The sequence below is a fragment of the Melopsittacus undulatus genome, chromosome 5 (genome assembly GCF_012275295.1).
Source record: "Melopsittacus undulatus isolate bMelUnd1 chromosome 5, bMelUnd1.mat.Z, whole genome shotgun sequence".
In the NCBI taxonomy this organism is placed as follows: Eukaryota; Metazoa; Chordata; class Aves; order Psittaciformes; family Psittaculidae; genus Melopsittacus; species Melopsittacus undulatus.
The window spans coordinates 60,300,174-60,371,984 of record NC_047531.1 but is presented as its reverse complement, the minus strand read 5'-3'; the positions used below and the strand labels follow the sequence as shown (position 1 = coordinate 60,371,984).

The window sequence follows — 71,811 nt, the reverse complement described above, 5'->3', positions numbered from 1 at the left end:
GCTCATTTCCACCCACTTTCACCGTTGCTGACCTTTGCAGATCTCTCCACATCCACACGCTTATCCTCAGCCAGCTGAGATGATTTCTTCTCTGACATATACAAAGAGCAGTGCATATGTGTGCATACATGCACAAGCATGTTAGAAAACTTCCCAAACACCCCTGCCCCAGCCAGGCACACTTCTGCTGAAAGATGAAGGATGGGCAAGCACAAGGGTACCAGATGGTGGCCAAACTGCTGACCAGAGGGTTGGCTATGCTTGGGCATGGCAAGACAAATCGGTGACAGAACTTGTATGGGGGAGAAACGAATCAGGAAAACATGACTTCTGTCGTGTTGATCAGTGCTTTTTAAGACTAGAATTTGTTATCTGAACTTGCAAGATCTTTGAAAAGCCTCAGAAAGCCTACAGTTTAAAATGTTGCCATAAGAGGGCAGTCTGAGATAACTGTGTAAACAAGTTATCCTGCACAGACCCGAGTTTTTCTTACCAAACTAAAAGAAGGCAACTGATAGGAATGAATGACCTGTCTCAAACCAAAGTCAGAGAGACGTTTGCAGCTGGTGACGTAGAACAAGTACAAAAGGGGAGCATTTAATTAAAGACAATTAATTTTCTGTTTTCCTGGAAGAGATAAAACGTGAATCCCAAAGTCAAGAATCAAAGGGACGAGATTTAACTTTGTACAGCTGTATTCTCCTACTACTAATGTTTTGAATTTTCCTTTTTGAGGAAAAACTACATGGTCTAACATGAGAGGTGGGCCACAGCAGCACATGCTTGTGGTGAAAGATCAGAGCTCCTGCAAGGGAGGGATGGGGAACTACAGCATCTTCAGAGAAATGTTTATAAGGGGCTCTCAGGTCTTGCTCCCTGTTGAAGAGGTGAGGTCCTGCCAAAAAGGGACTCCTAACCATGACCCTCCTAGCTCCTGCTCAGTTTTTTGCAGTGCATGTAATCTCTAATGTTGAAAAAGCCAGCCTGGTGCAGGGCTTTGAAGGGTTGCCTGCTGCTAGTCTGGTTGTTGGGGCCTGGAAGAGAAAATCTCATCCTCTTTAAGGATGAGATTTACCTGTGATGCTGGGCAAGGCACTTGTGTGCCCTAAGAATAAGCCACTGATGAATGGATGTAGGATACTTCTCAAAGAGTTGTTCAATGGCTACTTCTTGCAGAGTGCCACCACTGCTTTGTAATGCACTGCCACTCCTTATTGTTGTTCTTGGCCATCCTCTGGCACAGAAGATAGGTCCAAGTGAAAAGGGGATTAATATTGTGGAGGCTGTTGCCTTCCAAGGTACTGCTGAGGGACTGGTGGAGCAGTGGTGGAGAGGACAACCCCAGACTGGCTGTAAGCTTTTGGATCTAGATCTGGGAGAGCTGGTGGGATGCCACCTCTTCTTTCCTCCTTTGCTTGAGCATCACGGTGGCTCAGTACAAGGCCAGAACATCTTTTTATGAAAACATCTTTTTGTGAAAACATCCTTTTATGAAAACATCCTTTTGCTAAGCTCTTTATCCAATATGGGGTACATTTCACACTTTTATTAGCTCAGACAAATACATTTGCTGCATGACACAGCTCCAGGACAGCTGTTCAGACAATAAAATCTGAAGAAAGAGAAAATGTTGTTTATGTCCCAGTGTTATGCTGGAAGGCATAACCAGTCAATCGCAGGCTCTCCTGCATGAGGAGGCATGAAGGCAGACAAACACCAGAGGTGGTTAGTGACAGTGTGACACTGGGGCACAGGGGTGGTCTCACATCCAAACCACAGCAGCACTCAAGGGCAGGAGATTGAACCGCTGGTCTCCTGCTGTAAGGTGTGAATTGCTCTCATAGAAATCAAAGAGCTGTGCTCTCTGGCAGAGAACATCAGGTTGAGAAAGCTTCAAAAGCTCTTTCTGACATTATGGAAGCTACCAAAAGAGGTTCGAGTGTGCTCTGGGTAGACTTGTCCCCTGGTGCTGAAGCAGTGAAATTTGCCTTCATAGGGAGATTTGAGTCAGTTTAAGTTGCCGATTCTGGGTCCTATTTTATCAATATTTGATGCTGAACCTCTGGGTTGCATGAGTCCCTCCTGCTCTGGCATGGGGAGAGTCTGAAGCACATTGTGTTTCCCACACAGGGCAGGCACACTTGGGCGAGCATGATGCTCTCTGTTTTTGCTGACCATGTACTCCAGTATCCTCAGCAGAGCCCTGCTGTCCCTCTCCTGCAGCGACAGGGTGACAAAACTCATCTTCTGGTAATATGTCCTTAGCTTCTCCTAGTTGTGAGCTCAGTCTCTCCATTATAGGTCTACCCAGAGCCAATTTTGTCCAGGATGAGGTACTGATTTGTATGGGAATGGGTAAGTACTGATTTGTGTGGGAATATAGCAAGCTAAAGTTGGACTCTGTCACAACTTTCAGATGCAAAATTAACTCTGATTTGATTTCAGTAGTTCCAGTCAAAGTTTGTTTGTTGCACTTTTTCCAATGTTGTTTTCCAGAACAGAAACCCAAAATACAGAAGATATTTGCTACTCCTCAAGACTTCCTTTACTATCATCATGTATAAAGCAACAATAATAATTGTTAAATATAAAACACTGGGCACTAAGAAACAACAGCCTGTGGGAAGAAGGAATTGAAAACTTCCCAACCAGTTCCAACCCCAGTAATCTGAAAAAAAGGTGATAGAAGGAATGGGATATTTGACCGCTATGTTATCAGCATGGGTTTATCATCTGTCATGGCAAAAATAAAGAAGGAGCAATCCTTTTATTTTAAGCTTAAGTTCACAACGTGTAATAGTTTATAAAATTGTTCTTGGGAAAATTTGAGGTCAATCAAATACACACTCAGTCTTACCATAATGATTGTGTTAAACACAATTAAGTGTTTAACCAGTAGTTAGAAATAGAGATGATCTTGCTTTTGGTGAGTAAGAGATGGATCTTTAATGACAGTGATCCTTTGTTATCTCTGCCTACTATTTTACTTTTAAAGCTGAGAAGGCAGGCAAATAGCTTGGCAGCCCAAAGAGAGTTTGCAGTTTGCTATAAATGCACACAGAGGCTTCATAAGAGCAAGCTGAATTCCTCAGCTGTATACGGGCACATTCCTTAGATCAGTGCAGTCATGCTCACAGAAGTAAAAAATGGACCTGTCATCTCTGAAGAGTGGTTAGTCCACTGCTATGCTCCCATGGGAAAGGGTAAGGCAATTTTCCCAACAGAAGGAATTGCTCTGTAATGTGAGAGATCATTGAAATGCAAGTAACAAACCAAAACAGATGAAATATGCACAAAGTAAATAGATCAAAGACATGGAGATAATTACCGGCGGTCCAGTTCTCAGAGAAAGACCCTTCATTCACAAAGAAGCCACTGTACCCAACACTTCCCAATGTTGGTGTCCACAGCACGGATCTGCTGACGTTTGTTAATGAGTAAAGACAGAATTATTATGCCAGATAACTGGATGCCTTAAAAGTTTATGTTCTGTTTTGATAATGCCTTGGCCTACAAATAAACTTCACTACATTCATAACATTTCAGTTTAAGAAAAACTGCCAAGTCCATTTTTGTGTTTACTAATGTGGAAATTTTGATCTCTACCTGCTAATTATTCACGTGTTTACACAGCCATTTCAAAGGAAAACTCAATGGAGTTTTGAATGGAAATTCTCTTAATTCTTAGTGCCTGGATAACCATCTTTTTAATCCCATTATCACAGCAGGAATATTTCTGCTCTAAGGACAGCTAGTGCAGAAGGGATGAAACCCTGCATTAGCGCTGGCTCTTTGCTCGCACACTGAGACAGTCTCATCCCTTAAGGAATTACTGGAATGATATAGAAAAATTGACTGAATTTATGTCGTGCTCCATGCTCTGGGCTGATGAGGAGCTGAGCACCTTGAAGGCATGATGAGGCTTGTGGACACAGTTATTTCTGTGAGGAGGACTGCAACAGGAGCCAGGGGTGAACAGCAAATAGTAGTTGCTCCAAGTCGGCAAACCCAAAGGTTTGTCAGGTGGGAGGATTTGCTGGGAGCAGGCACTAAGCTGAAAGGCACCAGAAGTGAGGAAAGATGCTGATCCCTACCTGGGGGTGGCACTCGGCACCTACCTTCTACTGAAGATATCAAGAGCTGGGGTTAGCCATTAGCTGTCTAAATCTCTTTCAAGAGTGGAATGTGAAGCATCCCAGGGATGCTGAGGGTGTTCATCTCACCCATCTGCAGAACCTTCCCCGTGCCCTGCAGTCCATGATTTTGGCTCCTAAATACTTCATTGTGTCTGAGGGCACAGGGCTGGAGGTCTAGGGCCTCCAGTTTCTTCCACTCCTGAAAGGAAAGCAAAACACTTTCCTGAAAGAGGAGTGGTTTAGTGCCAGGGAGTCCAGACAGTGGCAGGGAGGTCAGGACAAGTGAGAGGCAAGTTTTCCCTTGTGGGCAGGTGTAAGCTATTTGGGACTTTGATGTCACAGCTCCAGCTCTGCATCTCCTGGAAACTCTGGCTGCACTTAGGGGAGACCATGGTCTTACAGAGCTCCTGAAAGATGCATGGTACCATAGACTGGGATTTCACCCACTGACACAGGATCTATGAGCCCACCAAGGGACAGGCCATGGAGGGAACAGCAATAAGAGACAAGGGAGAGAGGTGACAACAGCTGGGCTGGAGGAGAGGGCAGGAGGACCAAACAGGCTCAGGGGAGAAGAGGGAGTGACTGCCAGGACCTGAGGGAGGAGAAGTGGGGAGCTCTGGTGTGGAGGATAACTCTGGTGTGGATGCAGGAGATGGGAAGGCTCTGGGAAAGGGGGGGTGCACAGTGAGGTGCCCCAGTTAGGAAGCACTGGTGGCTGTGGGCAGGACTGGGATGCTACTTTGCAGGGGATGGAGATGCATGTGAAGGGCAAGCCTGAGCTCTGCAGCATGTGGGATGGGAAATGGGGCTTTGTGGTAAGAAGGATATGGGATTCAGGATTCAGATGTTGGGGCATAGTAGTCTTCCCTCTCATGTCTTTTTTTCTTTCCAAAAATATGGCAGCCCTTGCCTGAATGATGGATGGATGGATGGATAGATAGATGGATGGATGGATGGATAATAGGCAAGGGGTGACTGACTTTCCCTCTTCCAGAATTACTGCCAAACAATTATATCCCAACAGACCACATTCAAACCAGATGGGCTTTCAAGTGTGAAAATTTTTCACATGTCCTCTCCCCTTCTAGCAACATCTCAGCAGCTATAAAAAACTTCAACCTGGAAAAGCAACGTCTATATATATGAATGAGGGGGCTGCAGTACATCAGCTGCAAGGCTTTGGGCTCTGTATCTGGCAAAGAACCTACCACTGTCAGTACGTAACCACATCTCCACTTTAATGCTCTCCCAGAATAGTGTTCTCCTACCAGGTTATGGAGCCTAAGCCAAGGGGTTCAAGGAGCAGCCAGTGATAGGGGATGACTGAGAAAGCTTAGTTTACTTGGTTTAGCACTGACCTTTAATTTTAGCCACTGCAAATATAATAAGGCCTTTTCTTTATTTATCTATACAGCCATGGGGCAGAAAGGGCAGAGGAGCTCAAAAGACTTACTCATGAAAGCAGGGCTGCTGGGCTAAGTCCACTATTTACACACCACCAATGTATTTCGTTCACATTAAGTCACATTTGTGGAGGAGAATGGATGCAAAATGTACATCTTCATCTCCACAGCAGTACAGAGGCTGAGAGTGCAACCAGAAGCCAGCAATCTCTGTATTTTCTCTTCTACAAAATGGAAAGCTCACCTACATGCAAGGGCTGCAAGGGTTTTCTAAGCCACCCCAAAACAGAACAAAATTTGCTCATGTCCTGCGGCTCAGGAACTGCTAAAAAAGTTATCCACTGTCCCTCTGCCTGCTCTATTTTAAGCAGAATGATTTCCCAGCAAAAAAGAAAATAGTTCAAGTTTGAGACATTTATAGCATTTGCAAGAATTCCTGCTTCCAGTCGCTTGCTTGTGCCACACGAATTGGTTTTGCTGAACTTCGGCACAGTTTATGCAGGGTATTTTAAAGTGTTACAGGCTGACCTTTGGGCTGTAGGCTGGTGAAACCTTGGTACAAGCAGTGAAAAAAGGCAAAAACTCAAGTCAGCTTTGCAAGTTGCATCCCTGAACTGGTCTAACTGTTCCCATGTACCTTTCTCCTATCGCTACCTCTGAGTCAGAAGTGAACCGTGGTTTTAAGATAAGAAGAATTGAAAAATCAAGGCCAAAATTGCTGTTTTGCTTCCAGAAGCCTGTGGTGGGGCTGGGGAAGGATCACTGCATGGCAGGATGCCACCTATTCTTGGGAGGGCTCCAGCAGCTGGAAGGGATGCAGGACCTTGCCCATAGATAATGCCCAGCTATCACCAGTCCCCCCAGCACCTGGGGACACCCTACAGGTGCTGCTGAAGCTGTGACAAATATTCAGCTGCTCTTGCAGGTGCATTTGGTGCCCCATGCAGGCAGAGCTGGTCCATGTGAAGGCCCAGAGCAAGGTGCCCCAGTCGTACCCAACCACATGCCATGGGGACACTTGAGCCAGGACTCTGCGCAGCACTTTGGGTGCCACCATGGCAAGAGGAAGCAGTAAAGGAAGCACCTTGTCCAGCACCAGCACAACCTCCAGCTCCGTCACAGCCAAAAATACACTATTAATAGCCTGCCAATCCTACTGGATGAGGATTCCTGAAATAACACCTTTTCCCACCCCTCCCTGCCCAGAGCTGGGTTATATACCAGCTCCACTTAGCACAAGGACTAACCTGTACCATGGGAACACCTATTTAAAGGGATACTTTTTCAGCTATTCCTTTTCATAGCCTAAGTGCCTGGAGAGAAGCCAAGAGCAATTCTCAGGTATCTCTGAGCCACAGAGTAATTCGCTGTGGCAGAAGCACTGGGGTGTGTGGTCAGGGTGGCAGAGGACTGACTCACAGATTTATGGTCACTCTTTCCAGCAATATGTCCAGAACTACTCTTGTTCAAAATGTGCATTTCCTTGCTCAGCAATCCTTGTTTTCCAGATGATCTTCCAATTTCTGTCCTGGCTAGAACATGTCAGAAAATGAGGCACACTGGGAAATCACTGATGGAAAGCTGCAGCCTTCCTTCTTGTCTCGTACGGATTATCAAGGCTGCTGAGTCCAGAACATGTGTTTTTCCTATTGCATTAAACATTTTGAATGTATGCTAAAAATGTTAATACGTTATTGAAGGGACTGGAATTTTTCCTTCAGGTGTGATGCCTTTAGGCCATTTGTGCTTCACACACAACTGCAGGTAAGGGCTTGTTACCCTGGCAGAAACATGCACTTAATGAAATGTTATTCTCTGCCTTATTATAGTCAATAAGAGCTCAGCAGTCACTCAGCTTTAACATAGACTACTTCTTCCTCAGAAGCTTTACCCTGCAGGCAGAACTGCAGCAAGGCTGGGGCAAGAGAGATATTTGTCCTGTGAGGAAGGACCTAAATGGGTGCAAACATGCCAGGACTCTGCTGGTTGTGGGCACCCGGAAAAGCAGCCAGGAGAGGTGCAGTGAGTAGGAGGTGACGGCAGCAATGGGAAGAAGCCCAAGGAGGAGGAGGAGGAAAGGGCTAGGAATGAACTCTCCAGAAATAGAAAGGGATGTTGGGGGCAAGGTGCTAGATTTCACCCTCTCTCTAGTGGTGTACCAGTGTGCTTTTGCTAATGGCCTGGTCCTTGCTAAAGCTGCACAGACCAAGTGCTGCAGCCCAAAGCGGCAAGGAGGCTCGAGGTTGGGGATGTCCCTGAGCAAAGGTGGCCCAGGTGAGATCATGGGCCTGTTCCACACAAGGGAAGGTTAGTGGCACCAGCCCTTGTGCTTGGAGAAGCCTGTTACTTCTCTTGACAGCTTTGTGGAAGTTGGCTATAAGCTGACTGCTCTGCTCATATAGTACCCCCATGCGGTGTCCACCTCAGGGATCAAAGGGCTCCTTTGGAGACTTTGACTGTCCTTTCTGGCTAGCTTTATCATCATTTGTGGTGCACCTATTTTATTCTCATATGTTGGTTAAGATAGTCTCATACTGGCTCATCCTGAAGGATCAGAGAGCCAGCAGGATGAGTTCTCCTAAAGGTATTGATCAATACCCATGGATAAGGGCTGGAGTTTTACATTACAGTATAACTTCAGCCAGCACCAGGTTTCATTTGGGTTTCTCAATTTAGATTTAACTTTAAGCAATTTGAAGACATTAAGGAAGTAAAGGGCACATTCCCAGGGAGCTGCACTCAACATGTAGGCACAGGCTTTCTTGCTGGATGCTTAAGGGGGATCGCTGGGCTGAGCTGATCATTCCCAAACCATGCTGTGTGCCATAGAGCTCATTGACTTGGCTGGGAGCTGAGTGTTCTCCCACCTTGCGGGACCATGCCCATGTTTTGACTCCTGAACGCGTGGCTGGCTGCGGGTCCCAGCCTCTCCCGCAAGCCAAGAGTGTTGTTTTGCTTGTCTGCTCACAGCTTTCGCCTTTCTTCTGTCCTCCTGCTATTCTATCGCTACCATAAAATGCAGTTCTGACCTTTTTGTCCTCAGCAAGCTATTCATTTAAAACACAAATGCTGTCCTCAAACAGCAGTCATTAATACGAGGCAGCAAATTCTTTCCTTTGTTCTTTATTGTTGATTTCTCCCCATTGGGAAACCGGATGGCAGGAGAACTGCATAGCTGCAGGAGCTGCTTGCTAATTGCATACTTTCAAATACTAATTTGTATGGATTTGTTTGGTTATAACGGTGAAAAGAAACAAGCCAGGGGGTGATAAAAAAATGTCAAGGTTATAAACCCCACCGAAGCTCTGTGGCCTGGAATTTTTATGAATTCTTTAAATGTAAATTGCAGGCCCATGGCTGCACATCCATGCCTCCCGCTGAGCACCAGGTAGCGTGCTGCAATTTGCCCTGCAGACCTCTGCTGTGGCACTCAACCAGAGGAGCTGAGCTCTGCCCTGGGCTGCCCAGGGCCGGCAGGGTGCCAGCCGGGCTGCTGCTCCCACTGCTGGCATCACTCCCTGCTGGCGCCTGGCTGGCTGCAGGCAGCAGCTAGGTCCTGCACCAGGCAGGGGCATTTTGTGGTGGGGACAGGACCATTTCTGCCTCTGGGGAGCTGTGGTTTGGAGTGCTGTCACGTCTGGGGTGGTCTAGGGGAAGAGGTGGAAGGAGGCGCACATCAAGAAGTGGCACTGTTTACTAAACCCAGAGGTTTAGTAAGAAAAGACAAGTCTTTGGGCACCTGTGCTGAGACCGCTGCTCAGAGTTTCCCTTACGTGTCTGCACACTCAGATCCACCAAAGAAAGTTCTTACTAAATACGAACTGCAGGCTTTCACCACTTTGTAACATGACTGGATGAGTCGTAATGGAAAGAAAAACAAGACTTATGGATATTCGGCTCTTTCAAGTATTCAAGGCCTTGGATACCAGCTTTTGCTAGAGTAATTAGAGATGTTTTTTTGAGCAGTTGGCTTTTTTGCCCACTTCCAGGATTTTTGCTATACTTGATGTCCTCCTATAGGTTCTTTCTTGCCACCAACCAATGTCTGCCACTTTTCTTCTCTTTTTAAAAGGATATTTTTAGATGCTGCCTCCTGAGAAGCTCACAATGCCCACGCACAGTACTTACACAGTACTTACACATAGTGGAGGTATTTCTGCCTACAGCAATCAGCTCTATTTAGACATAATTACCACTTCATCTCCTTCCCTGTCTCTGTTTCTTGCAGTCACAGGTTTGGAGAAGCACCCTGGCACCCCAACACCCAGCAAAAGCTGAGCACCCAATGCTCACACCTCAGCACCAGCACTGCCCTTTCACCCAAGAGCAATAGCTGTCAGCATGAGATGTCCCCCAGCAGGTCTGCTGCCCATGTGAGAGTGCCTTGACACATTTAAGGGACAGGCATGGCACAGGGACCTGCAATTGTCCTGGTTGGAGCTGCCCCCATATCAGCTGATAAAGATAACAGAGGGCTCCAAGGCTGTGAATGAGAGGGAGGCAAAGTCAAGGGAAACATTTATTAACTGCGTTATTTTGTGGGTTTGCACAGGAAGGGTAGCTATCTCTGTTTGTTCACTCTCTTGTTGCCACATAATGTGATACAGAGTCAAAATGGATTTTATCGTGTACCACTTCCATGAAAAAATGTTTTCCCAGTATATGCTACAATAGGCCACTGTTGTTTTTCCCTCCCTCTGCTTAATAAAGTAATTGTTACATGACAGCATTAAAGAAGAAAAAAAACCCGCATACAGAGGCATCAGATCTCACAAACATAACTTATATTGTATTTCATTGATGAGAAAAGGTCAGAATCACTGGCCAAGTCACACAGTTCAAGTGGGTTTACAGTGGAAAGCACCATGACAGTAGGACTTTGCAGCAACAAAACCAGTATCTAATTATAGCACACAAAAACGTTGTGTTGGCTGGGAACTGACACCTGAGGGTTGTTTCCCAGTTTATAATGGGTAGCACAGTGGATCCCTTGACAGGAATCTTTGCTTTTTTTTTTTTTTTTTTGAGCTACGTGATGCTTAAGTTAATTGACCAATTAATTTCCTTTAATGGAAGAGAAAGGATGTCAGTAGCCTTTATGGCTCATTATTATTAAAACAGTGCTTATTCAGGGAGGAGCAAGGAGATAATTGGAGTGGTCAGTGCTCAGCAGCTTGTGAGTCATCAGGATAAGCCCACTGGGCTGCAGTAAGAGCTGTAGCACCTCTGGTTTGCAATAGATGACCCTTGCTGGCTCCCAGACCTCTGCGCTTTCTCAGTGAGGGATTCTCCCCTGTGCTAAGCCTGCAAGAAGTGGGCTGTGGTGGGCTCCAAATCCACACTTTATGTTTTGTCATGGCTGCTGTGCTCTGGAAAACAGAAGGCGGATTTAAACCCCATAGTGACTGGGCTGTTAGCATATTACTGGCTGTTAGCAGGCTTGTCACCACCAGGCTGGGTGCTAACATATGTGCTTCCCGGGATCTGGAGTCCTGCAGTTACACAGTGGGCTCTGCCCCTGTGGTGTCTGCTGCTATCAAGGTGGCCTGCTGGTGGAGGGGACAGGCTGTCCAACGGCAAAAGCCGTGTCAGGACTATGGCAAGTGCAATTGTGGTGTTTCACCAGGGGACCACTGCTGATCATGAAAGCCCAGCCCTGCTCTGCTTCTCAGTAATGCCAGGGAAAGGAAATAAAATCCTCCAAGCAAGACAAGGGGGATAATACTTCTCCCCCAAGCCCTGGTCTCCCTGGAGCCATCAAATCCTTAAGTCTTTGGAAGAAAACCTATTTGGGCAGCACCTAGTATAAACCAGCACAGGCTGCCACCAAGTTGGGTGCAATTGCAGCACCACTGGGGAGGGGAAACTGGGAATACTATAGCCGTATCTCCATGGACTACAGATAATGAAGGTAAAAATATTTCTTCAGCATAACAAAGTATAACTCAGAAGATTTCTGTAACTATGCTAAAATCATGGTAACACTCAAAGTCCTTCACCAGCAAAGCAACAAGCTTTCAATATTGCAGTTCACTCAAAGAAAAACCCTTCCTTAGCACAACACAAAAGCAAAATCCTTGCTTCCCTGGGGGAGAGAAAGTAGGGGACTAGCCATGTAGGTTTACTTTTCAGGATGGCTTTGGATAAGCTCTCCCCCAGAGCAGGCTATGCTGCTAACACACACCACAGGAAAAATAACAGTTCAGAATTTGTAGCACAAAGCAAGAAGTTATCTCAGCTGCGGATTCAAGCTTGGAGCTGGCATCCAGCTGGCAGAGACTGGATGGCTATTAAATATGTCAGCAGCCTCAGAGAGATTCCGGGATAGCCTTGTGAACAGGAGCTCCTGCTGATATTTTCTCTTGTTGCTATTTCAGTTCTATTTGTTTTCTCTCTATTTTGGACTTTTTATAGAGAAAAACAAAAGAGCAAAGGACTCCTCACAGTTAGAGACAGCAGAGTCCGGGAAGGAGAAGGATGAGGGTGCCAGCCGGTCACTCCTCCTTTGTTCCTGGCTAATGTAACTGCTGCGTGTTTGATTTCCTCCAAATCACAGAGGGCTTAAGTGACAGGTATGGTATGTCCTCAGTGTATGTCATCATCTGCCGTCTATTCAAGGATTTCTAAGGATTTCAGCTTGCCTGCTGTTTCAATACTGGATGAGCAGCGATCCCTGTCCTCTGGCATGTGCAGGACTTCCCCGAGGGTGGAATTTAAAGCGATTTTCATTTGTTTAGTATTTCCCTGTTCAAAAGCCAGGACTTTTCCAAAGCTGACTGGGGTGCAGTCATTTGTGGAGAACAACCTGTGGCTGCTACCTGGGTTATGTCGGCATGTAACAATTCCTGTCTGTGCCACGAGAGTTAGACAAAGCTGTCATAAATCTTGCAGCCCAGCAGTAAAATTACTGGGAATCGCAGGGAACAGGACCTCTGCAGCTTCATAATGGGTCTGTGGGTGGAGAAAAAAATTCCTGTACTTTCCTTCAGGCATTAGGCAGCCCAGTTACTGATGCTCCATGGCCATTACCCAATTATAAGTGCTTGTTTTTTTTTTTCTCAGAAGAATTCGGTCGTTATCGCTTTTAATGTGTCAAAGTTAAATAGCCACTAGTACGGAGCACGGGCAAGGGAGAGCAGAGCCCATTGCGGTCTGTGGCTGAAGTGCCCCGGGCTGTCTTGTCCTCTTGCTCTTTGCAGTATCACTTGTGCCATTTGCAATTGCCCTGTCACTGCAGAGGTGACCGGGGCGCAGCGGGGAATGGCCTCTTCCCTCTCCTGCCGTGTCCAGCTGATCGGTATCAGCCGGGGTGGGGTGTCCTGTTTACATCCCGAGCAGGACTGTGAGTGCTGACCTGCCCCACCAGCACCGCCGCCGTCCCCAGTCCCGTGCCGGGCTGTTTGTCCCTGCTGCATTGCTCTGTATTTACAGCTCCTTTTGGGGTTTCTGCCGGTCACCCGCTGCGGCCAGGGAAATATTCCTCCCCCCTCACCCTGTGCTGCATAATTTGGCTTCTGTTTTCTTGTTGTTGTTTTCCTCCTCCTCCTGCCTTTGTAGCTGTTGGCTGCGGCCGGGGCCGGTCACAGGGCAGGATGTGCTGCTTCTCCGGAGGTACAGGCTTGTGAATAAATTACATTGTTTCGGGAACTTTTCCGGGTACTGGAAGGTGATCATCTGCACAGCCATGCTGTTAGCGCGGCTCCCGGTGCAGCTCGGGCCTGCGCCACCACATCCCTTCCCAAAGCCATAGACAGGGGGCTGCCGAGGACTAGCATCCCTCCTGGAATGTCCATTCCAAAGGTGTTTAGTGGCACAGATGGGGCGGAGTGGGTGCATTTAGTTTGAGCATTTTCAAACTCCTCAGGTTGCAGTGACTCCCCTGCATCAGCCTCCCTTGCTCCAGTCGCCCCAGCCATTGGGGCCTGCTCGAGGACCTGCTATGCAGGGCAACAAACACCCCCCCCCCCCTCCATTGCAGCGTTCTGGGGGAAGGGGCTGGTCAGGTCTGGCAGCCGTGCCAAGCAAGGGGCAATGGCAGTGATGGCTGAAGCTTCATTTCCCACCACTGGGGTCCCTTGTCCCTGCATTTGCCCACAGCTGCAGAGGTGTTGGTGTCCCTGCCTGGGCCTCTGCTTTGTTTACTTCCCTGCACCTACAGAGGGAGGGTTTAATCCCCTTCTGTTCCGCCAAGAGCATCTTGGTGATACTCTTAGAGCTACACAAATACCTGTGCATCTTCCTGCTGCCTGACCTGCCCCTGTGGTGCAGCTGGGCAGCTGTGCTATTGCCCCTTGGCGTGCTCTTGTGTTTCTTCTGCAACCCTGGAGGGATCAGGGATCCTTGCACAATGTCACCTGCGAGCAGCACCTCATGTTAGGTGGGGTGAATCTCCAGTCCTTGCTTGTGTACCTGAAATCATGCTTCCTTATCTCTTACAGGTGTTGTGCAGATAAAGCCCAAGTAGATTATGCAGCAGATTTGACCACACAGAAGCTGCACAAATGTTCAAGGTCTGGATGTGAGTTGCACCTGGTGCGAACAAAGGGTGAAGAGCAGAGACAGAGAGCAACTGTGTTTTTTACAGGTGCATATCTTCAGATTATAATGCTAGAAATATCTCCTACTAAACCAGGTAGGGATGACGTGTGTGAATGAGCTATGGGAAATGCAGTGAGGAATGTTCTTTACTCCAGGTTAACACCAGCCTAATGGATGGTTGCTTGGTTTTGATCTGTTTTTCTTGTGTTTCAATACCTCAGTGTGTGTCCTGAGCCTGGAGCTGGACTGCATTTTGCACCTGCTGGAAGGGTGTGTATCCATGTCCACAGCAAGTCAGTTCAGGGAAACTTCACTAATGCTGGGTTTAGGAAACAATTTTATTCTTCTCAGCAATTTTCTTACAGACCTGAGGCCCTTTTGCCAGCCCTGGTTTCCAGATGGCTTTAAATCCATGTCCTATGCTCAAAAAGTGTATATAACTTCTGTGTGTAAGACTGAGAGAAGAGATCAAAGAAAGAAAATGCCAGCACTGTGAGAAACCTTCCCAGTCAGGGGAGCTTGAAGACTTGAGCAGAGGAAACACCATCTGAGAAATGAAGCAGTGAACAGTCCTGTGGGGATGCACACCCTCATCCCCCCATACCCACACCTGCACCTAGCCCTCTCAGCATCCTGATACCTTCTGTGCATCTTCTACTGCTGAGGAAGTGTCCAGGTAGAGCTTGGAGATGCCTTCAGCTGCAGATCACATTGCAGGAAACAAGGCTTGGGCATGACAGTTTTCCCTGGGCTATGGGCATCAACTGGGCTTTATCATATCCATGAGCACATCACACTCATGAACACATCACACTCATGAGCACATCACATTTGCAAGCAGCCCAGCATTGTATTTGCTCCAAAGGACCTGCTGGAGTGACAGAGAAGTGAGGAGACAAGTACAGCCCGGAGCTGGGCTGGGCACAGAGAGCAGTTCTCCTGATGCCTGCCACAGCACATTGGACTCTCAGCCATAGTAACATTTTCAATATGCCAACAAGTTTCCCATATATAGTATATTTCCCAGCCTGAGAGCCCTACCAAGGCCTCACTGCCTTCCCTTGAAGCAATTAAAGGCATTTGAGATGTTTCTGTGCTGATCTGTGGGAAAAGAGCAGCAAGAAGCTGTGACCCCTGGGCTGAGGCATACTTTGGAAACACTGTCATCGAAAAATCAACACATCAGTCCAGAAGGCCCAGAGGCAGCCCATCTCCTCTCGCCTCATTGGAGAGAGGGCTCCTCTGGATGCTGGTGCAGCAGCCACCGGACATTTTTGAGATGTTTGTTCTATCCAGTGTTGATACTGAAGTCAATGTGATAACTAAAAATAAAGATGAAAAAAATAATAATACTGCAGCTATTTGTTCATGAGTTGTTATGTTTACCCATACCAGCCTGGCTTTCCATTTAGGCAGGCCGGTAACACCAGATGTTACATCATTTTTGGCCAAACGACCAGCAACATGGTCATATCCCAGAAGATTTAGCTCACCAGAGCAGCTATATTAAACATGCCTGTAATTTTCCACTGCAAGTGGAAGATTGCTCTCCTTTGGGGACGGACTGGGCCCACACACGTGCAGCCAGCACAGCCTGAGCCCTCACCCAGCTCTCATCATGGCAGGAGGAGATACCACTTCTTCAGCCCACCAGCTCTTGGTCTGGGAACTGTTGAGGATGGAGGAGACCTCCTGGGAGGTGGGGGATTTGGGCTTGGAGAATGCAAAAAGAGACTGAAAACTTGGGGGGCTGGGTGTTTCTTTCTCTGTGCCAAAGCATCTGCTGAGAGCTCATGTGCAAACCCACCAGAAAGGGGGAAAGAGATCTTCCATGAGTGCCTTGGGGAAATACAGGTTTGGAATCATCACACGTAGGTACACTGGAGGGGCTGTGTTGCCATGTACACTTAGGATTTGTGTTGTGGTGGCAGCTGGGTCAAAGACACCCACTTTACCTTCTGCAGCCCAAGTGCATGTCACTGAGAGTCACCCCTGCGATGCTGACAACCAGGAGCATGGTGTCTCTGACAGTCAACCCTACCCCTGTCACTGACACCCAGCCACTGCTTACATGTAGCCTCCTGCGTTGGAAACAGGGATGGCTGCAGATTCCACCGAGCTTCCTGCTTCAGTTGCAGGGAGGTACTTGCTCTTTAGGTGTGGTGAGGCATGAGGGCAGCATGGGGATGCTATGGGGTGAGCTGCTGCAGCTCACAGTGACACTGCCATCACTTGATCCCTGAAAACTCAGGACTCACCTCCACTCTCTTGCTGGAGGCAGCACAGCCCATAGAGGGGCAGCTCAGCCCCTGGGAAGCTGCCAGCTTTGCCTGCATAAGCAGCTCTTGTCTGTAAGGTCAGAGGGGTATTTCTGGAAGAAAAGACTCTTTTGTGGGTGCTGCTGCCAATTCTGATTAAGACTGTATTGGGTTTCCTGACACTGATTTTTGTCATACAGGAGGACTGGTCAAGGCATTGCTACTCCTGGAGTCTATTCCAGGAACAAATCTACTCTTCAGGTGGGCAGGGACAGACATCCTATTCCCATTTATTGACTGTCCATTGCACATGTAGTTTTAATGATTTTGAAGTAAATGAAGCTAAAAACATGTCAAGCAGGTAAAACTGTGAAGTTTTAAACTGAAATGGAGACGTTGAAGGTTCTTAGTCTCCAAGTGTCTCCATAGGAGGAATCTTGTCCTGGCCTCTCCTGTGCTAGGGAGGTGCATGCTGCTGCAGTGTGGTGGCCTGGCAGTCACTGATTAACCACCTGCCTGGGGAGCTGCTGCCCATTCTGTGACCCCCTGGCCACTCATTTCTGATGCTTGACTTCACTCTGCAGCTTGTTTATAGACCTTTTGCCACGGTGCTTATTTCCTACAGCCTTTTTTCCCCCTTTACAGTTTCAAATGTAGGACTGAACCTGATCTCTGCCATCCCCAGCTTTCTTTTCATGGGTAACTGCTCTGCAACTCAGCCATCAGGCCTGCATGGATTCAGGATCTGGCCAGCTTGGAAAATACTTAAGTACAATTCACCTTCTTATGAGAAGAGCTTACAAGCTTCCCAAAAACAGGGGTGAAATGGGATGTCTAGAACCATGCTACTTGGCTTTTGGTGAATGTTAACCCCCCAGAGAGGAAAATATCCCCCAAGGCAGCTTCTGCTTTCCCAGTATCATCTTTGCTATCCTCTTTAGTGGCATTGCCAGTGGAGTAAGCAGTGACACAAGGTGAAGAAGTTGAAATCATATTATATTTATTACATACATGAGATACAAAACCAAATTACCAAAATAGTATAATTCTTTTTGTGAGTCCACAGGACCTTGAAAGAAAAATACATACGTAAAGCAGATTGGTAGACTCATGACTTTTCCAGAGTTGTATGTCTTCTTTTTCTTTCCCCTCACACTCATGAACAAAATACACTCTATGCAATGTGGTTTAAAGATGCTTTACAGAAAAGATACATTTTAGTGCTGAAAACTGTGCTATATTCCATACTGGTGTTAATGAGGAAGTATAATGGCCATATATATTGCAAACACTAACACAGAGAAAACAAATAAAATGTTCAGCCTTAAATACTAACACAAAACTATAACAAACTCCAGGCCCACCATGAATCGCTGGGTTGTGGTACGTGAATGTGAGTGTGAGTCCTTTCTCCGTATCCTCTCCTTTTTCTGCAGGCAGAGGTTTTCTCCTCTGGCAATTGCATTTTTCATCTCAAAGTCTCTTCTTCTCACACTGTTAGCGCAGTCCCACTGGAGTCCTGCCCACGGGGTCCAAGTGCTGGTCTGAAGCTGGAACTTCAGTGCAAATACTTTATCTTTCAGATTGCACCCTCAGATACTCTGAGTGGCCAGTGCCAGGCTGGCCATTCCCTTTATATCATTAACGCCGTTCAACTGGGGGGTCTTCAGGAGTGCTTCTGTTTCAGAGAGTTTTTTTCATGTGCCACCTTCAACCTCTTCTTTCCCCAACACAATTAGACTTCCCGCACTGTGAAGTGGCAGGTAGTAAAGTGCTTTATACAATGAAATATTTACACTAGGGCTAGGTTCATTTCTTAACACTTCAAGGACAAAAGCTCAGAGATGCTGCACCCTCTGGAGCTGGCTCTTCTCTGCAGCTATGTGGTCGGGGTAGAGCTGGCCTCTGCCCTGTGCTGCACTTGTGCCAAGGCAGAGGGATTTGATTCACTCCAGCAGCTCCATCCTCGCCAACACCAGCAGAGAATTTAGCCCCCAAAACCTTCAGTGGGGTGACCAGGTCATAAGCACGTGGCACCCAATTCTCTTTGACGGGAGCCATGTCTTAACCCAAGGGAATGTTTCTGAAGGGTGGTTGTCACAGCCATACTTCTGCCAGTGCCTACCTGCCATTGTGGCCATCCCTTCCCCACAGCAATCACCGTGAGCCTCTGGAAGTCGTTCATGATCCCCACTGGTGGCACTGGCAGTGATGCTTTCCTTCTCAGCTGTAGCTTGTGGGCATGCTTTCCCTCACTGGGGTAGCAGTGTGGGGTGATCAGTGGCTTCATAGGAGTTGCTCTAACATCACACTGTGGTGAGACAAGCATTGCCCTGCCTTTTGTTTCCCTCAATGTAACCATGAGCTGGGCTCAGGCAAACCCCTGGCAAGGAAGCTACTGGCGAGTGAATGAATATTGGCCAGGAAGGGTTAAATTAGACAGTGCCTACAACTCTGAATGCCTCACTACACGTTTTGGCACTATTTTCTTACATTCCAGTTTTCATTCTATAGGTCTTCTCTCTGTGAAGGCCGTTGCATTTTGTGCATAAAGAAATGCCCAAGGCAGTTGCACACCTCTAGTTGCAGACTCTTTTCAAAATGTCCAGGACCTTTCTTCCGAGAGCTGACTTCCACTGGTGAACAAAACTTTTCATGTTGACAATGAGTCTGCCTGTTCGGACATCCTCGTGTCCCGCCACAAGGTACTCCAAGCCTGTAAACCAGCAAAGCGGTCACGGACTGCACAGCACTACACTTCAGAGGCCTATTGACACTGCAAGGTCAGCCTGGATATCTAGTCCCATGTAAAAAAGGATGTATATGAATAAATATTTATACATATTTATGCTCTCATATATCTGTATATTTATATCTATGGAAAAATGATCCCTGTGGCATATCTGCCAGTGAGATAGAGTATACAAACCTTGACTTTGTTAGCTTCTAAATATAAATGGAAGCAGAACTCTGGGTGCTGTGCTACCAGTTTTTATTCCTTATTTGGGAACTGATATTACCTTCACTTGGCAGCCACCTGCCTCAGTCTGAATACCTGCCTGGAAATTGATTAATTCAGTGCTTTCCAGTATTGACAGTGTAGGATGGCCCAGTGGTGGTCAGAGTGGCTGGTCTCCCCTTGCAGGCAAAGACACACTAGACCCTCTCTCATGAAGCGGAGGAGATACTAGATTTGCTGGTGTGAACACCCCAGAAAAGCCTGAGGGGGTGGCAGGCACACTGAAAAGAGGTGCATTAATTTCTGCCTCTGCCAGATGTTTTAGAGACATGACAACAGTGTCTGGTGAACCTTGCCTGGTATCCAGAAGCTGCCAGAGAGGGCTGGAGTACAGCCCTGCAATGCTCTGCCACAGGGCTTGCCCCAGCCATTCGGGTCTGCGGTTGGCTTTCAGGGCATGAATTAAAGAATGAATAGAATCAGGCAAAAACTGCTAAGTGTGGAGATGGCGGGAAGCTTTTGGCTTGAATTAGCTAAAGAAACACTGCCAAAGATCCCAGTAGCCTAAATGGGCCACAAATGTGCCATAAATGAGGAAAACATGGAGGAGAAGCTCCCAGCCAGGGACAGCATCTCACTGCAGCACAACTGAGATACAGCAAGCATGTGACCTCCCTGTAGCCCTCCTCTTTGCACTGGTCTGGGGAGCACCATGTGGCAGTACTAACTGGCCTGGGGAGACGGGTGTCCGGCAGTGCTCTCAGTCATCCCACTCCATCCTGGCTGCAGTGGGGAGTCTGCTTGTGTTTTCTTGGGTTTTCATTTTCTAGCTCACAATAAAGAGTGTCCCCTAGTTAAAGGTCAAGCATGTTTTTCTTTAATTCAATACAATTTGTTATCTACTTCATCTGAGGTTTTGGGCACACACATCCTCTCTTCTGCCAAGTAAACAAAGGGAATATGTATGGTGATTCAAGACATTCATTTTGGTGATGCTAATCCTGCTGTTATTATAACAGCGCTTTTCAAGGGCTCCTAAATCTGTCTCCTTGGAGAGAGAAACATGGCATACACCCCAAGCAGAGCAAGCAAATACTACTGTGGTTGCTGATTCTGTAAGGATTTATGGATTTTCAACCCGATGTTACAGAAGTATAAAAGTAAAATTAATCAAATGACTGAGATGCCACAAGCCAGGACTTGAGGCTGTGGGTTTTGTCCTCTGTCGCTGGCAGGCAGTTCTCTGCTTGTTTGTGTCTGTGCCTGGCAAAGCCAAGGAAGAGAAGGGTACTGCTGTTTCCTTTCAGACAGCTGAGACCTTTAAACCTTTCAGCTCAGTGCCCACCCAGCAGTGTAACCTGCCTCTGTAGGTGTGTGTGGAGGGGAAGGTGTGCAAGGGTAGTGAATATCCCCTCACAGGAACTGAAGCACATTTACAATCTGAAAACAGCCCATGGAGATTTGATAAATACTTGGAGTTTTTTTTCTTGCCAGAGTCATTAAGAGCCTACCCTCCTTTTGATATCCCTACAGTGTTGTGAGATAGAATAAAAATATGTCTTTCCTTTTGTTGTTTTTGCCTTTGATCTCCTCTAGGTTTGTGGGAGATGCGATTTTCGTTATAGCTATAAGTCAGGAAATTGTTCTATGTCAGTTTGGCTTTTTATCTGGCTATTGCTGGTTTATTCATCTGGAGGTCAAAAGCTCTTACTCTGAGAGAGGGTTAAATTTGCTAATACAGTATTACCAATCAGTCAGAAATGAATGTGGTACCTAAAGAAAATAATGAGATTTGAAAAACTATCTGGTATCCTTTTTTTCTCTTCTGAAATGACTGAATCATAAAGATGCACTCAATTGACAATTTCAAGCTTCCCATTAGGACCAAAATTCACAACTTCATTCTAACATGAAAGCTGAGATTAATTTACACTCACGGGATGCCAGCAGCTGCATTTCAAGACAACACCAAGCTTTGCAGTGTAAATCATGACAGCTGGCAAGGGAGTAACACCCAATGTGTCAGATGCCTGGACTATCCCTAAGGGCAATTGCACCTCAACACTTCTGCTGGCATCCAAGCAATCTTCATTGATCCTGTGATCACTGCTGTCTTTTCCTCCGCTAGCGAAAATCAGTGAAGCTGGGTGTCAGGTGTGGGCTACCCTGCATGCTTAGTGTTCTGGCAGCATTCCTCCAGTTCATATTAAGGCAGCTGTATCTGAGCTTTCTTACTTGTGTTTGCATACGGAAAAATAAAACAGCTGTATCAATTTAATCATAGATTTATGGTGTTTTACCAATATCCAAAGTCTTACTGCACTTAAAACAGTAAAGTTCTGTCCAACACTGCTGATTTATCCGACCCTTGCACCTGACAAGACTTCCTTACTACAGCTCTGCAATCACGGCAGCTTGCCTTCAAAGCCAAAGGAAGTCCCTCGGAGATGAAAGAAGACTACAAACACCTCATCAATGAATAACCTTTTTGCATGATCCAGCCTCACAGACAGCCCTTTCCTCCCAGAGGAAGCTCCTGGTGCTCCACACATAAGGGATGTATCAGCACTAAGTTGTCATTTTGATTGGTGATTTCCAAGTGATGTGTGTGCCTGATGGAAAAAAAACCCTTTATCTGAATTAGCTGATAACTGTTGGTTTGTCTCAGAGCTGCAAAGAAAGGTGTGTCAGCTGAAGCTTAGCTTTGCCCTATTGAAGAAAACCCTGAATGTGCATCTCCTTGTCTGTACTGGAGACTACATGTACTGCTTAGCCACCACTGGTTATACCCCGTTTCAGTGAAGGAAGATGAGAAAAAAACTGTGAAGCCAAAGCTCTCCTCTCATTTTGTAAGAGAACATCTTCCAAATCTTGTAGATGCAAATACCACTTTCAAAGAGAGTTCAGGACAGTACGACTCAAATTAGATTTAAATGTGTTTATATAGATTCAAATTAGCGTTAGTTTTGACAAGTTATGTCATGGCGCGATGGGCACTTCCCTCCCTCTGGAAGCAGATTGAGAGTCATAAAGCCATGACTCTGTTATTATGCTTCATAAAATGAATTGTGTGTTTGAAAGTCTGTAGAATGAACCAAGTTTTGTTCTACAAAACTCAGACTTGATGGAGATTGTTGTTGGAATCCAAATGACGTAACAGCCTGACACTGAGCTGCAATCTGAGCTTACTGCCATGAGGGGATGGAGAGGTGGGAATGGAATTTGTGTAAATGTGGTGGGGATGTACTGCTCAGGGAGTCAAACCTACCGGGATTGAGAATGGGACAAGTGCAGCCTCTGTTAGTCCAGGATTCAGGGTAGAGTGTCCTCTTGCCTCGGAGGATCTTGAGCTTTGTAGATTTTAAGACTTTCTTGATCTTCACATTGACTTCTGCATGGGAACCCTTGTCATGAGCTGACAAGATCTTTGTCTTGATCACTGGAAAGACATAAATTAAAAACTAGGAACATATACTATTTACAGTGCTCTCTCTTTTTTTTTTTTTTTTGGTCTGGGTGATGCAATGAGGACTATTACTTAATTACAGTGGAGTTAGCCTGATGCTCCTTGCTGGGGATGCCAGGGTCAACTGCCAGGGGAGTACATACATCCCCAAACCTGTAGCCAAGAATTCTGCCAGCTGGTTTGGTCACGGACCCTGGACCTGCCATGAGGGCAGCAGGAGAATCCCAATGACCTGATTTTCAAAACTTGTGGGAGCCCCATTTTCCCGAGAGCTCAGAAAAGACTGGCTTCCTTAGCACTTGTGGAAATCAAGTGGAAATCCCTGGTTTTAGGGATGGACCTGGAGGCTTTGCTGGCCTTGGCCTGGGCAGGCCAGGCAGTAGGCAGGGATGTGAGGAGCTGCCCACATCCCACTCTGGTGAGCACTCTTGCTGCTGGTCCTTCTGCTTTGCACACCTGCTGAATCCAAATAGAGTAGTGGAGACTGAGATATTGGCGGGGATTGAGACAAAGCATGGAGTATTTTGAGCTCAGATACCCACAGGCACACTCCTGCTGCCTGTATTCCATCTGCTGAGCCCCTGCATGGTGGAAGCTCAAGGTTCAAGTTCCCATACATGACCCTCCCCCTGACCATGCTGATGCCTACCTACACTGGTAGATGTCACGGTATGGTGGTGCTTTATTCAGCTCTGCACGGTGGAAGCTTAGGTTTCAGGTCCCATACATGACCCTCCCCCTGACCATGCTGATGCCTACCTACACTGGTACATGTCATGGCATGGTGGTGCTTTATTCAGCTCTGCATGCTAGGAAGCTCAGGGAAAACTCTTCCTGCCTTATGGCCTCCTGAAGCTCATGATGAGCCCTATAATTCATCTGTCTCTCCAGTTTAGCTGACACCTTTGCGAGTTGAGTGATGAAGGGGTAGGAAGCCTGAGTGCACTTTAGATGAGATTTATGAACTTGGATTTTTGTTACTTTTTTTCCCTTATCTTTTGCAAAATTAAACACAGTCACTATGGTGGTCAGGGAACAGTGCAAAGCAGAATCAGACTTTTTGTTAATATTGCTAAGCCAGGGCTATATTTCAACAGCTGGCAGCCCCTTGAACTTCCCTTTGTGGGTTGCTCTGCAGCCTGCAGAGGTATGGGTTATCTCTCTGTGCATTTTCAACTTCAGTGTGAGATTAAACAGGTGCAAGAGACCCCTGGAAGACTGTGAAGGAAGGGAGGGCTGTGCAGAGCATTCCTTGTTCTGCTGCAGTATGAAGGAGGTGGTTCACTGGCAAACACCAGAGAGGTCTGGGAAACAAACTGCCTCCTCTCATTCATTTAGATCCAATAGACACATGGATAGTATACATCACCCCATTGCAACAGCTGAACTTTGTTGACAGGGAGCAGTTTTCAGTGGTGGGAGGTGTTTCCTCAGCATAGTGTCTTGTGTGGTGAACACTGTCCATCCTCACATTCAGTGTAATTCAGTGATTTCTATGCTGCACTTGGGACACCTGGTCCACAGATGGAGTTTCAGTGACTCATTTTTGGCAACAGTACTTTACAGTTTATCTAGACAACCTCTCAGGGGCATTAACAGCTCTAGTCCTCCCATGGTTTTAGCACAAGGGTATTTTGGTAGCAAGAGAGGTGCATAACAGACCAAGATGCTTTACCCACCTTAACTTGGCACTATGGTATCTATATATTTTGGAAAGGTCAAAGATCTGCCCTTAGACTGAGTAGTCCATGGTTTTGGGCTACTCCTGGGTTTGCTGGGATGGAGCAGTACACAGAGCAGCACGTCTCATGCTTGACACTCTTGGACCGACTTGCAGCACCTCCCTTTATGTCCCTGCCACCTCAGCCGCAACTCACCATAGGTGTACTTCATCCCGCAGAAGATCTTGGGATTCCCTAAAACTTGCTCTTTACATTCGCATTTACCTGGGGAAAGAAAGAAAGCAAACAGCTGTGGACTGTACTCTAAAAGACAGAGCCTGCAAGAGGTTTTCATGTGGTCTGCAAAGCCCATGCAGAAAAAGCCCTATTTTCATATACAGACTGAATATACAGTCTTAGTCCAAGGGTAATTATTCCTTGTTTACAATTTGAAGAGAAGGGAAACAAAGGCCTTATTATTTTGCCTTGTTATGCAAATAACATGCATGTCTTTCCCTGTGGTATTTTCCACACTGTAATGTACCAGACAAAATATTAAAAGGAAATGTTGCAGAGGTTAAGGCAGATTAATGACTTCCGTGATCTTAGAACAAAGAATAACGTGATATACTTATTTACGTTCAAAATGAAGTTGCCCAGAAAAATGATGGAGCTTTCCTCTCAATTAACTCAATTATTGTATCTTTGAGATTTTATCATGTCGCTTTCTGAAGATGGAGGAAATGACGTTTGCCTGCTTGTATGCAGTGATTGCAAGGGAGGACTGCTTGATGCTGCGCCATGGGGTTAACCTGCCTTGCAGCAGCCTCACACTCCTGACTATGGCAACAAAAGGGAAGCAACTTCCCCAGCTGAAGCCATAGCTGAAATACTAGGCCATAACTGCATCAGGAGCTGCAATTGATGCCAAAGTTATTGTGTGTATCAGCAAAATAAATTCTGAGTTAGAAACTTTCCAGTTACCTGCCAGTAACCACCACCCTCTAAATGATGTTGTTGGTTTACCCAGCATCTTGTAGTTCTAGCAAATACAAAGACATTTAAAACGTGGCCAAGTAAAACATGAGAGTATTCAGCCTTGAAATTCAGAGCTGGGACTGCAAATGCAGGCAGGCAACTCTTGTCCTACTGACAGCTAAATGCTGGGTGCAGGCTTTCAGCATGGAGCATCTGCCTAGAGGGTCCTCATGTTGAGGGGATGAGCCATAAGACTCCTCCAACTTGTGGAGGGGAAGGAGGTGGTCACACAGGATGTTAATGGCAGAACATCCACCCCCTCCTGCAACTGACAGGGTGCTAATTACAAGCTAGTGCAGAAGACTGCATCTGCATGGGCTGCTGGTTGGAGGGATGGGGTAGGGAAACACACGTGAAGCTGCTGTCCTACCGGAGTGCCGGAGCGCTGAGAAGCCCTGCTCGTCCTCCCAGCTCCAGGTGGGCTCGCTCTCATTAAGCACTGCCTGAAAAGGAGGTGCTTCATTGTGCCAGGTCACATCTGAGCTGTTGGAGGGAAAGGGACATGGTCAATTTGGAGCCAGTGGAAAGTAGGGCCTCTACCAACCCACCCAACATGACTGCATGTCTTGGTGATGTTAAATGCAAATGTATTGCATTTAACATTTGCAATGTATTGCATTTATATTATATTGCATTTAACATTAAACGTATTGCATTTAACATTTAACATATTGCATTAACATCTTGGTGATGTTAAATGTAAAAAAGCAGTTTTGCAAAGTGAACAGGTTGAGTATTGTCAGACTGGGTTGTGAATACATTTTGGGTTTAAAATAAATTAGAGAGATCTATATGCTATGAATAACTCCAGTGTGGTAAAAAAGAAGCAACATATAAGATCCAGAGGGTGAATTGTTATTAAAATGTACTGTCTTCCAAAGTCAGAGCTTGACTCCAAGTCCAACACAAGCTGAGTTGCAACAGCAACAAAATTCAGGTTTGGTCTCCTCTCACTCAGACATCCTTGAGGGCCATATTTTGCTTCTGGAAAGGAAGCACCTGTGAAGGTTGTGGAAAACACCCAATACATTAACACCAGCACTGAGAGGCAATAATCAAACATCACTGGTGCCATGCCATGGTGTGCCACGCACCCAGGTGAACCACAGCCTCAGCTCCTGCTCTGTCCCCAGTTCCTGACCATACCAATCCCAAATATGGTATATAATAGATACTTTTCAGCTCATGTGCCATACATAAATGGGGTTGGTGCGATGCCTTCCCTGGGATGGAGATTCCGGGGTAAGGCGAGGCTGGGAGCAGGTGCCTATGCCCCCGTGGGATGGAGATCCCAGGAGTAAGGTGAGGCTGGGAGTGGATGTCTGGGCGTCTCACCTGCTGCTACGGCAGTCACCTGTGTGTGGGTCGCAGCTGCGGGCACAGTCGCAGGGGCGGCAGCCGTAGGCACCAAAGCCCCAGTAGCCGGGGAGGCAGCGATCGCAGCGGGGCCCTGCCACGCTGGGCTTGCAGGGGCAGTCACCAGTGTTGGGGTCGCAGAAGGTGCCGGGGCCCAGGGGGAGAGTGGCCGATCCCAGGGGGTGGCAGGAGCACGCTGTGGGAGAGAGCATCTGTGAGTGCAAAAGCTCTGCAGGACAGAGGTGCAGGAGAAGCCTGAGACAACACTGCCCTGCCAGGGACACTGGTGGGGTTTCTGGGCTTTGTTTTTGACCCTCACCCGTATACATCTGAGCAGTCCCCCTTCAGAGTCTGTATGATTTTCACTTTTTGAGCTATCTTAATTAGTCAACCTACCCTGGTGTCATGTTATGTTTTGCCAAACAGGCCTTTACTACTTTCCTTGTAGCACCCAGACTCCAGTCCAGCCAAATACCCAGGGATGTGCCTGGCTCGCAATGATGTTTAAGTAGCTGTGAGTGCTTCACTGAAAAAATGCATCAGAGTGCAATTGCTTTCTAAAGTAATAACAATTGTCTTGCATCCAGGAGGTTAAAACCCCCTTCAGGACAGTCATTTTAATTGAAGTGGAGGCTGAGCAAAGAAGTACCCCTCTGTCTGGTTTTCTTTAAAAGCCATCAGTGAGTAGGACAAATTTCTTCACTGAAAGAGTAGTCAGGTATTGGAACAGGCTGCCCAGGGAATGGTGGAATAGCTGTCCCTTGAAGCATACAAAAACTGTGTAGATGAGGCCCTTGGTGGCATGGTTTAGTGGTGGACTTGGCAGTTCTGGGGTAATTGTTGGACTTCACAATCTTGAATGTCTTTTCCAACCTACTTAATTCAATGACTTAAAAACAAACAAACAAACAAACAAGAATGAGGACACCAATGGCTCAGAGATATGCTTTTGGGTACACTCCAGGACATGGGTTTGCAGAGTGCATGTCAGAAATGCCAGCTGCTCTTTTTGCCTCTCCCACAGCCCCTCACAGCAGAACAATGCACTATAAGCGTACTGGGACACACTGGGAGAAATGGCCATTATCACAAATTAGAAAGGATGCCTTAAAATAGGTGGTGTGATGTTTTCCTTGCTTACTGCTTAGGATTTTTCTTTGGCATGAATGCAATTTGTGTCTGTTGTGTCAATCTTTTTCTCTCCAGATACGTTAATCTTTTCAAACACCAGAAATACACCTAACAAAAGTGTGATCCAAACTTCTGGACATTTGGCCTGGCCAGCAGGCAGAGTGATTCCTCCCACAGGACTAGTAGCTGGGTGACTCATGCTCTCCTGCCTTCAGGCTTTGGTTCTCAGACCCAGACACACAATCAACCTTGCGCATTATGGCAAAACACTTCCTGCTGGAAAACTTCTGTCTAAAGCTCCATTTACATAAAAATCAGATTTCCTGGGAAAATTTCATTTTGGGGGAAATTTTTTCACCAAATTCCAATGCAAATATTATGATTTTGCAACTTGAGGGCAATAAAGCAGAAAAGGCACTGCATGCAGCACAACCTTCCTTTCTCTTGAAATACCTATTGCTCTGTGCATATATTTAATTTGCTCTGACAACATTTTTGTGGTTTCAGGGATCTGACATACCTGGAGTGTCATTTCAAAATATTAAAGGGTAGGTTAATATTGGCAGTTAACTTAGAGGCGACTACGATTCCAAAATCTTTGCCAAAGTAATCTTCAATTTTTCCCCACCCTTTCCATTCCCAAACAAACATAATTATATAAAATTAAAAGATTAGAAAGCCTCTCCACAAACTGCATTACTAGCTGCAGGCAGTGAACTCCAGTACCTTTAATAGCATAGTTTTCAGCAGTGCTTGCCTCACATGCCTTTCTCCTGAAGTCTGTGAAGTGTTTTACACCTGATACATGTAGTCAAATGCTCTTTTCCTACTAGATGTGGTGGGTATTTCTGGCATTCCTCAGCCCCTTCAGGGGAAATATGAAGCAGTTAAAACTCTTCTATTCCCCTGCAGTGAGCTAAATTCAGTGCTCAGAGAGAGATTTGGTCCTGTTTCAGTTGGGTTTCAGCTGTTTAACACCCAGCCCCTATTGGGGTTGGAGCTTTTAATGTTTTAGACAATGTTTTCACACAATTTTTTTTCCTAATGGAAAATTTCATGGCAGTGGCAACACCATGGTGAGGCAAGAATATTAAATGTACAGAGGCTGTTATGAAAAACATAGCAGCAAGCTCATAGGCAATTAAAACAGCACTGAAAAATGAGCATGTGGTTAGCTATATTTTTTAATAAAAGCTTCAAAGAGATGTGCTGCAAAGGCTGGTCATTTCTATAAGGGCTGCGCATCCACATCCATGAAACTTGTCCTTCCTGGCTGTTCCCCTGTGAGCTCCCCAAGTCGCCAACCTGCTTTCCATTGGTGGCTGGTGAATTGAAGCTTTTTGGTCCTGTACCTTGGGTGGAGGCTGAAGATGATACTAAATGCCATTAAGCTGGATGCTTTGGGTGTTTGTGAGGTGCTGCAGGGGGAACATGCCGAGCAATGCAGAGACATACAGTGCACTTTCATCACTATGCACTGAGCACAGAGATGAGAATCTAAAGCTCAAATGTTAGCTCATTGTACCAACTTTGAAACAAATGCATGAAAATATGACCAAGTGTGTGCATACTGTGGCAATGGCAGGAAGAAAAGACTGCAGGACTGATAATGCAACATTGGCCAGATGCAGCTACTGCTCCTTCGCTTCATGGACTGCTGCACTGAGTGTTTGTTTTAGACTCTATTTTCCTCCTTCCACCCAATCTGCACCTCGCTGTAGCAGAGGTTATAGGAGACCCCCTCCAGAAAGGCAAGAGGAGCAGCTGAGCAGCAGATAAAGCAGATACAGATAGTGCTGGATGGCACTTTGTGGTGGATACATGGGTGTAGAGTGCAAGACTCTCAGTGCAAGGCTTTGAGATAGTGCCTGTCTCACGTGCTAGTGATAGTGGCCACCCCTCTGCAGAGGCTAGTGGTTTCCATGGCCAAGGGAGCTACAGTGTGAGAAGGGCTGGCTGGGCACCACTAGCCTGGGTCCAAGACACAGGCTTCATCTTTTTGCTTTCCTTGTGATTTGTAAGCAGCATTGTTTAAATATTCACCACCCTGTAGCACGTAGCATTATTTTGCACATGACTTCCACACACATGTGAAATAACAGCTGCCTGTCCTGGCATGTCATGTGCTGATTGGCATCAAAATCCAGTGAATGGGACTCCAGAGGAGCTGGATTTCCCCACCCTGGGTTAGTGAGAGCCTCATGGTTTCTTCAGCTGCCTGCTAACCTTTGGAAATGACAAATATTTACCCTCAAAACCCTGCAGTTGAAAAGCAAAAATAAACTCAGCAATTATAAACCCCAATTTATTGTCTGCAATTATACTGTAGCTGGGGCTTAAAAATTCACGAGGGATGTAAAGAAAAGGACCGATAGGTATGGCAGGGGAAAAGAGTCCTCAGATTGCTCTTTTAAATGGCAGAATGTTACGTTTTATCGGGTACACTCCTACTTCTGAGCAAATATTATATATGCTCTTCACATACAAGAATCTTTAAAGTATCCTTATAGATTACGGCTTAACAACTCCTTTATTTACTTTGACCTTGGTATGTTAAAATTTTCAGTGCTGCCCTGCAGTTGAGCAATAACGGTGCCTTGAGCCAGAAGCAAGTAGGCAATGCTGTGGCCTTTCCCAAAAGAATAACAGGGCACCACGCACATCCCTTGTTATTGCAGACCATGGCATGGTCCTTGGAAATGTGCCAGGCACAGGCTGTAATTACTCTTGTATAATTTAATTTAACAGTCATTAGTCATTTGCTATGGCCCTGCAAGCTGCTGGGCTCCCCCATGAGATGCTGGGTCCCTGAGTGTAGGGAGCATCCCCTGCAGTGGGAGACCAGAAAGGCAATAGTAAAGGGATCCTAAGGAGGAGAGCATTTGTGAGGGTTTGAAAAGGCCAGAGAGAAAAAAATCTGTGTGTTCGTAGCAATACGGTCTCTGAAAGGAAAGCATTCAGATGACCCCTACGTTTTTGTGGAGCCCTATGTATGCGGGGTTATGAGTACTTCAGGCTGAGATACTTGAGTATCTCATGCTCTGTAACTCATAACCCCCAACAAAGTACATGCACTTAATCCAGAAGGTAAACAAATATAGGTGTTTTAACACTGTACTCAAAGCTATCTTACAGTTCTTGCCAAATATATGCTACTTTTGGCCTTTAAATACCAGAGTTCTGGGACACAGAGTTGGTCCATAAAGAAGCTGAATTGTTGCATTAAAGAGTAATGGAAACAAATTTATAGTCTTTATGTCAGGCACACTTTTTTTTTTTTAAAAAATACGTGGAATGCCACGGGCCAGTGATTTAGAGATGAGCAGAGAAAGTCAAGGCCAAGCACTGGCATACGTCAACAAAAATACCCATTAATTATCTCATCTCCACTGCTTTCTCCTGCCCAGAAGGGCTGGGAGGAACTTTTTAATCAAGTCTCCTGGGATTTGGCTAACACAGAGCTAATGGTGTGATGTAATGCCTGACTTCATTAGCGCTGGGCTAACTTGCACACAGGCACACGCACACTGCTGGCAGCCTTCCCTTTGAGCCGTGGCTGTTTTGCAGAAATACGTCCCAAGACCTCTGTTTTCATCTGGTTTTGCAAGGAAGAAGTCTCTGTGCTGGCCAGCCCAGGAGATGCCATTTGACTTCCTCCTGGACCCTCCAAACAGCCTCTGGGCTTGCACTGGGTGTTTCAGCACCAGGAAAACTCTATGACAGGTCCCTTGTGAAACTCCATCTCCTTGATGGGACATCACAGGAGACAGTGGCCACTCCTATCACCTCCAAAGTGAAGGACATTAGTTTTAGGTGTCCAGAAGACTGCACTCAAATCAGTGCCAAAGCTTGACCTGGCTTCAATGCCCTCAGAAAAGTGTGTGGTCTTCCCTGACAAGAGCTGGCACAAAGAAGAGCATCATGAATTACAGCCCTAGCAAAGGTAGCAGAACCCCAGGAAAAGCACATTTAGGAGCTTGAGGGTCCCACACAGAATTTATTTCAGTCTTTTCTCCTGTGTTATGTACCAGGAGTTAACTAATCCAGTTGGAGTTTTTTAATCAGCAAGGATGAATCTGTGAGCTAGAAAGAACCCCTCAAGCCTTTACTTTGGATCCAAGTGCAATATTTAAATCTGTTTTTTTACTAATAAAACTCCCAAAGAAAAGTTCGTTGCCTAAGTTCTGGCAATAATTATGTAGGAAAAGTATCTCTGATGTTTCAGAGGAGAAGACTTGGAACTCTGATGTACACAAGTAGGTAAAGGAACTTAAAAAAGTCATTAAATTCACTGTTTAAAAATCAAATTTGTGTACATACTACAGCAGTGAAATAATTATTTACACAAGTAACGGAGAGCTGTGGTCAATGCTGTTTTCCTAAAGAGCATTAGGGCTGTAAAACAGGCAGTTCAGCTGCTACTGCTCCTCCTTTCAGTAAGTGAAAGGAGAATAGGAGGACTTCTGTGACAGGCTGTCAGGCTGTCTCATGAGGATCATGCTAAGAGAGGCTGAGAGCTGGGGTTTTTCAGCCTGGAGAAGAGAAGGCTTCAGGGAGACCTTACTGCAGCCTTTCCAGAACCTAAAAGGGGCCTACAAGAAAGGTGGAGAAGGACTCTGTACAAGGGCCTGTAGTGATTGGACAAGAAGAAATGGTTTTAAACTGAAGGAAGGTAGATTTAGAAAAGATATTAGGAAGAAGTCTTCATTATGAAGGTGGTGAGGTACTGGCACAGGTTGCTCAGAGAAGCCGTGGCTGCCCTATCCATGGCAGTGTTCAAGGCCAGGTTGGATGGGGCTTGGAGCAACGTAGTCTATTGCAAGGTGTCCGTGTCTGTGGCAGACAAGTTGGAACTAGATTATATTTAAGGTCCCTTTCAACCCAAACCATTCTATGATTCTATGATGTGCAGTGAAGGAGTGGGACAAAAGCTCCCCACCTGACCATGCAGCCAGAAGTGAAACTTCATATAGCCTCCCAACCTGGAATGCAACTCCCTACTGCAAAAGGGTTTCTCTTTAAACACAGGTACCTCTCCTTTAAAGGAGAGAGATGTGCTCAGTGTCCCCTCAAATGACACATGCAGGATGTCAGTTAGATTTTTTTCTGTCACTCATGAATGTCCTCCTCCAGACATGGGTCAGTGAGGAGAAATCTGGTGCAGCCAGTGGGTGGTTGAATACGCAGAGGGAAGAGCATTCCTTCACCCTATATTTAGCTGACCAGTGTAATGTACTCAGCATGGTTTGGGGATCCGGAGTCCCCCACAGTGAGTCACCATCCTCACAGTGATCCCTGGGGAGCATGGCTTTGGATTTCTGCTTCTGCTTGGGAAATATTTAATTTCACATGTGGCCAAGTCATTGCCTTTGGCCTGGCCTCCTCCGTGTCATGCCTTGTGGAATATCACTTAACCTATGTTCCTGTCTCCCCCTGCATACCCACCTACTGATGCTGTGAACACGCACTGATGGGCGATGCTATTTATCAGCTGTTGCTTGAGGCACCCATCCGAGGTTGTGGCAATCACCAAACAAGGCGAACATGAAAAGATGATGCAGATTTTGCTCTCCAAAAATAGCAGGAGAAAGTCAATGAATCATCTCTCTTTCCCTGCCCCCAGGCTACAGGGATCCTAAGGACAGATATGTCAGCAGCATCTGAAGGATTTAGCCCCGCAAACCACACCACTGCTTTTTGCAAACAGCATCAAAAGGGAATTCAAAGAACTCCCTGCTCTTCACAGAAGCAAGAAAATTGCTCCAAGGAGGGGCAGAGATCTTTCTCACCTTTCCTGTAACACCTTCCCACTCAATAAGCATTTTGTGAGTGGTCACTGACTTACGTTTACAGGCATCTGGGGCAGAGAAAGGCTTCCTGAGGTCCCGGTAGAAACCCGGCTTGCAGCGCTGGCAGTGCTGCCCTTCCGTGTTGTGCTGACAGTTGTCACAGACACCACCACTGCGATTGCCTGATGCCAGCCATGCATCCATGTCGAAATGACAAGTGTCAGCATGCCCATTACACTTGCACGCTGAGGTGAAGAGAAAGAAAACAGAAAGACTCATTAAGGCAGTGAAAGATGTTGATTTATAGAAAAGAGTCATTAAAAATCTGAATCATGTTTTGGAATAGGAGAGCTGACCCATGAACCTGTTATTCATTCAAAGGCATGAAGTATCATCACGATTTCATCCATGCTCCACAACCTCTAGAGTTCATATTTAAGGAAAAAATTGTTTCTTTAACTCTTTTGTTTCTAGTATGGGTTTCCCAGTACAGGTTAGTGCAGGAAGACCTCACTGGTTCTGCTGGGGCAAAACCCTTTCCTCTCTGTTTCAGAAATCAGCAGCTCTCTGTACAGCATCTGCCACGTGGATGTTGTCAGGATGCTCCTTGCATCTGATGGAAGGAAAAGGCAGGTGGAAGGGAGGTGTGTGGGAGAAGGCAAGCATTCCTCTTTCCCTGCCCTGGCAGTGGAGGAAGCCTGGATGCCCACATGCTTGAAGTCAGGGGTCAAGTGAGATCTATTCCAACTCCTGCTTATCAGATGCTGCTGGTGGAAACAGGGATTCACTGTCATTCCCTTGGGGAACATCCGCACAGCAGTGAATGCGACCACAGCACACATAAGAAGGCTGATGCTAGCTTGTGTTGATAGCATTGTAGCCAGAGCACAATGGCGTTCAGCATGCCTGCAAACCTTTCTGAGGTGGTGTAGTTAAACCTTAGTGCCTTTCTGGTTAGACTGCTGCTGATACTGAAGCAGATTGCCCCATGAGCTCTGAAGTCCCCTGCAGCCTGCACTCACCCTGAGCATCCTGCCCAGAACCATAGAAGTAATCCCTAAACCTCCCCAGAGCCTGCATCTTCTCCTACCCCCAATCTCCACAGGGTGAGCAAAGCCCACGTCCAGCAGAGAAGGCCATGCCTCCCATAAATGTATCTGTCAGTGCTGCCCAGGGAGAGAACAATGCTGGCTGCCTGTTGCCTTCAAGGCACCCCAGTGGCCTGCAGTCTGCCCACTGCAGAAGACCATATTCCAAGGAGATGCACTTGGGTCCCACAGAAAGGCCAAATCAACAGACAGCACGGCCCTGTGAGAATTTCCAAGTGAGGGGCTGTGCAAACAGGGCTGTCTCTGCTATACAAACATGTGGTGAGTGCTGGGCAGAACATGGCATTGGTTCTCCACTCACCGAGCTGTTTTGCCAACACCTGCCCACCACCACAGTATCTGCTGCCTCTTGGAAATACAGGAGAAAGGCACAGGAGGAGAATCATTATGCTCCAGAAGAGGCCCTGGAGACACTGTTCCTGGCTGGCTACTTACACCGACACTCTTTGGGGGCTCCGGTTTTGCCATCGGCAGCCTGCCAAGGCTGGTCATTGTAGAGCGGGGCGCAGTGCTGGCAGTGGGACCCTGCTGTGTTGTGCTTGCACATGCATTTCCCATGGACCTAGTAAGGGAAAGAGAGCAAGGATCACCCACAGCAAAGCCCAAAGAGTCTCCAGGATGCAAGCAATGCCAATGTACAGGAGATACTGTGCCAGCTAGACGCTATTACATAGACTAGAAAGAGGGTGAGCATGATGTCTGCCTCTATGTCCAGTTCAGTCAAAGGCAAATATTCTGCAGTTATATTTTCAATTAGATCGGTATTTGTCGATCTGCATGTCATGGCATTGTATAATCATACCTTTATTACATATTTGAGAACTTAAAGGACCTTTAAAACAGAATTTCCAGCTGAAGCATGAATTTCCAGGAAAGAAAAAAAATGGGCCAATAATCAAAGCATCCCTGGGAAACACTGCAAAAACTTTTTCTTTTTCTCCCTCACAAACATGAATACACCTTTGCAGCACTGCAGAAATAGCACCCACAACCTCAGCAGCCAGCTTTTTGTGCCTTGCCATCACCAACGTAAGAAATTATGAGGAAAAAAAATATAAACCCCCAAAACAGAGATATCTACTCATCCTAGGCAGCTGGAAAGAATCTAGGAATAACAAAGGAAGAGCCAAGGGTAGCACAAGGACCATGAGTGACTATACTCGGATATGTTCATGACAGACAGATAATTTAACAGCTAGACAGCCTCATGTAAGGGGGGTAATTAGAGATGAAAAGCCAGCGTAGCACACTTAGTGCCAGCTCCCCTGTCAGCTGCTGGCATTACTCACACTGCTGGCAAAAGCAAAGAAAACAGGACGCAGCCAGAGGGCAAGAGCAGCCCGACAGCCCCTAGATGCAACGAAATCAAGCTCTAAAGCAGCATGGTTCTGCTGGCAAGGCTGAAGGCCCTGTCTTTTCCTGTGGAGCATGGGGAGCAGCTACTTACCATAGCTATTTGGTGGCTGCCTGTGCCTGCAGCTTTACTCTTTTGACATTTTGCTATTAAGTACAGTTTTATTAAGTGCATTTCATCTAAAAGTCTCTCCAGGTGCATGGCCACACTTGAACACAACCAGCATCCCATGTTTGCTGAAATGAGCTGAGAGATGCCTCACCACCCTGGTGCCCCTTCCTTCACCAATCATAGGGAAAGTGGTAGAGAAAGGAAGGCAATACACTGTGTATGGTTCTGCTTCTCTTGCTGCTCAAAGAGCTCAGCCTGCTCTGCCAACATGGTCCTGAGCAGGTTGGCCATAAAACCAAAGGAGCTGGGGAGTTGCACCAGATGCTTTCAGCATCAGGAACAATGCAGGGCAGTCAGGGTGCCTGGTGATCCAGCCCAGAGCTGGGGCATGGCTACAGCTACAGGAAAATGCTGCCTTCCACTCTGTTTAACTTGTGGTTTTCCAAGTGTGCTATTCCTAACTGTATGACTGCTGATGAGACCTGCCATGAGAAAGGTTTATGAAAACCTGAGCAGTAAACAAAACAGAAGAGGAACTCGAACATGTCATAAACAGCTCCTACTTATTACGTAGGTTCACACAGCCATCCCCCCCCCATACACCCCTAGCTAATGATGACTTTCTGATTTATTTATTTGTAATGAATAGATTTCAGCTGCCCTCTCACATGGGTCAGATGTAACCACCACAGATAACACTTTAAAGCTAACCTGGAAAGTCCTTAAAAGACTTTTCAGCACCAATGCAAACAACAGAAACTTTCAAAACCTTTTCAAGTGATCCTTTCCTGTCTTATTAAAATGTCTGGATCATCAAAATAGGAGTAAGCAAAATACAGTACAGCAACTGGACTGCGTAAGCAATGGACAGATACAGATGGAGTCAGACAGAATGCTCAAGCATCTAAACTAAAGCACAAATACTAAGATAACATTTCTTTCTGTGCTGTTTATCCCCATCACAGTTGGTCTCACTACAGATACTAGTTGGTCTGTCTGGTTTACTGTATCTATTTATGCATAAATGAGTGCTAGTGTTTGAAAAGAATGAGAAGCACCTGCAGAGGCACAGCACATGATGGACCAGCCAGCCTCGCTTCTGCATCAGAAGCAGCCATGGAGACTCCAGTCTTTGGGAGCAAGCTTTGGCACAGGCAACAGGGTTCCAAATTCCCACAGTGCTGTGCCATTACAGCAGTGCTACTCAAATGGGCTGGGGCCTAAGAAAACTCAGCCTCTACAAGGCTCCTCCAGGTCTGGTGACCCCAGCCCCTTTCAGCCAGGCAGAGAGGAGCACAGACCTGCTACTGAACAAGCCAAACAGCTAAATGGCCAGCCTTAACTGAGCAAGAGGAGGGAAATGGGGTCTTTAATAACTTGTTTCTCAGCACAGCTGTTCAGTTAATACCTCTTTCCCCCCTCTTCCTTTTACCCAGAAATTTAATGAATGTTGGACCTAAGTGCTTTGAAAACCTTGCCTCAGGCTGATGTATTTATTCTCTTTCAATAGCATTATAATAGTTACCCCTCTAAATAACTAAACCAGCTCTGCTTTAAAATATCTCTCCATCCTAGCTTTATCCCATTGAAGAAAATCTCTTTTTTCTTCTAATAATTCCAGAATGACAGAAAGGATTTTTATGCATTGGAAGCAACAAAAGAAGATGAATATTAGCAAGCCCTTTCTTGCAGCCCATAGGCAGACAGGTATTTTTTTAATTATTATACTGTGACAGCTGAAAATGGGAGAAAGACAGGACAAGAAGATGGGGTAATGGCAGGCGGCAGGTGAAAAACAGCCAGTAGACTGTCTATGCCAGCCAAAATTAATGCCTGTAAAAGCCGTAGTATGGCCAGATGCAGGACTACAGTGCCCTGTAAATTCCCTGTTGTGCTACGGAGCAGTTGGGAACCAGGGCTGAGAAACCAGCCCAGCAGCTCTGCTGGGACCTGAGGTAGAGTGCGGAAATGATGGACCTGGCCCTGGGGATTTCTCTGTAATCTCAGCACCTTTCTGAAGGCAGAATGTGACCCTCACACATTTTTTCCTCCCTTTTCATTCACCTCATTTTATGTTTAAGGCATACCCACTTGGGTCATTCTAGATCATTGCTAAATACACAACACAATTCCCAGTACATCTCACCCTTTTCAGCATTCACACGGCTCTCGACTCATTTAAGCGGCAAAGCATTCTCGTACCATTTTTCATCTTGTCAGGGGGTCTTTACATCCCAGTTCACTTTCACACTGTTTCCCTTCTTAGCTCGACAGCCCTCTTGCAGCGTCAGTCATTAGAGGGCACAATGCAAACAGTGTTACAGAAGTTGACTTCTGTAAGATGAACGAGCGGCTGATTTCTCTATACAAAGACAGTTGCCAAGGCATGCTTCCTTCCAGAGCCTTTTGTTGCTGAATTTTAACCTTCCAATGCTTCCTTTCAGATTGCAAATACATAGGGTTTTTTCTTTAGTCAAATGCTATAAAATACTTTCCCCCCTATTTATCATGTTCCAAAATGTTGGGCAGTGAGAAAGAAATCCTGCATCAAGGCAAAAAACGCTTTCAGTCACCTGTTATGAGCAGGTTTTCATTGAAAGAACTCACTCACTATATAGAGTCCAAAATAAATGCATGCTAAAAGAAAATCGACGTCCCCAAGCATAAATAGGCTAAATAGCTGGGAGGGGCAACCACTTTTCATAGCATTTCTTTCTTGGAACGGCTAAAGCTGTATTTTCTCTATTTTTTTTTTACTTTCCCAGAAAATAAGCATAATACCAGCCTAAAGGAAAATTACGTTATTCATGCTGGGTTTCTAACGATAGCTTTTAAACTGTGTTGCACTCTAGCCCCTGTGCCAATTTTAGAACCAATGCCTACTGGCTGCTGTCAGCATGTGGGGAGGTCTTCTTTCCCAAAGCACCATACAACCAAATTTATGTATGAGGAAATTCTCATATCCTATCTTGTTCTTGTGAAAGGATACAAAGCTTGTCCAGGGTGTGGGAGCTGTCTGGTGAGCTTTCTTTATGCCTTGCACAGTAGGCTTCTGTCAGTGGTGCTGGAGAAGACCTTCAGCATCTTTTGATGTCAGTAGAATGATAACAATTTATAACAGCTACTGGGTTGGCCACATGGGGATGAGGGAGGCAGATTTACCCTGTCTGACTATACAGAAGTGCTTTAGCATAGTATCTCAGTCTACCTGGGATCCCAACCATACTGTATACTTCCACCTCTTCATAACTATGGAAGGAGCTTGGGGAGATCAGCTGGCTAACCAGAGTACATCAAATGCATGCCTAAAATTAGATGAGGTATATCTGGGGTTTGGTGTCTCATTGTCAGGCAGCTGTCAGTAATCAGGTTCAGATGCATTCATTCACTGATCAGGTGCCTGAACTGATTTGTCTGTTCAGCCTAGAAAATAAAGCACAGTTCCTGGAAAAGTCCTTGGTTTACATTGACACAGCACCTTGGACTATTAAAGAAGAGTGTAAGTGTAATTGCAGCAGTACCATTTCGGTATGGCAGCAGCACCACACCAAACTGCTATGGGCATGTGTCTTAAGTTCATGGAAGCTTCACTGAAGATACAACTAAGCTCCAATTTCCCACTTCCTTTTTTTCAGAGCAAAGAGAGTTGCTGTATCATGTTATTTAAACTGACACTGAGGGGAAAAGAGAACAAGAGGATGAACAAACCATACCACTTCATGTGCTCTCACTCTGCTCAATGCAGGTGAAAGATGTGCAGATGGGGTTGCAGTAGTAGGAGTACAAGAGAGGAAAGGAAGAACAGAGCGGGAAACATTAGATAGTTGATAATACTGGATTATCAATGAGATAATGAAGTCATCCATTGATTGTATGATCTCATCTCACAGGTGTAAAAGCAGGAAGCTTCAGTAAGGCCACAGCCCTCTAAGACTGATAGTTTAGACCAACCTTCAATTGAGCTGTTGCAGGATTCTGCAGTCAGGAAGGTACAAGGAGTCTCTGAGACTGAGCTTGAGGCAGAACTACGCAGCCGACAAGAAGTACCTGTGTTTGCTTTCCTCACATTGGAGTCCTAAAGTTCAAGATCCTACTTATCTCCAGGCTGATCTCCTCTTTCGTGACACAGCAGGCCATGTGGATACTTCAGCACACACTGCAGCATCTCCATGCACAGAGATACTGGCAAGGGGTGAGAAGCTCCTATGCTACAGATCAGCCAGAAAACCCAGTCTTTGCATGGACACTGATCAAGAGCAACCTCTAATGTATGTGAATCCATTGGTTTGTCACGTAATGGAGCTCACAAACTGATCCAACTGCTTTGCATGGTACAGTGTGAGATACGTTTGTCTACGCATTTTTTTCCGGGGTATGCATTAGGCTGTTGTTGATGAGATTAGGGTATTGACCTTTTGAACAAATTTAGGGGAAGCGGGGAAGAGAAGGAAGTGTATCTGTATCATCCTGATAGCTGTCACACATAAGTGTGTAGCATGGGATCACAGTACGAACAAGGAGCAGCCCTTCCCATTGCTGGAAGATAGTCAGGTCTTCTCTGTAGTTTTGCCCTGAAGCTCATGGAGAGATAGGAGCCACATCTGTATATTCAGTGTTCACCTAAAGGCTGACATGGCATTTCTGATGCTAAAATCAGAACCCAGAGCTTTTCTACATAAATTCCTTTCTCCTTTAGGAGGAAGGCTGAGCAGGGGAATTGCTGGCAAGCTTTGCTCTGTGGTACCCACACAGTGACTGCCACAAAGAGAAACATGTCCGGGTCTTCCACTGGCCAATGAGGGATTAAAACTAAGCCTGAAGTTAGGATTTTGCCTGTGGGCTGAGACCAAATAGGAGGTTAAGAAAACTTACAGATACAGTTTTTGGAAAAGGTGTTTTTGGGTTGGTTTTTTTTTGTTATGTTTTGTTTTGTTCTTTTAAGTATCTTAAACTTGCTTAGATTTTGATGTTAACTTTCTTAATCAAGGGGTATTTTTCAAGTGTGCTCTGGTCTAAACAAGCATAAAAACAGAGCCAGATTTTATAATCATATTGTAAAGTGGTAATGTGCTTCCCAGCTTTTGTTGTCCTTGGTTTTATAGTGAAGGTTCTGCTAAAATCCCATGTGGGTACAGTTACATGAAGGCAAACCTGAAGTCCCCATCTCACACTTGAATGACTGACTGCAATTATTCAGAAGTATCTTCTAGGTGGCTTTTTAAGGTCAAGTACAAAAAATGCTCCCTTTCTTGAAATCCTGCTCTCTTTTCAGAAGTTTCTCTGACTTTTCCCAGTCAAGCAGCCACAGACACACCATAATCTTTTGTCCCTTTTCTGTTAGCATGCACACACACATATTGCTTTCATCTTGGAAATAATCCTCTCTTCTCATATTCAAGCAATGCACTGACAACCCCCTACTAGTGTACACAAGTGGGGTGTCACTGCAGTTCCTGAATCACAGCAGCCTCATATCAGGCAGGAGCCTGCCACAGACCAGGCTCAGGCCCAGCTGCCTCAGTCTTATGATGGAAAAAGTGGTAATGGGAGATGAAACATTTTACCACTCCCTGACCCTTCCTGCAAACCCTGGAGCTATGTCATTCTTACACAGGCACAGCCCTTATGGGACCTGCAGAATAAGCTGTAAGGCACAGTAAAATGAGTCAGCTTCACTGCAGGAACGTCACCTTTGGGACTCCTGCCACGTATGTGTTTATAACTGGAGTTGAACTTCAGTCCTCATGGGGCGGGCGCAGCGGCTTGTTGCTATTTCTTGCTTTGGTTTTCAGTGTGATTTTGGCACTTGATTCCTTCTCACAGCACTGCCTGTTACCTGTATGCTATGGTTTCCATAGGCTATAGCCATACTGGAAGCGTGTTTGGCTGCAGGCTCTGTTATGACTCTCTGGGGCACGCTGCCATGCAATTGTATCCCACTGAATATAATCTTGAGCAAACAGCTCCTTTCAAAGACTTGCGCTCCGGGAGCATTTGTGGAAAGCAGAGCAGTGCCACTTGAAACAACCTTATCAATCATAGCACTGCATGCTTTTAAATTGGTGTATTTTCAAGATGTTGCAAGACATGTCCCCTATTAGAAGGGAAACATGCTGTCTGCTTCATGCCTGAGACCATAATTTAGGTGAAATGAGAGTTCCCTGAAGAGCTGGATGGATGCCAGACCTCCTTACCTCAAGTAACTGCCTTATGGGTTTTTTATGATCTTTTCCTTTCTAACATTATTCAGCACAGTATGTTTGACTGCCCTGGATTTCCCTCTTCTCCTTTGCCAGCAAAGCCAGGACTTTCAGAGCCAGCCAAGATGGCCAGAAAGGACAAGATGTGTTGAGGGCATTTTGTACCCCAGACTGGCAGGGAGCAGGCATGCCATGCTGCAGATATCCAGTGTATTGGCTGCTGCTGTGCCCATTACCTCCCCAAGGGATTAGTGGCCCTCACTTTTTTAGGACATAGGAGGACTGGGGTTTAGGTGTTGGTAGGTCCCAGGTGTTGGTGAGCTCAGAGCTTTTGTGATGGGAGTCCCCTCAAAAACAGAGCACAGGGCTTTTATCTGGAGAAAGGTATTGTAAAGTCCAACAGAAAGCCTGGGAGTGAGAGCCAAAGCCCAGCTCTCTGGCCTTTTGCTTCAGGACCTAATCCAATATCTGAGGATATGGACACAAGATGTACAGTGCCTTCAGAGAAGCTCATCTCCATTCTTAATCATCAAAATGCCCAACATTTATAATATTTTTACCTATAGTGTTATTGCAAATTACTATGGAGCACTCTTGAAGGAAAAGATTCCTGGTGGACCCCACACCAAGGCACAAAGGAAGCCCAGTGCTTCAGCGTGGTATGGAGACCACTTCCTTTGTAAAGACTGCATTTGTTCAGTGAGCTTTGAATTGAGGGCATCACATGTCAAATAATGCATACTTGGACCTATACCATCCTCTATAGTGTCCCCACTATTTTTAAGACCCTGATTTCCTCCAGTGCAAACATTATTGTGCTCATGTACATACCACTTGGAAAACACCAGCTGCCTTGATGGGCTTGAACCCAGCAACAGGGACACAGTGGTCAGCATGGCCATTGCAGAAGCAGCTGCCCTTCACAATGAAGTCATAGATGGCATAGTGCAGGGCCAGGGAGGGCTGTGGGACCTGAGGACCCAGGCCGGGCAGGAGGCAGGGGCAGCCCTGCCGCTCTAGCAGCTGCACCCGCAGGTTGGTGATCTTCAGCTGTGCCTGGGCTTCCACACTGTATGGGTCCTCCACAGCATATGGCGGTGACAAGGCTCGATATATCACCTGTGCAGAGAAATACAGCAAGAGAAGCAGAAAGGAGAATGTCAGACAGTCTCACTGTGATCCAGGGGGTGGAATGGCAATGGGAGCATCCCCTGGAAGCATGTACCAGGATCTCATTTGTTCTTCTACCTCTGCAAGGAGCAGGAGCAGCAAATCCATTTCCACCCCGTTGTGGGCAAAATTACTCCCCTGTGTCACTCTATGTCCCTTTACACATGAAGTCTGTACCCTATAGGTGTCAAGTGATATTTCACCATTAACTTAAAGCAGAGGTTAGTGCCACTGGTACATGCTGTGGCCCAGCACAGGTACCAGCAGTCCTGCAGGTGATGCTCAGGTGGAGGCTCAGGTTATCTTCATTAACCTTCCCTCCCCCAAGATGGGTGTAGTTTCAACAGATCTCCAAATATTTGGCTCCTATCAGTCCCAGGCTGCTTCCTAGTGGAAAAGTGATTAGGTGTGGCAATTCAATTAGTGACAGCAAGCCAACAGTCAGAAAACTGAGATAAGAAAGAAAGAAAAGTGGGGGCTTCTGAAGATTAAACAAATACTTATCAGTCAGTCTTTATTTTAACTTTGGTCTGATTGTATAGGTAAATATTGGGTCAAGCTGAAAATGGAGAGCACTAGATAAAAATAACCACTATTATTTAAGAGGTTTATTTGAAAGTTGTTGGTCTAGCTGCCTATAGTGAGACATCAGAAACAGCTTATATTTCATATATAACTACTGCTGGCATAAACTGACACATTTATGACACATGTATTAGTTAACAGGACATTCAGCTTACAGTGACACTTTCTAAATAGTTAAACAGCCCTTTACTGAACAGCCACTGAAGGCTTGATGAACTACAAGATTTAGAACCACATTCAGTCAGCCACTCAGTGAGTGTTCAAGGGTGGGATGCAGCCTGAAAGCTCAATGCACAGCTCCCAGCAGCAGCTTAAAAACTCTTCAAACTGCCCTGCTGAGAACCACCCATGCCACCTGAAAAGCCAGCCTGCTTCCCACAGACAGCAAGGCAGTGTGTGGTAGCAAAGGGTAGCTATCCTTTTCTGTCAGGAGGTGCTGTGGAGTGCCCAGCAAGAGGCAGCATGTGAGCCTGCCAGCACCGCTTACGGGGATCAAAGCCTCCTCTCCCTAAATCTGCTCCTCACAAGGATGCAGCTGATATGCTTTGGCTGATGAAGGCTTCCCTTTTATTTCACCAGGATTCAGGGATCCTGGAAACAATAACCCCAGCACTACCAGCTTGCCTGCCTGCGGGCCTTGCCTGCCAGCTGCCACCACCGACAGCCCCACAATTGCTGGCACTGCTCTCGGCTGAGACCTGTTTCTTCTTCAGAGCTGCCAAGATCCAGCTGGAGGAAGCTTTGTCCCGGCCTGGAAGGAGATTTAGAGCTCGTTTTGGAGCTAAATGGTGGCATCATGCTTTTGCGTGTCCCGTCAGCTTGCCAAGCACAGATGTGACCAAGTGCCAGTGACAATGGCACTCAGGTATACTGGTGCTGGGCACTGTGCACTGGCAAGTACATTGTGCTGCAGCCCCATGCTGCCGCTCTGCAAATGCTCCCTTCCAAAGGCATTTGATCATCTTCTGCCAGAAAGACATAGATAAGGGAGAAGGTTAACCAGGAGAGGTGATCAGAGGACAAAGCTGGTGAGCAGTACACCCCTTGTGCCGAAGTACTGAGTGTGATGAGGGATATTAATAAACAGTAACACATTTCAAAAGTTGAAGGTTTTTTTCCTCTCTCTTTCAGGACCATACAAAACCATTCTGCTTTCTTAAAATAAAAGTATCAAGCAGATGTGAACAGAAATCCAAACAAGCCCAACTATTAGGTCCTGCATCTCTTCCCAAGACATGTTATTTACCAAATTTAAATCAGTGTCATTCTGTCACATTTACTCTTTGGTGACTTTGTGAACACAAGATGCTTTCAGATATGGAAAGAAAATTCCTTGGGAAGCATCCAAACTGGAGACATTTATTTCCCTTTAGTGGAGATGATGGAAAATGCCAGGCTGAGAATTTTCAGTAAAAACTAGTATTTGGAGTTTCTTGTTATTAGATAAATTGCATCTCAGAGAGTTCTTTGTCCTGATTTAGATGAGAGCAGTGAAGGAGATACATTAATGGGAATGCTTTATGCTGGATGCAGCTGCAGACTTTCAGCCTTTTCAGTTTTTCTTGTTTATCTATCCCTGTTTAATGCATGTGACTGGTGCTTGCAGCTCCAGCAAAGACAATCACAGTGAGAAAATCAATAACCCTGAGTGCCTTCATGCTGAGAGAGTTAAATCCTGTCTGTGAGGAATTCAGGGGGAGTTATGCTGCTGATTTCAATGGAGCCAGTATTCCTGCTCAGGCCCCAAAATGTTACAAACATTTCTTTTTATGGCTACTTGAAAACAGTGACGCTAAACATGAGCCCTAACTGTAATTCCCTAGGGCTGTGGGCTCTCAGCTCTCCTTCCTGCTGCCCTGTATTGCTCCAGCTGTGCCTGGCAGCCCCAGATTTAGGGCCATGCTTCACCCTGCAGTAGTGCAACATAGTGGGGTGAGCTTGGTCTCAGTGCTGCCAAGACAGTAAACATCCTGATGCTTCCACCCCAGACACTGGCTGCTCTGGTTTAATAAAATACAAACCAGTCATTATAACATGTAGGACACCATACAAATAGCAATTCTCTGCTCTGCCCCAGCAGACTGAGCTGGAGCCTCCAGAGACTGCATAATAACGTCCCACCAGGACTTCCCTGTTCAGTTGTTAACCTCGCCGATTTATCCCAGCCGTCTCAGGAGTCAGCACATCGCTGGGGCCACACTGCCCTCATACAGCTGTTATGGGCCTGCAGCCCTGTGCTGCCCTGCACCCAGCCCCACATACACTCATGTGCGGGTGCCAGATTTCCTGCTTTTATCTCTCTTTGGACTTTTCTGTGCAATTCTCCCACCAACAGGACAGGACCAGGGCTGCAGCATCTTGTCTATGTATGAGCCATTGTTTGCACAGCAAACCTGATCAGGTTTTCACATCTATGGTTCTGCTGGCATGCCCTAGCTACCAGTCAAAGGCCTCCTCAACCAGAATATTGTTTAAACAGTGCAGGGGAAGCATGTTGGCAGGATTTGAAAAGAACGTGCTGCTGACATGCATAAACATCTGATGATGGGGTTTTGTAAGCCCATCATCTCTCTGGTGTTGCTTGAAAGACTTTGGTCCTGCTGCCCAGCTGCTGGCAGCTAACTCTTCTGATCAATTCTGTTGAGCCAGTGCTGCCCAGCTGCTCTGAGATGCACATCACACACCGTGGTGATGTGCCCAATCTGCACTCATCATTTCCTCTTCCCAACAGCTTCCCAAAGCCCTCCGGGTTTATGCAGCGGGGAAGCTGCCCTGCAGCACTGTGTGCATATGTAGAGTGAAAACATCCTGCTCTTCACCCAGACTGCTCCAGCTGACTGCAGTTTGGACACATAGACACCCTCTAATAAATTTCCACAGCATTTCAGCTTCCTTACGGGCTGTCACAAACAGCTCTTGCTCTATTGATTACTTCGTATGGTTTTTGTCTGAGTGGCACAAGAAGCCTCAGCTACCCGCCCATCGGCAGATGCAGTAATGTAGCCCTGTGTATAAATAAAGCAGCAGCCGCGAGCATGCTGCACTCAAGTAACCGCTTGCACCACAGTGACCTTGATTTATAAATACATAAAAGTCCCCTTGCAAGAATTACCCCAGCATGTTTACATGTGAGAGGCAATGAAAGGACATCTTTATATCTGTATCTATATCTCCACAGTGGGACCGAAAATGCTAATGAAGGATGCTGACAGCAACAAAATAGGCTCTGATGTCAAATTTGCCTGAGGAAGTCAACAAAACCAATGAAACATTTGCCACTAACAAAACCCTCCCAAAAGCCTCCCAATGAGTCATGGGTGCATCTCAGATCAGTGCAGCCTCCACCTGCTGCAGCATGGACTTTTTTCAAGTATAAGTGTCCACAGAGATAAAATGGACCCCTTTGGGACCCAAATGCCCATGACATTGAAGAGACATGCATGATCCACAAAAAGCTTGTTCCTCGCAGACCTTCAGAAATAGGCACAACCGCAGAGGCCATGGACAGGAACCCACAGCCCCTGCACATGTGCCCCTTCTCAGTCCCTGTGTCCAGCTGGAGATGCCATACTCCAACCTCCAAATGGGAGCCTGACCTCAGCCAGAGCTTCTCCTGACCAGCCTGAAAGGCATGAGGAGACTGCTCACAAAGTGACAACATCAGTAAATTACAGAGGGAATAAATGGATGGGAGACTCAGAAGCATATACACATGGAAACAAGCCAACAAATGGGAATATGGAAGAAGAAGCAATAAACAAATATTAAAAATATAAGCACTTTTTTATTTGCTTGTAAATGAAAACCAAAGTGGTAACACTGCAAGAAGTGACCCCTGGTTTCTTTCCAAAAGAGATTGATGGACTCTAACCTGCATCATCCAACCTGGATGCATGAAAATGCAACACCTATCCTTATTACTGATTCATCCACTTGGCTCCTGGGCATTTGGAAAATTCAATATTGCTTTACTTGATTTTTACTGCTGGTTTTATTTTTTAAATCTATTTTACAGGAATACAGAAATAAAATATGAATAAAAATTATGTAAGGTTTTCTGTCTTTGCCAAATAGAGACAGCAAAAGCAATGGGGAACATCTACCACCTTACAAAAGGGCATGTGATGTCTAGGTAAGTGTTTAACAGAAAAGTTAAGGTTTGTTAGGAGTCTGTAGTATCTCTTGGTATGCAGACACTAAATAAATGCAGCTAGTTGGCCTGTATTATGGGGCTTTGTTAAATCTCCATGCCACAGGAAGCTATCTGGTTTACCTAGTGCCTGGACAATGCTCCGAAAATGTAAGCAGTAAAGGTGGTGCTGGAGCTCTGCCAGTGCCAGGACCTCATCCATTGCCTCCTGAAAAACTCCCATTGAGCCTGGCAAGCAGAGGATGTTAGGCACTGTCTGCCTGGAGCTGGCACTAAGGTGAAGGGAAGCCCTTGTGTCCCACCTCCCAGCTCTGGAATTTCTGGCTTTGTGCCCAGCATCACCTCACATCTGCTCATGCCCACAGGCAATGTCTGTCGCTTGCAGACACTCACAGCCACAGCACAAGCTGAGATGCTCTGTGCTATACTGGCTGCCTGGTAAACCTCTGCCACCCCAGCCACTGTGTGCCTCTGCCACATCCTCCCCTGTGTGGCTGTGCCTCCCTCCACAGCCAGCTCAGCCCATGCAATTGCTCGGGCCCACTCCCATAGGGATTACCCAAGGGTAGAAACTGCTTTCAGCCTTGGCTGGTCTTGTTTTGAAAAGTTTAGCTGGTAAATGTTACTGGGCCAATTAAGCTTTCCTTCTCAATAGATGAAAAGTTAAAAGTACTAATTTCTCTTGATAAACATTATGGAAAGCTCACAGGAGGCAGTAAAACTGATTTGTATACATGAATAATTGAAATACTACTAATAATGATGATGCAACATGTGTATGCCCACTGGGGCTGTCTATGATGTCAATGTGCCACAGTACCTGTGTTCAACTTCCACCCAATAAACTGCATAAGGAACATTAAACTCATCATCACTGCAAATGCCTTATTAGACGTTCCTTTTTTTCACTTGCAGATGGCATTGGGTGTAAGTTTAGCTGCAGAAATCCAGTGCCAGCCAGGTGCTCCCACTTCAAACAGGGTGTCCTCACACCTCCTTTGCATACCCCTGCTTGGTCACCCGTCAGTGGTGCAGAGAAACCTTGGCGCTGAGACTGCTCAGGGCAGGTATCACCCGCAGGCTCCTCTAATACACTTCTTTGCTTTCCTGCCTGTCAGACCAAGCAGACTGTAGGGAGGAAGAGCCTCTCTTTTTCTCACAGAGAGGCCTGACCATCCCCTCCATATGCACATTGATGGTGTACACATCAGCATCATCTGGATGAGATAAAACAGCAACAGAAATTGGGAATCCTGCCTTGTGTCTGCAGGGAGGTGACCATTAGAGACATTAAGATCACAGCAAGCCTGTCTGTTGGGCCACAGTGTGAAGCAACTGTCCACATCTCCAAGCAATGGTGACAGAAACCCACTGTGTACCACCACCAGCAGCTCCTGAGCTCCTTGAGATGCTGGAGAAATGGCACTCCTGCAGCTATTACTGCTGCTTCATATATTTTGACAAAGGACAACATTTGGCCAGTACCTACAGCCCTTCTGCAATCTCTACAGCACATGAAACAAGGCAAATAATCCCTTGTCTCAACATCCAAAAGTTATGCAATCTTAACAAGACTTCAGAAGAAAAATCCAGCTATTTCAAGTAACCAGCCCTTGCAGGGGCCTTGGCAAATTAGCTCATACCAAGGCAACTTTTATCTTCTGGGAAACTCGAGGCATTCTTCTGCCATTCTCAAAACTGAGAAGCTGTATGGGAAGAGCTCCTACTCACACACAGCAGATGGCTGGTGAGGAGCTAGAAAAGGCATGAGGAGAGCTAGGCAAGAGGCTCAGGATTTCTCCAGGATCCTGGACATTTCTGGCAATAATCAATCAGAAAAGAGCCATCTTCTCAGCTTCCCTTCAACCTCCCACTGCACAATTCCATTAGATAAAAATGAAACACTGATAGGTCATGCCCCTCTTCATGCAGACAGTGATCACAGAAGTTATGTTCTTACCAGAAAAATCTCTCTCCAGCTCAAAACAGCTCAAAACATTTGGGTTTTTTCACGTCCAGTTGACAGGGCTTCTCCAGGAATTGACAGTTTATTCCAACGGCTTTATTTTGCCTAATCAGTACTTTCACTCATCAAATAGAATGAAATACTCAGTTTCTTGGCTCTCAAACCCCTCCAGATGCATGATATCATTGGCTATGCACTATCAAGGAAAAGAGCTACTGCTTTTTTCTCATCTTCAGAATCACTGTTTCCAAGGCTGCACTATCCTGAATAGGAAAATGATCCAGCATATTTCAGCTGATGATATGAAGAAGTCCCTTGACTGATCAGCAAGAAAGATGGTATTTAAATACTCTTCCCTCCGGCAATTCCCCTCCCTTCCCTATCCCCCTCAAAGATTTATGTTCTCAGCCTTGGCCTGCTGGCAGTACCTGTTGTGCGGACAGAAGACCAAGAAAACCTGGAGGTACCTCCAAAGAGGCTGACAGAGAACGAGACTTGCTTGTTTGTAAGCAGTGCTGTGAGAAAAGCTGGCTCACTCCCCAGAGCTGCAGAATAACCCCTGTCATAGTTTCTGAGCATGACACACCTGAGCATGACACACACTGCAAAAGCCTGCAAGGCAGCAGGTCAGTGTTTCAGCAACTGCAACAGTAGTAAGGATCAAGGGGAATTCTTTCAGCCTAAGAGTAATCCTATTTCATGAGTACTTCTCAATTGCTCTTCTCTATAAAAAAAGGCTTTGTGTTGATAGAAGTGGCTGCTTAAACTGCGTTATGATGAGCTACACCTAATTTTAGGAAAAAAACCACCTGTCTGAACTACATGTAAATATGCATGATCAAAAAGGTCATGAGAAACAGTATCCCCTTTCAATCCATGGCTATAGATTTTGACCACAGCAATGAGGAATGCTGTGGAGAGGCTGGTGATAGAGAGTAATGGTATGTGTGTCTAGTAAGCTTGCTTTTGGACATTAACTTCTTTTCCTCCTGGAAATGTTGCCCAGGAGAATTTGAAGACTTCACTATTTGTGTAGGATTTTGAACATTGGTAGACTGGGTATCTCATGCCGACACCCACTGTACATGGTGATTAATCTCAGATTAAATCCCCATGAACTTTTGATCCAAAACTTTAGAGATGCGTGAATTTACTCCTTTAGGTTACAGACTTCCCATGTCATGAGTTGTATCCAAGAATCCCAAAGAGAAACATGGCAGCCCCACTTTCCAGCCAGCAAACTGGGAGTTGAATAAGTGAGCCACTCCTCTCTTCATGCCAAAAATGAACTGTGAAATGAAGCAGTGGGATGCTGAAGAGAGGTTCTGGCTGCACCACTAAAATCCTGTGGCACTTGTCTCAAGGGAAGCAATAGTCCTGCTTACAAGGCCAGGTGCCAATTCAGAGAATTAAATTCTGCCTACCCAAATTCCTCTTGTTTCATGTGGATACAGTACTCTTCACATCCTACATAAGGAGTTTGGAAAGGGTCTCCTGAAGTCCTGGGACCCATTCCCTCCTGCTGTTGGCAGCCTACAATATACCCCCTTTCAGAGACTGGTCAAGCTGTCTTTGAAGAATAATTTGTTTTAGCCATAATTAGGGGCTGATCCAGAAGCCCTCATCCACAGCTGTTAGAAACTTGCTGTTCTAAATGGGGGACTGCTGCTACGCACTGTTAAACACTGGCTCTGCTCCATCCCAGAGGCAGCTATATTTCAAGAGCTAGTCAAGCAGAGGGCCAACCACCAAGTGACAAAAGCACTGGGAAAGCCAGGGAGAAAAGGAGACAATGAGACCTTCCTGTGGGTTAGCTGCAGTGGGGGGAATCATGCCAAGGATCACCGGACAGGTGGGAGAAACATCTTGGTCCTCACACACCCTAATCCTCCAGAGATGCTGAGTACCTGTAAGGCTTGGCTAAGGGATATGTCACTCCTTAGGACTATTCACAGCAGAGGGAGAGGGATTTGTCACAACCTGGCACCAAGATCTGGCAGTATCATCCCTGGTACTACACATACAGAAAACTAAAAATGCAGGTGCCAGTGCCCAGAAAACAGCAGTTGTGCCATCACAGAATCATACAATCATAGAATAGTTGGAAGGGATCTTAAAGCTCATCCAGTTCTAACCCCTCTGCCACAGGCAGGGACACCTTCCAATAGACCAGGCTGCTCAAAGTCCCATGCAGCCTGGCCTTGAACACTTCCAGCCCTGATGACAGAATTGTAGAGGGAAAGTAGCTTTCATGGTAAAATACCCCAGGGACCAACGATTTGTCTGCACATGTGCCCAAAACTTCCCTTGTCTCCTGGTCTCACAGACATGTGAATAAACTAAGCTTGGGCTCCCCCTTTTTCCCTGAATCCTCTTTTTGCTGCCTCATTATTTAAAGGGACCAGCTTGCCACTACTCCACTATGTTAAAGCCAGTGGAAACCCTGCACAAAGCTTGGGAAGATAAACTTACCTGCCAGGAGGGAAAGCTTGGAGGCCAAGCCAAGAGATGCTCCTTGCCACAGCTGGTGGCTGGTGAGGAGATGATGTCCCACTGGTGTGCTGCTGCTGTGAGCAGCAAACCCTGTGCTGCCTTGGCCAGCGGGCACACATCCTGCTCTCACAAGGCCTCCCCAGCCACCCTGCACTGAATGGCAAGTTCCAGCAGCCTGGAATGTCTAAATTCCTACAGCATTTTATTGACTTGGCCTGATTTCATTTACTTCATAGCTCATTAACTCTTCCCCTAGAAATCTTTATTATTGTCCCTATGAATAATGGCCCCCATGTCTTGCTAAATTCACTCATACAATGCAAAGTGATGGGCTGGATCTGGCCATCACCCCCATCACCCCTGGCCCCTAGTTGAACAGACTCCCCTTTGCATGTGGCATTTCTGTACTGAGCCTGACAATTTGCAGACAGAATGATCAGGAAAATGGTCTTAAAGAGGGTTTTTTCCCTACAAAATGCATTTCTACATAATGTAGAGATGGGACTTGAAAACAGACTTCCATAGCCATGCCCTCATATGTCCTAAGCACTGCTGAACACCAGCCAGAATCCCTCTTTCCTCCTCATCAGTTTGAGCCTTTGTTTTCTCTCTCTGCAAATATCAGTGGCACAGGACAATTAAAGAAGCTGTTTGTGGCCCTCTAATGGTCTGATGTCCCAGGCTATTTTGAGGTTATTCTGGCATATTTGCCCAGTCTTTTTGTGGAGTCCCAAGTTCTGCAAGTGACCGAACTCAAATCTCCTGTGACCCACAAGATCCTTGGAGGATCTCAGAGCAATGAAGATGTGGTTATACTTGACAGCAATGATAAGGTTAAACCCCAAGCTTACTCAGGCCTAAAAGACTGGAAAAAAAGGGGCAAAAGCTTCTAGGCTGCAACAGAGTGCTGCTACAACCCAAAATTAGAGCTCCAAAATTAAAATCACTGAGCATCTTTAACCCATTTGTGTCACTGAGTACAGTTCCCCATTGCCTATCAGGGCCAAACTTGTGAATATCAGATACAATTTACTTCTCCTCTACACAGCTAATTTCAGACAGAACCAGTCAGATGGTTGTCCAAATCCTTAAGGAACAGAGGCAGGCTGCATGCAGTAACAATGCAAGGCAAAGCATTTGCAGGCTCTTCTGCTACAGAAGGCACATGAGATCAATAAAATGCTCACACCCCACAGTATAACAGTGCTATGTGATGTTTCAAAAGTTAAAAGCAAGTTAGAATTTGTTGCTGGAATATAGTAAAGCTGCAAATATGCCTCTCCTATTAATAGCAAACAGCAACAATAGGAGAGGTCTCCAAGTGATTTATTAGCAGTATTCTGAATAGATGAACACTCAAATAAGTCACTAATTTACTAAAATCTTGTCAAGGAGACTCTGCTTCAGTAAGTCCTTTTATCTTGGAGCTTGTCTAAATGGGGACACTCAGGCGAGCTAATCTGAATTGACCACAGATGGGAATGTAAAGTGAATGAGATAATTGCATTGCAGAGTGGACAGTCACTCTCACTCACAGTTAAAGAATTAACGTCTGCTAAGGGCCCCTTGTCAATGAGCCCTTAAAAGTGAAATCTAGCTAAGGATAATTTACAAATTAGAGTATAAAAGAAGAAATATTAATATGATCTGAACTATGGGAGGGAAGATGGTCTTTTACGTGTACTAATAAAATTGGCATTCCTATCTGAGCATGAAGCTGAGTTTATTCCTGCTTCTTGTTTACTTAAATTATGTTTGGCTGGTGAATCCACTTCTAATTTCCCTTCCAATAACATGGCTGAAGGGTTACACCCTGGAAAACAGTGGAAATACTCTGGATTTGTAGCACATCTGTATGATCCAGGCTAAAACTTGGCCTTAGCTTTTCCCTTAAAACACTGATGATATAAGGCCAACACTTAGAGGTTTTTGCCTATGCTAAACAAACTGCTGCTGTGAAACAGTTAATTCACTAAATTAAGCATGGGAAAAGTTTTTAGTGACCCCTTTGCATGCAGCTGATCTGAAACTATCCCGACAGGGAATGAGTTTCTTGTCTCCTTCACAGTGTGGCAAATCCAATCCCTCAATTTGGCAGATGTTTGAAGCTTGCTGGAAACCTGGGTTGGTTGTAGTTTTCCTTCTTCTTCCCACTTCTCTTTCACCTGTACTGAATGGGCCCCACTGTGGGGGACAGCCTGGCCTCAGGTGTTGGACAGTGAGAGCTCTCTACTGTCCTGGTCCCAGCACCACAAAGGGAAGCCTAGAGTCATTCTGCTACAGAAGAAAGATGAAAGGCATCTCCCAGAGCTGTTTCAGCTTCTCTCATCTCTCTACCAGCTTTGAGCTCTGTGTCGTTGAAATTAACCAATAGGCTTGGTAATTTACTTTTTCCACTATCATAATTCTCCTTAAGGTCAGTGTCACAGCAAGTTGTGTTGAGGAGGGATTTTTGTCCTAAGAGTTGAACTAGGCGTCTAAGGAATGACTCATGATGATGAGGGCAGAAGAAATGCAAAAAGCCTGATCTTCCCTTTCAACGCAAACTGAAGCAGATACATCTTTGCTCCAAATTAGCACAGGCAATTGATTAAAACAAGGCTGTTAAGTGCTGAGTACTATGAACTTCTGCATGCTGCTGCCTTGAGACAGGGCTTGCAGGCACAAACAACTGACAGACATGCAGGCAAATCAGCCCTGCCTGCTCTTTGCAGGGGGCTAAAGCCAGAAACCACCAGCCTGACCATCCATGGGTATGTGCCAAGCTCTGGTGCTGTTTGGAGTGAGCAGCCACCTCCTGAGGCCTCTCCTGGGGCAGCAGTGACTGAGCTGCCAGCAGCATGCAGATACCCAACTGTCCTGCAAACTCCTGCAAGCCCTGATTCTGTGCCTGGAAATACACATGTGGCACTGGAATGTCTGAAGTGGGAAAAAGGTGGTGTATGGATGGAGCAATACACAGTCACGGGTTATGGTTGTACATCGCAGTTAAAAAACTCCAGAAAGTTAAAAAAGAAATCCAGTAGCACTCACAGAATTCATATTTGTGCTTTAAAGAAAACTGCATCAACTCGGCTGCAATTAAATAATACCCTTCAGACTTTGACACTTCAGACGACCGCATATTTGAAACCACTGTTTCAAGTAAAATTACTGTTTCCATATGTCTGAAATTAGGTGCTACCAGAAGTGGGAGTAAAGGACAACATAACTCCAAACAGAACACAAAACTCTGGTGTTTCTTTAGGTGAGATACATGTTGCTATTGGCAGTTACAAGTAATTGCTGGAATGTAGCAGGCCGTAATAAATTAAATGTGATATTTGCTAAGCATGCAGGCTTGCCATCTGGTCACCAGAGAGCTGCTGTTATTACCTTGCAGGTTAAAAGTGGTGTTTAAGTGCAGGGAACTGAAGTGTGCCATATAAATAAAATCTAAGCTCTGGCCCCTTGGACTCAGCATTTGTTTAAAACCAGGAATAATTAAATGAGCTTGACTTTTATAGCCTCTTTGCAATAGCACAGAGTAAAGTGATGCCAAAAGAAGAGGTCCCACAGGAGCAAGCTCAGTAAATAGCATGCTTTTGCAGCATGCTACTTCAGATGCATCAAACACCATTAAATTCCTTTTCTTCTTGATAGGCATTGGTTTCTACATGCCAGACATTGATCCCACTGTCCCCATGTGTTGCACCATTCTGTAGAGGAGCTAGCCAGAGGTTCTTGGTTCCTCAGCCCTGTCCTGGTGTGCAGGTACATCACTGGGGTGACTGCAGTGAAAACTGCATCACGTTGCTAGCTACAAGGACCCAGCACAAATGAGACAAGTACTTGTCCCAAATGTTGCCTTGGGTTTCTCATCCCCGAGAACAATCACTGGGAAAGCTGAAAAAGGAGGAAGGCAGAGAACCCCAGAAATGTCCTACTGGCTGGCCTGAGAGTTATGGAGTTCAGTCTCTGCCCTCTCTCACAGGCTGGCATAGCCTTATGAGTCACATGGTGGGACACTGGGGCTCACAGAAATGCTGAGGGCCTGGAAAATTCCCAGTGGGGCACATCCATCCTTTCTTTTGTAGGTCCAACTTTGTATTTAGCTCAGATTCAGAACAGCAGAATGGTTTGGGTTGGAAAGGACCTCAAAGATCATCCAGTTCTAACCCCGCCATGGGCAGGGACACCTCACACTACACCAGATTGCTCAATGCCTCGTCCAGCCTGGCCTTGAACACTGCCAGGGATGGGGCAGCCACAGCTTCTCTGTGCACCCTCTTCCAGTGTCTCACCAACCTCATCATAAAAAGTGTCCTGCTTCTATAGAGTCTTAACCACTTTCAGTTTAAAACTGTTGCCCCTTGTCCTGTCAGAACAAGCTCTAGTGAAAAGTCTCCATCTTTCTTATAAGCCCCTTTATATATTTCACTGTGAAAGGAAGTTCAGGTAGCTGTTGTGGAGCATGAGCAAAGGGAGCCAGGAGAAGAGGGGAAGATAGCACTTTCACCAGCCATCTGATTAAAACCCTTTGCTGGGTTAATGAAATAAACATCCTTGGTCTGAAGATCCTTGTTTTTGAGCTGATAAGAGCATGGAACAGCTTTTCCTAGAGCTGGACATCAGCTGCCTCCTGAGATGCAGCTAAGACATGCTGTGTGGTGAACAAAGAGCTCCCAGTGTTTCTGCAGAGAGCGGCTTCCTGGCCAAAGTATGGCTAGAGGTGACTCCAAATGATTGCAAAGGGGTCTGGACAGGTGATTTTGCTGGGATATGGATGCTTTCACCTCAGAACCAGTTCTCAGCAGAAGCTACAATGATATAACTGCCCCCTGAGTCACAAATCGGATTTGCACCGTTTTAGGTCAGAGAGGGGTTTAAAGTTTGATTAAACTTTCAGGCAAGCCCATTAAATAAAGCCACTAGAGGGAGCAACCTTGACAGCGCAGAGCTGGTCACTGGGGACCCATCCGCACGAGTGGGGACGCCAGGGGACACCCCGATTGCCATCGCTCCCAGGGGAGGCTGCCCAGCACCTTGGGGCAGGCTTAGGCACCAAAGAGCAGGGTATTATTGGTAGCACCTCCAGATATCTGATTAACTACCTGCTGTTTCTGATATAGAAGCGTTGTATATTGTAACATTTTTTTTCCTCTTAGCAAATGTGATGTTTTTCTTCATTTTTTTTCAAGCTCTTTTTATGTGAGAATAAGCGAGGATATTAAGAAAAGGTGAGGTATAGGTTTCTTAATTACCTGGCTAATCTAGTTCATAGGAACCATACTTCAGTGTGGTCAGTAGCTATTTTGGCTGGTTACACGCTTACTTCTCAGTGAAGACATCACTATTAAAACTGAATCTGGTGACAACTTTAATGTAGATGCATTTTCATCAAAGCCAGACTGATTTGCATCACCCTGAAACCACACGACTGCAAGATGTGGAGAAGGCTGTCAGAGTGACGTTCCCTTTGGCTTTCCCAAGGGATGGACAGCATCTGCCTTGTTTGTAGGTGTGCTGGGGGGGGGTTCACCAGGTGTGGGGAGAGGGTTTTGGAAAAGAGGGATATTATTAGCTCAGCAAAGCAAGGGACAGAGCAGTGCCTACATCACCTAGGAATGAATTGTGTTAATTCACCTTGTGAAATAAATTCAATGACAAGAAATGTGGGTGCAGTAGAACAAGAAGCATACATGCTGGAACAGATATTGCACAGGGAAAGGGAGCTGGAGCAAAGGGCTTTCTCCTCCTGAGCCAGGCACACCTACCTCTCCTCCAGTGCAGGGGAAGGGGCTGGAATATCTGGAAGTGCAAATGGCTCCTCTCTGCCTCACATCATCCTCCAGCCCGAAGGTGGCCGAGCAGTTAGCAGCAAAGTATTTGTAAGGCTTCCACGTCTTGCCGAAGTCCTGGGAGCGCTCCAGCACCATGGCGGCCGGCCTGGGTGACTTGAAGACCAGGATCAAGTGAGTGAAGTAGAAGGCGGTTTCCAGGTCCAGCCGGATGGTCTCACGAGAGGCGTTCTCGGCCGCCTGCCACCACGTTCGGGGCAGGCGGAATGGGGAGTCAGCCATGGCGGCGGCGGGGTGGGCCAGCCCGGGGTGGGCCATGCTGCAGCGGCCGCACGTGTGGCGCTGGCAGCGGCGCTGGCTGTCCTCGGTGACGGCGCAGAAGGGCTCGGTGGCATGGCGCCCGCACGCTGTCTCTGTCTGCAGCGCCCGCCCGTGCGCCAGGTTGCCCATCCGGGGGTTGCAGGCCTTCTCACAGGGGCTGCCTGCTCCCGATGTGCTGACCAGACCTGCAAGGTGAGAGCAGGGGGGTGAAGCCAGTTCCCGAGGCAGGTGCACCCCACTCCACCCCATGGGAAGTCACCATGTGTTGCTGGTACACACAGAGCCCAGAAGGGCTGAGGGAGAGCGTGGCACTGCTGCTCAGCTCTCCCCTCCATGGGGCTGAGTGCATCTATAGCAGCAGAGCAAACCAAAAACCCCTCAGGGCTTCCCTGTGCTCGGGAAAATCCCTACCAAGAGCAGCAGGCAGGAGAGGTACCTCCACATTGCCCTCCTGCCCCAAGGGACCCAGAGCAGGGCTGAGGCTTTGGTGGCAGTGAATGTGGCCGTGCCACTCCTGCCTGAGGGCTCCAAGGGGATCCAGGTGGTCCTGAGGAAGGAGAGAAAAGTATAAGATGGACTGCTGTGGAGGACAGGATTGCTGTGCCCCAGGTCAATAGGGCATTGGAGGTGTGAGAGGTGGTAGGAATATCTCCTGCCATCAGTGACCTCAAATCTCCACCCCCTTTCCCACTTCTTCATCCCTATTCCAAATCTCCCCTCAGTCCTGAACTGCTGACAAGGTCAGGGTTGAATGGAAGCACTGCCTAAGTTCGGGAAGGCTGTCACTGATGTGTGCAAACGGGGAAAAAACCTAATCCTTGGTTGAAATGCTGCTGGCAAGCTGCCTCGCAGCTGAGGCTCTGTGGGCTCTCATCAAGTTTTTATGGAAGCCTTGTCAATTTAAAAATTCACAGTTAAAGTGTCAAAGAGAAAATCACCACGGGGTTTGGTGTGAAACCATCTGCAATGTAACCCTTCTGGTGCAGGAATGTTTGATTGGGGGCTTTCTGCCTCTTTATTAATAAATGTAACAGGAGGTCCAGGATGTATTTGATGAACCGTAACTGTTTATCATAAAAAAAATAGCTCTGATGAGCAGGACATGGGCAGGCCAAACCATCTGAGGTACATAATGTCTTCTTTATCACCAGGCCAGTCATACACATTCAGCTTTGTGCACCAATTATTATAGCTTCTTGGCATTTTTGTTACGTCCAAAGGTCATTTCAGTTTAGCATCCAATAAATCTTTTATTTGGGGTTTATTCAGCTTTTGTCTACAGCATCATAATTGCAATTAAGCTATATTATGCACAAGCAGAGACAGCCTTCAGAGCCTGACAGCATTCCCCACTCCTTCTGCTCCCTATGAAACACCCTGGCAAGAAAATGTTTCAACTAGCAAAGGACTACACAAGTTTTCTATACTGATTATTCAGAACAGATGTGGACCACTGTTGTTATATGCACCCATTACAGAGCACTTCTGAATCAGCCTCTGGATTTCACCTCATAAGCAGTCTTGGGAAATATTTAGGGAACCAGAAATGCTCAGTCAAGTTCGCTTCCTACAGGGCCCAGTGGATTGTGTCAGATTATCTGTGTTACCTGTGCAGGATACATTTACTCAAGAAAAGTAAACAACTATAACTGTAAAGTTAATGTCGTATCACTTACATCTTTTGAACATCTTTTCAAAGTGTTCTATAAACATTAACTAACCTACGCAGCTCTCCTGAGGGGTAGGTAAGTAAGGGCTATTATCATGTTATGAGTTAGGCTTGCCATAGGTTGGCCTGATTTATGTCTTTGGCTGCTTTCCTGGATTCTTTGGCTACATGTAACACGGTGCAGTTAGCCGCTAAACAAACAGATGAACATTTACTGTGGTTCCCTTCGTTGTGGGACTGCAGAGCATATTTGTGAAGAGGTAAAAAGAGCGGGCCTCAATCAGAACACTGTGTTCACCAAGCCCTTTTGTTTTGTGCACACCACTGCTTGTAGCCCCTGGGGAGGCAGTGGAGGAGGACCTGGTCAGCAGGAGGTTTCCTGGTGCCTGTGGTGGTGGCAGGGCTCCACACAGCTGTTCCTGTGGTGAGGGCAAGGCTCTGCTTGAGCCTGGATAGCAAGGGCTGGCAACCAAATTCCCACTAAGACTCTGGAAGCTGAGGGGATTCAATTGCTCCCAGCTCTGGGTATGCTCCCTGGTCACACATGGTCACTGACTGCAGTTGTCTTTGGGCCAGGCATGGAGGGTCCCTTCCTCACCTGCGGGCAGATTTAGGGCCTGGGACCTAGGTTTCAGCAGGATTTGAGTCGTCCTGCTGGCACACAGACACGGGTCCCAGGGGCAGAAAAGGGGGGAGAGGAAACCCCCTTTGAAAGGGTGTTTGTTTTCACTTGAATTGGAATGAGTTGCATGACAGATGCAGAGCACCGCATGTTATGAAAAGTGACAGCTTTGTAGTGTAATGCTGGCTGCCAGAGGGATTCAGTTAAAAGGACAAATGAGAACATAAAGATTTCCACGCCGTCTGCCACAAGCTGATGACTGCTCTGCCACAGCCCTGGAAAAAGGCACTTAATCAATATGACCACCAAAATACTCCCATTCTACATACTACTGTATGTGCCACTGGACTGGGATCTTCAGTAAATGAGTAAGAGCATGCAGTGAATACCATGACTCACCTGTAAAACATCCATGGAAAATCATATGCTTCCTGCTTGAGCATTTTAGCAACACTTGTCTTATGATGTTTCATTTATATCTTTTGCCCGATCAAATGTTTGTTTCCCATCTGCCTTTTTTCTTCTTTTTAAAGAAGAAAACTGGCACTCCGCTTGCGACCAGCCACGCAAGCATTATGCAAACTGCTTATGCCCGACCGCCTCCGCTGCGGAGCCGCGGGACCCCGCTGCGGGTGGTTATGCTGCGGGAAGAGGCTTTGGAAACCTGTCCTGCCGCCCCCCGGAGCCCGCAGCGCCCTTCCTCCGCGTCCCCCCACAGCGCCCCGCGGCCGGGTGCCTCTTTGCGGCATCCCCGGGTTCTCCGACCTCAGTCCTTGGTGGAGTCCTCCTGCCCCCGTTCTCCTCACCCCACCGCCCCGTCGGAACCTCCACGGGTAGGGGCGGCCCCGAGCCCCGCTTTGTGTGCGGCGGAGCGGGGTGCGCAGCCCCGGTACCTGATAGTGTTCTATGGACGCACACCGCGTATCTGCACACACAGTATGTGCGGACAGACACGCATATGTGCATGCATGCAGATAACACGTATCCAGACAAACACGCTGTGCGCACACCCTATGCATGTGCACGGCTACGTACACACACATACGTGTGCGCGTACATAGGCATATATGCGTATGCACAGACGCGAGTGGACTCGCGCACATGCGGCCCCGCGCCTACGCCGCACGCCCGCGGAAGACGGAGACAGCTGACCCACCTGCAGCACCGGCGGCGGCGCCCAGTAGCAGCAGCACCAGCAGCGGCAGCAGCGGCGGCAGCATCTCCCGCTGCACCCCACGCCCCATGGCCGCCCGCCCTGCGCACCCCGCCGCCCCGCGGCGCGACCGGCCCCGCGCGGCATTAGCGCCCCGCGCGGCACCGGCGGGAGGGCGCGCACCGCCCCGCCGACCGCCGCGGACCACGCACCGCCCCGCCGCCCGCCGCGCAGCGCCCCACCGCAGCCCCACCCCGCGCCCCGCCCCGCGGCTGCGTTGCGCTGCCCGCCCGCCTTCCGCGCCGGGGCGGCCCCGCCGGTACTGCAGCGGACAGCACCCCCCCCACCTCACAGCCCAGCGCAGCCCGACCGAGGGACTCGCTGCCCCGCACCAGCCCCCCGCGAAAGGGCCGGTTCCCAAGCTCCGGCGCCCTGTCGGTTGCGGTGGAGAACGCTGCCTTCCTCCGGCCCTGCTCGGCTGCGTGCAAAGGCGACCTGACCAGCCCCTGCCCAGCCCCGGGTGGCTCAAAACCTTGAAGAGGTTTCTTGGTTGGTTTGGTCTTTTCTGGTCAGTGGAGGACTGAGATATGAAGCCACATAGACGTAAGATTTCCCTCTTCCCTGGGACTTGGCCTTGGACTTGGACTTGGCAACCTGGGACACAGCTCCCAGCTGGAAAGTCCCATACAGTCTGATAGGGTCAATAGCCCTGGTCACCGTACCTCAGCGCATTTTTTTGGCTCTGGAAATAAGAAAAGGCATGGTGACATCATTTTCCACCACCAGACCATTACTTTGTGAGGTCTCAGCAGAGGGACATAGGAGAAGAGGGGTGAGGTGCTTCTGAGCAGTCACTTGTTTTACTCACCCGAATCTAACCTGGGAGGTGAGTGTGCTGCAAGTGTTACAAAACATTTCCTACTTGTTTCCCTGCACTTTGAACTTCGATAACTTACGAACGACTGTTTTAAAAACCAGTGTGATGGTACCTTAAGACCACTGCACCACCTTCTGCAGTGCCTTCCAAAAATGCCGCTCAGGGTTATATCACCACCGGAATGTTCCCTGAGAGGTATTTAGTCCCTTATCTCCTAACAACAGTCAAACACCTGACTCAAGGGGCAGTATTATCTCTGTATCTGTACCGTAAAAGCTGATCCCTGTCATCTTTCTAATTTTAAATTGCTGACTGACATAGCATCACAGAATGGTTTGGGTTGGAAGGGACATTAAATATCATCTAGTTCCAGCCCCCTGGCAGGGGCACCCTGCACTAGACCAGATTGCTCAGAGCCTCATCCAACCTGGCCTTGAACACTGCCAGGGATGGGGCAGCCACAGCTTCTCTGGGCAACCTGTTTCAATGTCTCAGCTTCATAGTGAAGAATTTCTTCCTAATGCCTACATACCTTCTTAATGTTATATAGCACAGAGAAGCATTTTGCTTGGCTGTCACTGTCATTTTTTCTGATCTCCAAGTGAGTGTGTCTAGACAGGGACCTCCAGCCCCTGGGCAGCTGTTGAAACCCTGTGGTCACTTGTGAGCTACTCCAGGGCTTGTACTACAGCCTGGCCATCACAGTCAGGGCTGCACCAACTCTTCTGAGCTTCTTCATGGCAGCAGCCATGGAGGAAAAGGATGTTCTTGAAGGCTTCTGCCTCACATCTCACAAAAGGGTGATGTGTTGCTGAGGAATCACATGGAGGGTTGTGCTATTACAGGTGGGTAGCAGCAGTCACACCATGCAGGGCTGGGAAAGAAGTGCAAGCCACAGGTGAGGAGTTCATCTCTATCGTAACTCATCACTCCTACACCAAAATTGTCATGTGCAGGTGTGCTATGAGGTGCTGAGTCTGGCAGACCTGAGCAAGAGGTCAAGTCCCTGGTACTTGGCACTGCTGAAACCACATCTTGAAAACTGTGTTCAGTTCTGGTCCCTCCTTGCAAGAGAGATATTAAGGTGCTGGAGCGGGCCCAGAGAAAGGCAACAGAGCTGGTGAAGGGTCTGGAGAACAAGGCTGATGAGGAATAGCTGAGGGAACTGGGGTTGTTTAGTCTGGAGAAGAGAAGGCTCAGGGGAGACCTTATCACTCTACAAATACTTGAAAGGTTGGAGCATGGAGGTGGGGGTCAGTCTCTTCTCCCAGGTAACAAGTGATAAGACAAGAGGTAACAGACTCAAGCTGCTCCAGGGGAGGGTTATACTGGATATTAGGAAAAATTTCTTCACCAAAAAGGTTGTTAAGCACTGGAACAGGGTGCCCAGGGAGGTGGTGGAATCACCATCCCTGGAAGTGTTCAGAAAATGTGTAGATGAGACCTTTAGTGACATGGTTTAGTGGTGGAGAAAGAGCATGTGGTACGGACATGCTTAGAGTTGTGGGGTAAGAGGTCTGATATTGATGAAACATAGAAAACCGTAGAGAATGAAGAACAATTTCCAAATATCCCAGGTAGAACATTCAAAAATCAGCTTCAGTATCCAAAAATTTGAGAGAACTGATGAACTGCCCTCACTTCAGTAGCATAAGTCTGCTCCTTTGAGATGCTGCTGGCTCACATGCCTTGGTTCTCATAAGATGCTGAGTTGCACTTCCTTTCCTGCCTAGCAGTACTGCAACCTAATGAAACTTATTTGCTCTTCCTAGACAAATTTGGTTTACTTGTTGGAGGCTGCACAGTCCACACCTCTGGGCAGCTGCTTTGCAGGGCTGGTGGGAATTCAGCAGAAGGTAGGAAACACACAGAGATGATTCAGCAGTTTTATTTTCTTTGTCAAGTGTTGCTTCTTGACGGGCCAGAGGAGATAAACACATGGTTATGAGGAATAGCTCTGTCTCTCCCTAAACTTTCTTCATGATCATAGTCTTCTGGGGTCATACTGTACTGCTGGTTAAGGAAAAGCAAAAGGTATTTCCAGCTGTCATTGCTTCAATGTGGTTGTAGGTAGCGAGGTAGGTGGAAAGGCTCAGAGATGTGAAGATCACCTGCCTTTGGTGTTTGCCTTTCTCAATTACATTTAGGCGTCTCTAAAGAGTGATAATGTTCCCTCAATATCCATGTCCCAGTAAGCTAGAGGAAAATAAACAGGGGTAGCAAGCCTGGGGATAGCCTCTGCTTCCTCAGAGACACTGAGGAGGTAACCTGGAAGAAGGAGCAGAGGCTGCTTCTTTGGCAGAGGTCCCCAAGGGCATGATACTGGCCCTGGGGAGAAGCAGCAGAAGCTCTTCAGCCTTTTCTGTCAGAGTGAAATTGGGTAACAAGACAGGATCCTCTGCAAACCCCTTTCCCTGATTCTCCTGCCAAGGGGTAGGATGAGGCAGGATGAGCATTTTCAAGTCATTGCGTAAAGCTAACTTTAGAAGCAAAACATGGAGGAAAGGCCTCACCTACCATCCAACCAGAGCCATCTGGCTTAGACTTTTGTCATAAAAATCTGAAAAATTCAAAAGACCAGATTTACTTTTTAACTAGAGACGCGTTCAAAGATCATCATTTTCTCTATCAGTATCTGTGTAGGTATGCAGAACCCTTGTTACAGTTTAACAGGAGGCCCTTGGGGCCAATGCAGACCTGCAGACATGCATGACTAATTTAAGTGGTGTCACACGTGCCATCTTGCACCGCGCACTCACTGTTTCTCCACGGACTGGGCACAACCCCCTTGGTTCTGTGCGAAGAGTGGAGGAGATGCCCAAATAGAGCATCGCACCTTGGTGGGAAGATGAGAGGCCTGATGGGAGCACTCTCTGTTGAGCAGCACCACTGCAGGGCAGCAACTCCAGCTGAACCATTACCTATGTGCTTTAGCTCTAGAGAAGCTCATTTGTAGGTTGTTAGTTATGAGGGGCCCTATCAGGCATCCTCTGGACAGGACCAGATGTATATCACACACTGCTTAGAAGTAGGCTGCTGGTGGGAGAGATGGGGTCAAAAGAATCCCCTACTTGCAGTGATGCAACACGCATTGCACTGTGCAAGAGGAACCCGCGCTACACTCTTCTACAGAGCCCTTCCCCATGGCAGCTATGGCTCTCTCTATCATTTTTACTGACCTGTTTGGCCTATTCCCAATGTTTTGGGTGACTGACATGAAACATCAAGGTGATAGAAGCAAATGATATAACACTAGTCCCTTGTTCTACTGTGTGGGAAATGGTGATGCTACTGTTTCTGCAAGGGATCTACTGGACTAGCAGTTCTTTTGCCTTCAAAGAATATTTGGCTGATCCATATCTAGTGGCTGTTGCTGTTTTCAGGAGATGATCCACTCCTCCAGCCACAGATAGAGGTTGATTTACCTCATATACATTTAAATATGTTAAAAAGCCGTTGTTGAAAGGAATAGAAATTTGTTTCAGCAAAATATATGGTCTTGATTCAAAGTCCACTGAAGTCAATGGAAGTTGATCAGTGGATTTTAGATGGGGTCTGAAGTCACCTCCCTCTTGTCTGTTTTGGTACCATATCTTTGATTCTTTCTGTTAAGATCCCTTATTAAGTCTTGTACTTCTCAGTGTTTTCTAAATAGCTAAGAATCTTCAACCAGCATAAAATGAGCAATGAAAATATGTTGCTTACTCATCATATTTTGAAACAACTGGATTCCTAACTTTCCTGTATCAAAATAAACCAAGGGATAATGTAGAACAATAATTAGCTATTAAAGCTTCATACTTCCTTGTTAAAGTTCCCTTGAAAGCTGAATTCTGAATATAATACATCACCTTACAGACAACTGGAGCAAATGGGGGAACCAAAGTGCCTTTACTTTTTCCTGTACCCAGTCCAACTTGTTGGAGCCAAGTATTTTGCATGCTGGACCAGTGTGCATACAAGAACAGGAGCACTTTAATGGGATTTAGTGTAATTGGAAGTCAAATCACAGAAGCATTATGGCAATGATAGCGCTGTTCGTAAACACCCTATTCCTGTTCACCATGAGGAAAGAAGCAAAGGGTCAGCAGGGGTCCTGAAAAAGACGGGAAGAAGAAATCATGAAGTTACTCACTGCATTCATTTCATGTGGGGGCAAAGCTAAGACCACTGCAGTCTCCTGTGTAGACTTCTGCACATTGCACATAATGAGAAATCCCTTTATCAATCACAGACAAACCCATTTACCATGCAGATTGGTGAAGACTGGAATTGTTCTTCCTCTTGTTGTAGCCTTGATCCTTTCTGGGACCTACACCAGTAAAAGGGATGCCTGAGCTCCATCAGGGGTTCATCACCTCATCATGAAATCAGGTGTCACTTCCACTTACAGTCCTCTTGTGGGATTTGTGGGAGGGAGAAGAGGGTTAAGGCTCATTCAGTTGTGCAGGAGGTCTGAGAGCTGCCACGCTGCTCTGACTAGCAGCACTACAATGCCTTCTGACAGGGATTTGTTTTAGGAAAAAAGGTCAGCCCATGAACCCAGTGCTGCAGGCAATTGCCTTACAGCTGGATCCAGGTGTACTAGATTCTCTGCATCCACTGCTAAAAATACCCAAACTACCCAAACCCCCATTTTCAATAACACTTTTTAAAGGTTCTGCCATCTTTCTGGAAGTAAGGGGCAAATTGGAGTTTTATTCTCCAAACTATAGTAGCTTGAAAACCATTTTAATTATTCTTCATGTGCAGCTGTTTTTATCTACAAGTGATGGCTCCAGGCATTTAGAGTTTGGGTTGGGTTTTTTTATCTTTCTCTCTTCCTCTCTTCTTACCATCCATTTTTGACAAACAGGAATGAAGGGGAACCAGCTAGTCTGCCCATGTTTCACTTACTGGGGATTCAGGAGGATAAAAAGCAAAGCAGAGAAAGGAATGGGGATCACTTGCTAAAGAAAGAAAAGTCTTTGTAGGCAGTTTGCGTATTTTTTTGCAGTAAGATTTGCACTTGCTGGATTATTGCCGTCCCTATTTTCTTAGCTCCCACATAACCTTTGCCCCTCATCTTTCTCTCCTTTCCTGGGTAAATTGATATGCAGATAGCAAGACAATGATGGAATTTAATTATCATAGAAACCCACAGCAGCGATGCTTTCTATGTCAGTTCTCTGCTCCATCCTGTATGCTACAAATTATTAGGAGGATTAACCTGCTGGCTGCTTCCTGAATGCCACCTCTGCCAACTTCAGCATCCAGTCAGCAGAAAGCCTCTGAAACACTCTTGGCAGCCAGGGACTGCAGCCAGTGCAGCGAGAGGTGGCCATGGTGGTGGCACAGCCAGCTGTAGCCAGCAGCATTGGGGCTGGCGGCAGGGCAAGGCTGGCACGGACCTCCTGGGCCCTCACTGGCTCTTGTTTCAGCCCTGGCTCCTGCCCAAAAGCTGGGAGGGGGGGTTTCAGGGAGGGCAGCCCAGCAGCAGCCACAGCAGTGGGATGAGTGAGCTGGGGGACAAAGGGAGAGGGGTTGAGTGAGGACGCCTGCTGTTGCTTCTCTGACACCCTCAAAGCCATAGGGGGAGCTGGTAAGAATACTGTCTGGTGCTGGAAAGCCACCAAGTGCAGCAGGGTCAGTACATCTTTCATCTCTGAGGAACGCCACGCTGGCCATGGCATACTGCAGCCTGTTTCTCAGTTCCTGACGGGAGCATGTCTCTCAACTTTGCCTTGCCTCACCATTCATGTAAAAACAGCCAAACCCCACAGGTTCAGGGGTTCAGGGTGACCGAGGGAGGTGCCCTTTCTGGCCATTTCTCAGGCTGTACTTGCGGGCTCACAACATGCATTTCAGATTAACTCGGCTCAGAGGAAGCCTCCAGTCCACCCTTTGCAGTGTCAACCCAACCAGTGTGCATCACTCATGTCTCCCAGTATCAGCAAGGAGTGGGCATGTGCCAAACACAGTGTAGAGCGGCCTAAAAACTACTTCTTTGAGCATACCCTGCCATGACAGTAAGAGCAGTTATCGCACATGAGCTGCTGATCTCAGCATACCAGGAACAGCAGAAAGGCTTGATGGTGGTCAGTGGTGGCACCTTGCCACCAGGGCTTTCAGTCACAGCAATGTCCCTATTTTCAGGCACTCAAAATGCACCTTCTTGGTGCATTGGTGTTTTTAGAGGGGTGGTAATCAAAAAACAGGCACTAAAAGTCAAGCTGAGCTGGAAAACATTGGCCTTTGTCCTTGTCCATTCCTTGCCTGCTTTGCTTTTTTACTAGAGAGAATTGTGTGATAATTTCTTTGCTTTTGAATCTTTCTTTGGGGCATCAGCTTGGTCACACAGTCACTTTTACCAGTCCCAATCTTGTTACTTGTACAGTCTGGTGAACCCCAGCATGGTGGAATATGCCCATTGCTAGGGAGCTTCCTGCTAGTGCTGCTCCTTTGCATCAGATTCATTAAAAAGCCCTGCATTATTCCCAGGCACACAAAATCTTAATTCAGTGTTATGTAGCTTGGTCCTTTTGTCCACTTGCGAGTGAAATTGTCACATAATGTTGCTAAGAGAAAGGGAATGTGACAGCATGGATATGGTGGAGCACCAGGCACTGGATCTGACAGTGGGCTCAGGCAATGCCTTTTGTGCTGATGGAAGATGCATAAAGGTGTAATTTGTCTTGCTGGCTCAACATCATCTTTTGTTCTGTTAGCTCGAGGTCTACAAAGCTGCTTTTAAAGCCAGCATTTAAGAATTTGCAAAACAGAGTGAGCATACTGGGATCCAGAAAAATGCAGCCTGGAGATGTTCTAGAACCTTTTGGGCACAGAAGTGGATAGCCATGCAGACAGAGATACAGAGATACCCTGGTATGCTGGTCATGCCTCTTTTGGGGTTCATGTAAGTTGTGCTACATATCTGGAGAGCTGTATTTCTTATGGCACAGACTGGGACTGAATTTGGCTACACTTGTTTCTCCCTATGGGACTATTGACATCTCTGCAAGTAAATTGTAAGAAGTGGTGCATGGATACAGTGGCATCAAGTGCTTGTTATGACCTTTACATCTGAGGGGACTTAAGTATCCTCACCAGAAAATTAAACATCTGAGATAATATGTGTATTCCAAGGAGAGTGTGAATTATATACAGAGTAAAGAGATGACACTCTTGACCAAGCTGTCTTTAAAATCTTGTCCTGCAGCATGCTAGAGAAATCAGTCTATTCTCATGCCTCTTTCCTTAGTATCAAAATCTCAACTCAGATGTTGCTTTTGCTATGGGGTCTTGGCAGCCCTTCTGCCTGTTCTAGACATTGTTTTGCTTTCTGCTGTATGTACACACAGGGTGACATCATGGCTATTTCTGGTCTCTGGTAATAATCCCCTCTCTGTTGATAGGCAGAGGACAAAGCCCTTTCATACTTACGATTCCTCAACCCACATGAGACTGATGGGAAATGTGTACAGGAAGACTCATCACATTGGGGTGCAGTATGAAAACTCGGTGCCAGAACAAGCTCATGCTAGTCTATTGTAGTGGTGCACTCATTACAATTGGACTTCATGCTGAAGGTTACTGGGAGCATCACTGAGTGCTGGCATAATTCATAGTGGAAAATACACCTTAAAAAAGGAAAGTCTTCTTCTGTACATCTAACACACATCTAGTAAATTATCTGGAGTATATCACATAGTCAAATTAATTAGCTTCTTGTAAGTGGAAGTGGAAAACCACTTTTAAACTGAAAGAGCTCCATAAATGTGGAACATGCTCTGTCTCTACTGTTGTGGTAGTATAATGTAGCAGAGGTATGGATTTGCATAGCTCATGCCTGTGAGTCTGCATTTAGTCTAGTCACCCTTTGGCTCCTTTCAAGCTTGGATCACTAGGGAGCTTTTAAACATAATTTTTTTATAGATAGCTAAATATGACAGTGTATCCATGGATGTAGGACACGTACAGAGTGGGAAGGCAGCCAGGGAACCAGCCTAAATAACACTATTTTCAACTGCCTTATTCCGGCATATGTTAAAGAAGCCAAGGGCCTCGTGACTTTTTCTCTGGTGGAAAATTGAGCAATTAAGCTAAATTAGCCTGTATTAAGCTTTTGCTCACAGCTAGTTTTGGTACCTCTAAACCATGCTGGAGGCAGCAGTGAAGACACGCAATACCAGCATGGCCAGAAAGAAGCCTGATCTCCGCTGAGAGAGTCCTCTGGGGGATCTTCATCCTCTTTAAAGCAGCTCAGATTTCCAGGCCATGGTGTGTGTGCCTTTGATTCCACAACATCCAGCAGGAACATGGGGAGCTGGAGACATTTTGCAGTACATACCAGTAAAGTGACAGATTGTTACCAGGGGACACGCTGCATCTCCCCCAGATGCATTCCCAGAGCATCCCTCCATGAAACAACATTGGCAAAGACAGTGGCAAGACACAAAATCCATTGTGCTTATGGCTACTTAGAAGGCAGATTTTCATGCCAGCACCATAGATACATCCTTTAATTTCTGCCA

The 71,811-nt window shown here is 46.6% G+C and overlaps 1 protein-coding gene across 1 annotated transcript; it reads right to left on the bottom strand.

The window, feature by feature from the left end:
- Window positions 1-17,313: 17,313 nt before the first annotated feature.
- Window positions 17,314-62,515, bottom strand: NTN4 (netrin 4). Its single transcript, XM_034063354.1, has 10 exons — window positions 62,425-62,515; window positions 58,633-59,162; window positions 43,344-43,631; window positions 35,283-35,409; window positions 33,795-33,983; window positions 26,798-27,014; window positions 25,833-25,945; window positions 24,641-24,709; window positions 22,566-22,736; window positions 17,314-19,054 (listed from the first exon to the last, which is right to left on the bottom strand). Exons 1-10 carry the CDS (start codon window positions 62,510-62,512, stop codon window positions 18,918-18,920), a joined length of 1,929 nt encoding a protein of 642 aa, XP_033919245.1. The 5' UTR covers window positions 62,513-62,515; the 3' UTR covers window positions 17,314-18,917.
- Window positions 62,516-71,811: the final 9,296 nt, after the last annotated feature.

Coding starts and splice junctions, on each gene's coding strand:
- NTN4 (XM_034063354.1), bottom strand. CDS start 62,512: ATGGGGCGTGGGGTGCAGCGGGAGATGCTGCCGCCGCTGCTGCCGCTG. Junction 59,163..62,424: donor CGCCGCCGCCGGTGCTGCAG/GTGGGTCAGCTG, acceptor CTCACCTTGCAG/GTCTGGTCAGCACATCGGGA. Junction 43,632..58,632: donor TCCCCTGCACTGGAGGAGAG/GTAGGTGTGCCT, acceptor TTCTCTGCACAG/GTGATATATCGAGCCTTGTC.